We start from the raw sequence: 72,089 nt of genomic DNA, 5'->3' as shown, positions 1-72,089 counted from the left end.
TTACAAACTTTAGCGTTCGAAAAACTAAAACCTCCGAAAAGTCATAGTTAGGCTTCGAATTTGGGAATTCTGGGTCCGGACGAAAAATTTTAGAATGCCTTTTACATGCGGTTGACACAAAAATCACTCGATTTCGTTGAGTAACAAAGAAACTACCAAAAACCTGCGTACATATAATTAAATAAACGCAATTTGCAATTAATTAACAATTACGAAAATTAATCACCCCTTTTCATTCTTTGCAAATTTGTAAAATTTAACCATGTTAAGCAATTTATAGATTATGCAAATAATAAGAGGCTCGTGATACCACTGTTAGGTTATGATACATATGAAAAACATAAATCATGCGGAAAAACCTATATGCCAGGATACACTTTAATTGCACATAATCATATAGCATAATTTAGATGCATACACTTTGTAGCGTGCCTTCCCTAGCTGCGCCCGTACCGAACAAGAACAAGTCTTTAGGATTAGGATTGGGATTTAATCATAGAACGAATTCCGATAGCAGAATAAACTCTATTAAACAAATTCTATCTTTATTAGGATTAGGATTTAGTCATAGAACGAATTCCGATATCTTTAGGATTCGTATGACACGCACACGAGCACCGCACGAGCACCGCACAGCCCGCGCAAGCCTCGCGGCCCACGCGAGCTGCACAGCTCGCAGCCCACATTGCTCGCGCGCGCGCCATGCCTTGCTGGGCCTGGCCTTGCGCTGGGCCTGGCGAGGCTTTGGCATCGTGTGTGGGGCGCTTTGGCTTGCTGGGCGCGGGCCTGGCTTCGTGCTGGGCCTTCGTCTAGCAAGTCTCATCCGATGCTAATTCGTACGACGCGCTTCCGATTAAATTCCCGGTTCCGGAATTCATTTCCGATACGAACAATATTTAACATTTCCGATTCCGGAATTAATTTCCGTTTCGAACAAATATTTAATATTTTCGTTTCCGGAATTATTTTCCGATTCCGATAATATTTCCGATTCTGACAATATTTCCGTTTCCCGCAATATTTCTGATTCCGACAATATTTCCATTTCCGATAATATTTTCCGATACGTACCATGTTTCCGTTTCCGGCAACATCTACGACTTGGATAATATTTATATTTCCGATATGTTCCATATTTCCGTTTCCGGCAATATCATCGTTTCCGGAGTATTCATTTACTTGCCTTTGACGATCTCATCTCCCACTGAAACCAAGATCCGTCGATTCTGAATATCCATAGATGGAGTATTTAATGCCATTAAATACTTGATCCGTTTACGTACTATTTGTGTGACCCTACGGGTTCAGTCAAGAGTAAGTTGTGGATTAATATCATTAATTCCACTTGAACTGAAGCGGCCTCTAACTAGGCATTCAACTCACTTGATCTCACTGAATTATTAACTTTTTAATTAATACTGAACCGCATTTATTAGACTTAACATTAAATGCATACTGAACAATTTGCACTTGTCGGACGACCTGGAGATGAAGCGGTTGAGGGCGACTACTCTGCCTGCTAACTTCTTTACGTCTTTTTGATTTCGAGGGGATTGTAGATTGACGATTGCACGGATTTGATCAGGACTGGCTTCGATGCCTCTTTGAGTAACCATATAACCTAAGAACTTCCCGGAGAAGACTCCGAAAGAGCACTTGGTGGGGTTGAGCTTCATGATGTATTCTCGTAATACGTCGAAGGTTTGTTGGAGATGCGAGATGTGATCCGAGGCTTTCTTGGACTTTACCAACATGTCGTCGATGTAGAGTTCCATTGTGTCGCCTAGCTGTTTTCTGAACATTTTGTTGACTAGGTGTTGATAGGTGGCACCTGCATTTCTCAAACCGAATGGCATGACCTTGTAACAATAAGTTCTGTTAGGGGGGGAAATACCCTCTTGGTGACGTGGGCAAACATGGCAAACACTGCATACGTGGCTGCCAGCAAGGCACATAGTGGCACCATTCGAACTTACTCCCAACGGTTGAGAGTGCAGCAGCCAGTACAAACCTTTGATGAAGCCGCCCTTCATTACGCTTTTATTGTCTAATTATGTGCAATTAAGCACAAACGTTACATTCTCATTGTAAATGCCTATAAAATAGCTTAGTCTTGTCTATTTTACATACACGATTCCCAAGCAATAAACCTACGATTATCCCATGCTATTACAACTTGCTCTCACCATTTTCAATTATCTAGCTCGATCGATTGTTAGCACCATCATCAAGGCAAGCTCGTCTCTAAGTCGAATTTGTCCAAAACAATTTGGCGCCCACCGTGGGGCTGACAATCAAAAGCAGCTCGATAATACCATTCCAATCACCATGGCCGGAAATGCTAGCTCATCTGACGATATCACTCGTCGCTTTGAAGCCATGGAGCAGCGCATCAACATCCTCCAAAAGGAAAACGAAGCGTTGCACTCCCAAGTCAGGTCCACCGCCTCCATCGCCACCGGATCTAGGTTCCTGTACCGACGAGACACCTCCGGGCTAAGCCGCCGCTTGGATCTTGATGTTGCTCCAGATCATCCCCTCCATATACCCTTTGGCGAACCTGGGGGTCTTGTTCTCCAACAGATCCGCGAATTCGATCCATTGCCAAGTCAGCCCCGCTTTAACCCGAGTTGGCTTCCACCACCTCCAACTCAACCATCTTCTGTAGGTACATCAGCGGCAGCCGTCGCCACGACAGCTGCCCGGGTCGCCTCACCTTAGGTTGGCATGACAACATCCACCATGGTGTCGGTTCCCGCCTCTGTTCCAGCTTCCCGTCCGTTACCACCCCCATTGGTAACCATGTCGATGCCTCTACTCGTTACACTTCCGGCACAAGGATCAGCGCTAGTAGCTCAAGTACCATGGGACCAACTCTTCTCTCAGCAAGTCGTCCAACCTGTCGTCAACTTAATCACTTTGGCGCCAGGAGCACCCCCCCTCGGCCCCCAGTTGATGGCGGTTCCTTTGGCCAGCCAGGCGCCACAAGCAGCGTTTCCAAACGCCCTAATGCGACCTGACTCTTCTCGAAACTACTCTCCATACACTCCTCTTAACAGGTCAGTCGTTCCGGTTAGTCACGGTTTCGTAACTCCTTTCCCTTATGTTGCAGGTACCCACGCTACTCAAGGAACGCCCCCATACATGCAACAAGTGGTGCCGCAGTTCACTCCCCATCAACCTCATGGTGTATATCCTCAAAATACCTATTATCAACATCTCCAAGCCAGCCTTCCCGAAACTTTCAGCCCACTCGTCCCAGTGCTCAACAGCATTTGCGAGAACAACAATCACCAACTCCAACAAATCATGACCATGATAAACAAAATCCCAGGAGTACCGACACCAATTAAAGAAGCCAGCCTAGACAGTTATGCCGACTCGCCGTATGCTGACCCCATTGATGCGATAGACATCCCGAAGCGATTCAGTCCACCCAACATGCCTATGTATGACGGGACGTCCGATCCAAGGGAACACATCTTGACCTACAAACAACGGATGATGACTATTCCAGTCCCCAAACACATGAGAGAAGCCAGCCTTTGCAAGGGGTTCGGTTCGACATTGGTTGGGCCCGCCTTGAAGTGGTTAACCAGCCTTCCAAATGGATGCATCACCTCCTTTGCTCACCTCGACAACATGTTCAATCAACAGTTCGCTAGCAGCAGGTGCCTGGAGAAGCAGACAAGCAAGAAAGTAAGAAGACGAAGAATAAACAAAAAATAACAACAACAAAAGGGAGCAGAAGCATACCCTCCATGCATCCGAGACACTCTCAACAGTTGCAGCAACTGGGGACAGGGTCTCCTGACGCTCCCGGCTCGACGGCATCCACAGACGGTCGACCTCAGGCCAAAGCTGAACCCTTAGCGCGTTTGTCGACCCGTAGTCGTCAGGAAACTCCACTGCAAACTTCCTCTTCCGAGGTGGAGGCGGCAGTTTCTTCTCAGCAGGCATGAGCAAGCTGGTCTCCCCCGTCACCGTGGCGTCAGTCGAAGTCTTTGGCGGCTTCGGAGGTGACAGCATGGTGATGGGTTTGGCTCGGGACACACTCCCTAGCGACTCGAGCCGCTTCTTCAACAGTGCGTCCGCAGAAGGGGTCTTACCAGAGCGTGTCGATGGGCCAGTTCCTGTTGACAGCATTTATTGACGACTTAGTCTCGTCGACATAATTGTAATTTGAAAAAGGGCAACGAACCCGAAATTATAAACTAATCCTAACCCATGTTTACCTGTTGATGTTGACATGTTCGCAGGTTCGAAAACTTCTTCTTCTTGAGAAGACTCTTCGAGTTCGAACTTGATGCCGATAAAAGCTCTGTCATTTAGGGGAATTCCCAGCAGCAGAGCAGTCTTCTCTATGGCTTCGGCACCGACACCAACCGTGTCGAAGGACGCACCTACAAAAACAAGAAAGTGAGACAAAGTCAAATCAACAAGCCCAAAAAGCACAAAAAACAAACAAAAATACCTCTAGCCATCCACTCCCCCGTCAAGAAGTCGGAGTCGGGTCCTAAACTAGCCAACTCCACAAAAAAGAACCGACCCATCCACCCGCAGTCGTTCGACTTGTCCGCACCAAGAAGAGCCTCCCTGTCATCCTTGACATGCAGCAAGTATCTACCAGCCCCATAATTTTGGACCTTGTAGGTGTACACAAGGTCCTCAACCCGGAACTCCATGTCCAGTTGGCCGGCCAAATGGTCGACCAGGTGCATTACCCTCCAGACCTGCGGCATCAGTTGCGCCGGCGGCACCGCCAGTGCCCTCAGAACTCCTCGCACCAGTGGCGAGAAAGGATAAGTATACCCAATTCTGAAGGGGTACTCGTAGAAGCACACCCAGCCGTCCGATACCCAATCGGCCCGTTCATCGGGCATCGGCAACCGAATTACCGCCGACGGAGGAAAACCACACTCCTCCCTGAGCGCCTCCACATCCTGCTTCCCCCAAGTGGCCGGCCGAGCATTCTCCTTGTCCAGAATGTGGGTAGGGATGAAGATCGGCCCCTCAACCAGATCACACTCCACCACCACTCTCTTGTTCTTCGCGCCGGTGGATTTCGTTCCCATTCGTTGCGACATAGAGAGAATCGAAGAAAGAAAGGGAAAAAAGAAGAAGATGGAAGCCAAGCAGTTACCTGGAAGAAGGAGAGAGAAAAGAGCGCCGGTCGTTTTTTCTGGGAAAGAGAAGAGAGAGAATGCAGAAGTGATTGCGGATGGTTGGAAGCGTAGCCCTATTTATTGGCGCAGATGGGCGGTTGGTATCTCCAAGACATAAGTCATCATTTCTCTAACACCGTCAGCATTGGGGAGGTTAAAAGGCGGTTTCCATTTTCCTTCCGTGAAACCCATTTTTCCTTTTTTGAACTTCCTGGAAGAAATTCAAAATGGGTTTGGGGAAAATTGTTAGGGGGGAAAATACCCTCTTGGTGACGTGGGAAAACATGGCAAACACTGCATACGTGGCTGCCAGCAAGGCGCATAGTGGCACCATTCGAACTTACTCCCAACGGTTGAGAGTGCAGCAGCCGTTATAAACCTTTGATGAAGTCGGCCTTCATTACGCTTTTATTGTCTAATTATGTGCAATTAAGCACAAACGTTACATTCTCATTGTAAATGCCTATAAAATGGCTTAGTCTTGTCTATTTTACATACACGATTCCCAAGCAATAAACCTACGATTATCCCATGCTATTACAACTTGCTCTCACCATTTTTAATTATCTAGCTCGATCGATTGTTAGCACCATCATCAAGGCAAGCTCGTCTCTAAGTCGAATTTGCCCAAAACAAGTTCCCCGCTCCGTTATGAAGGCGGTTTTTTCCTGGTCTTCCTGGTGCATCAAAATCTGGTTGTACCCATTGAATGCATCCATGAATGTGAGCATTTCATGCCCTGCAGTAGCATCAACCATGGCGTCGATGTGGGGTAAAGGAAAAGAATCCTTGGGGCATGCCTTGTTGATGTCGGTGAAGTCTATGCAAACACGCCATTTCCCGTTCTTTTTTCTGACTACGACGACATTGGCCAACCAATCTGGATATTTGACTTCCCTGATCTTTCCCGTATCTAACAGTTGCTGAACTTCGTCGTTGATAATTTGGTTGCGTTCTGCAGCGAACTTCCGCCGTTTCTGCTTGACGGGTTTGTGATGTGGGTCAACACTCAGCTTGTGAGTAATGACGTCTGGGCTGATGCCTGGCATATCTTCATGGGACCATGCGAAGCAATCTGTGTTGGCTTTGAGAAATGTGATAAGTTCCGACCTGATGTCGTCGGGTACATCGCATCCAATGAAAATGACCTGTTCTGGCTTCGCAGGATCCAAGATGATCTCGTCGAGCTACTCGGATTTGGGCTCCTTGTAGCTTGTTGGGTCGGAACCGGACTGTAGTTGCTATAATGAGGACTTATTGGTGGCTGAGGGCTTCAGAGCTGCCTTGTAAAATTCTTTAGACCCTTGCTGATCTCCTTTGATTTCCTGAACTCCCCATCGAGTTGGGAACTTGATGGTTTGATGGTACGTTGAGGGGATGGCCTTCATGTCGTGAATCCAGGGCCTTCCCAAGATAATGTTTTAAGATGAAGGGCAATCAATAACACAAAACTTTACATATTGGTTGATTCCTTGAGCGTAAACAGGTAGGGTGACTTCTCCGAAGGCGGTCTTTGCTTCGCCGCTAAACCCTATTAGCACGGTGTAATTTTTGACGACATCTGTATCTGGGTTGAGCCCCATCTCCTTGAGGGCATCGAGCATCATTACGTTAGTTGAGCTGCCGTTGTCGACTAGGACTAGTTTGACCATGCAGTTTCCAACAGGAATGGTTATCACCAAGCCGTCATGATGTTTGTCTGAGATGTCCCCTACATCAGATTCATCGAAAGATATAGGGGTTAGATACTTTGCGGCTACGGCTCGGGTCGGTTGGTCTATCTCATTTTCTCGGGCATGCCTTGAAGGAAATAATTCCCTTGGTCCAAGTATGCATTTAATTTTAATTCTAATAAATGCGGTTCAGTATTAATTAACAAGTTAATAATTCAGTGAGATCAAGTGAGCTGAATGCCTAGCTAGAGGCCGCTTCAGTTCAAGTGGAATTAATGATATTAATCCACAACTTACTCTTCACTGAACCCGTAGGGTCACACAAATAGTACGTAAATGGATCAAGTATTTAATGGCATTAAATACTCCATGTATGGATATTCGGAATCGACGGATCTTGGTTTCAGTGGGAGCTGAGATCGTCAAAGGCAAGAAATGAATACTCCGGAAACGATGATATTGTCGGAAACGGAAATATGGATCGTATCGGAAAAATAAATATTATCCAAGTCGTAGATGTTGCCGGAAACGGAAACATGGTACGTATCGGAAAATATTATTGGAAATGGAAATATTGCCGGAATCGGAAATATTGCCGGAAACGGAAATATTGCCAGAATCAGAAATATTATCGAAATCGGAAAATAATTCCTGAAACGGAAATATTAAATATTTGTTCGAAACGGAAATTAATTCCGGAATCGGAAATATTAAATATTGTTCGTATCGGAAATGAATTCCGGAATCGAGAATTTAATCGGAAGCATATCGTACGAATTAGCATCGGACGAGGCCTGCCAGACGAAGGCCCAGCACGAAGCCGGGCCATCACCTAGCAAAGCCACATGCATCACACACAGCCAAGCCTCGCCAGGCCCAGCGCAAGGCCAGGCCCAGCAAGGCCTTGGCGCGCGCGGAGCAAGCAAGTGGGCTGCGGCATTGGGCTGCGAGCGAGTGCAGACTCGCGTGGGCCGCAAGGCTTGCGCGGTGGTGCTCGTGCTCGTGCTCGTATACGGTTGTGTGCAATACAAATCCTAAGGCTATTAGAATTTGTTCTATGATTAAATCCTAATCCTAGTAGATAGATTTATTTAATAAGAGTCCTAACAGGATTCTAATTAAACTAAATTCGTATCCTAGTAGGATTACAAATCCTTTTCCATAGCTCTATAAATAGGTGCCTAGGGTCACAATTTATATATACAATTGAAGTATTCAAAGGTAAGATTTTGGAGCAAAATCAGCCAAACACTTGTAGCCTATTAGCCGAAATTCTTAGTACCTTAAGGGCGATTCTAGTTGGTCAAGCTTAAGGCGGATCCGGACGTGCTGTGGACTATCTACGGAGGGACGACACTTGGAGTTCTAAAGACTTGTTCTTGTTCGGTTCGGGCGCAGCTAGGGAGGGCACGCTACAAAGAGTATGCATCTAAATTATGCTAAATGATTATGTGTTAATGATATGTTTCCTGGCTTTATGGTTTTTCCGCATGATTTATGTTTATTCATATGTATCATAACCTAACATGCCTCTTCGCTGCAGAATAAGTTAAACCACAAATGTCAGAACCTCCAGCAATAAAATTCACAGTTTTAGTATGAGGGGGAGGTGGAGGAGGTCGAGACGAAGAGTTAGAGTTGTCTTTGTTGACGAAGCTGCGGGCTTTGTCTGACATGACGTCTTTGAGGTATCCATTCTTCAGCAGATAGGCTACTTCTCTTCTCAACGCAACATAGTCATTGGTGGTATGACCGATGTCGGCATGGAAATCACACCACTTCGAGGGATCCTTCTTTGATTCGGGTTTGCTGGACTTGGGTGGCCACTGCACTGCTTTCCCCATCTTCGAGAGGTGGTTCATCAGACTTACAGTGTCAACACAAAAAGAATATTCGTTAATTTTTGGAGGCAGGTCTGGGCTGTTCTTCCAGTCGGAGTCGTCGTCATCTTCCACCACTGCTACGTGTTGAGGTCGGGAATAAGGGGCAGGACGATCGTTGCTTCTCTTGGGGTAGGGCAATCGCCTTTCCGTCTTTGTATAATCGTTACCCCCTTTCCGAGAATAGAGAGTTTCTTCCAACCTAACTTGGGCCATTGCTTTGGCTTGAGCATCTTCGAACGTCTTGCAGGGATATTTAATCAGATCCCTCCAGAGGTCGGTTTCTCCGTACAATCCTTGTCTAAACGCTTAGATTGCTGTTGGGACATCACATTCAAGTACAGTTAATTTCTCCCTGATGAACCGGGATATGTAGTCCTTCAGGGGTTCGTCGGGGCGTTGGATCACACGGTATAGGTCGCTCGTCTGCTTCTCCAAGCATCTACTGCTAGCGAACTGTTGATTAAACATGTTGTCGAGATGAGCAAAAGAGGTGATTCACCCATTTGGCAGGCTGATTAACCACTTTAAGGCGGGTCCGATCAGTGTCGAACCGAACCCTTTGCAAAGGCTAGCTTCCCTCATGTGTTTGGGAACTGGGATAGTCATCATCCGCTGCTTGTAGGTCAAGATATGCTCCCTTGGATCGGTCGTTCCGTCATACATGGGCATATTGGGTGGGCTGAATTGTTTCGGGATGTCGATTGCGTCAATAGGGTCGGCATATGGTGAGTCGGCATAGCTATCTAGGCTGGCTTCTTTGATTGGTGTTGGTACTCCTGCGATTTTTTTTATCATAGTCATGATTTGTTGGAGTTGGTGATTGGTGTTTTCGCAGATGTTGTTAAGCACCGGGACAAGGGGGCTGAAGGTTTCAGGGAGGCTAGCTTGGAGATGTTGATAATAGGTGTTTTGTGGGTATACACTCTGAGGTTGGTGAGGAGTGAACTGCGGCACCACTTGTTGCATGTAAGGGGGCGTTCCTTGGGTAGCATGGGTACCTGCAACATAAGGGAAAGGAGTTACGAAACCGTGACTAACTGGAACGACTGACCTGTTAAGAGGAGTGTATGGAGAATAGTTTCGAGAAGAGTCCGGGCGCATTAGGGCGTTTGGGAACGCTGCTTGCGGCGCCTGACTGGCTAAGGGGACCGCCATCAACTGGGGGGGTGCTCCTGGCGCCGAAGTGGCTAGGTTGACGACAGGTTGAACGACTTGCTGAGAGAAGAGTTGATCCCACGGCATTTGAGTTGCTGGCGCCGATCCTTGTGCGGGGACTGTAACGGGCATGGGCATCGACATGGTTACCATTGGGGGTGGTAACGGACGAGATGCTGGAGCAGAGGCGGGAGCCGACATCATGGTGGATGTCGTCATGCCTGTTGTGGGGTTTTTCCGGTGAGATACCTTGGAGGTTTCTTGGTAACTCTTAAAGATTAAACAAGATTGTATTTTTATAGAGAGAGAAAGTAGAGAGAAGGCAGAGCAGCAATTGCTCTAGAATGTATTGATTGTGACCCCTTTTTCTAGGGAAGTGGGAATATTTATAGTACTAGGTTTTTGTGGGAATGACCTAATATTCCCCTTACATGATTGGCTGGGGAATGGGAGGAGGACACGTGTCCTTTCTCCTTACAATTCTCTGGTCCCTTTTAGCAATAGTGGGCTATTTGGGCCTATTGTGCTTAGTCATTCACTTGGGATACATACTAATTAAGCCCTTTTCCAGGTATAGGTTTTATACGTACATTTATACACACTTAAATACATACATTGTAGATACCTAGATTAATACTCATGCCCCGGAGTAGACTTCGTATGATTTCTGCTTAGGGGGCGCAATACGTGCCAGGTGTCACATCCTCATTGGTACACGAAGGCACGGTAATTTTGCCCACAACATTTGCCCCTCAAGAAGGGCATTTCTGGAAACACTTTCCGGGTATCGCTTCTTGACCTTTGATTTGCATCTTCATCTTTGGGTCAGGTGTTGAGGGGGTGACACGTGTCACCTTTCTCCATTTTGCCCCTCCCTATATATATAGAGGGGGGGTAAATTTCATTTTTTTACATTTCGTTTTCACAGAGCTCTCATAGGCGATTTCCGGCGTATTCCCACCACCATCAGGCGATTTCCGGCCACCACGAGACTCATCCTTTTCCTCGTCAAACTCATCCTGTTCTTCGCGAAACTCATCCTGTTCTTCGCGAAACTCATCCTGTTCTTCACCGAGTACTTCGCAGATCTTTCAAGGTTAGTTTTCGCCTTTCTTTCTTGTTTTTGTTATCCTCTCGTCACTTTTCTCTTTGTTAGCGGCCGACCTCTTAGTAGGGGTTTGAAGGTTTTATTTAAGATTTTTCCGCCGTTCATCTTTTGTCGGGGCGGACGTCCAATCACGTCTTTTTCTTCATTGTTGGTCACTCCTAAGCCGTGCTTCGTTCACTATGCAGAAGGCATGGCTAGAACCAAGCAAACGGCAGATCCTACGCGCCTGCGCTTGCGGGAAGAAGCATCGACACCCCCTAGGGAGAGATATTCTTCCACTGCCTCGGCAGTCGACGAAGAATTTGCCGAACTCTTTCAAGAGATCGACGAGTATGTCGAGGCGGGGGAGCAGGCGGCAAGCTCGTCGGAGGGTACAGCGAGCCAGGCAGTGGGGGAGCCAAGCGTCGCTCCATTGTCAACGGCCGCCGGGGAGCAAGAGGCTGCTCCCCAGCTTGTTAGGCCCAGAGGACGGGAGGAGGCCCAATTGCTTCCGTTAGAGATCACCCAGACGTGGGCTGGATGCGGTGGCTAGACAGGCACGGAGCCAAGATGAGGGATGACCTCTGTGTGGGGGAAGGGTATCAAATGCGCGTGCCGGCCGGTCTGGACTCGACCGTCAGCCTGCTTGCCGAGGGAGAATTCCCTGTGTATGCCGCATCCATCAAACTCGACATGAGATTCCCTCCACACCCCTTCGTTGTGGAGGTGTTAGATGGTTTTAACATCGGGGTGGCCCAACTGACCCCCAACTCATGGGCGGATATCTTTGGCTATATTGCCAAATGTGCGCTGAACGATGTGGAGCCGTCCTTCAACGCTTTTCTGCATCTGGTCTCCCTCTCTCGTTCCCCCAGCGCCGCCAAAGGGTGGTTTAATCTGAGCAGCCGTGGTACCTACCAGACAGTGGTCGGCAAGCTCAGCAAGTGGCATATGTGGAGAAAGAGGTGGGTCGTGTTTTACACGGACGACCAGGAGATGTATGAGCGGATGAGCCGCTGGAACTGCAACGCCAACTACATGGATCGTGACGAGCCCCTTCCACCCCTTACTGCCGAAGAGTGGGATCAGATAATGGTCCTGTTCAGGGCCAACACTTACCACTTAACAGTGGATAAGAGTTTCCATGTGCCGGCCGAATGGTTGCCGCACATTAGCCAGTTTCGGAACGAGGCCTTTCTAGCGGCCGTAGGCTTAGGATATTCCATGACTCGAGGTTGTATGACAATTTATGTGCCGCTCTGCCTTGGTCTTATTTATCTTTCTAACTTTGGATTTCTTTTGTTCACAGAGAGGAAGGAATGAGCAAGCTGTCGGCGGCGGATACCGGGAAGGGCGATATGACCGATTGGATGGCAGACATTTATGAGGCCAAAATGCAGAAAGCCAAGGCCGAGTTGGAGGAGAAGGTGAGTATTCTCTTAGGTTGTTTTTTCAAGTTAAGATCCCCCGTCCAGTGTCCACAGTGGACGTCTTTTTAGTGCTCGTCACTTTTTAATGACGGGCCCCTTAGTTAGTGTTTTTCCTGCGGTTGCCAAGGTGCGCCTCGTCACCTTTTAATGACGGGCCCCTTAGTTAGTGTTTTTCCTGCGGTTGCCAAGGTGCGCCTCGTCACCTTTTAATGACAGGCCCCTTAGTTAGTGTTTCTCTTTACAAGTGACTCGTGGTTGATAGGGTACGCCTCGTCATTTTCAAGACGGGCGTCCTTTTTAATGACGAGCCATTTTTCTATGAGTTCTTGCACTTGATAAGGTACGCCTCGTCATTTTTAAGACGGGTGTCCGTTTTAAATGACGAGCCACTATTTAGTGACTTGTGATTGATAAGGTACGCCTCGTCATTTTGGAGACGGGCGTCTTTTTAATGACGAGCCACTATTTAGTGACTTGTGATTGATAAGGTACGCCTCGTCATTTTGGAGACGGGCGTCCTTTTTTAATGACGAGCCACTATTTAGTGACTTGTGATTGATAAGGTACGCCTCGTCATTTTTGAGACGGGCGTCCTTTTTAATGACGAGCAACCGTTCTTCGTGTGACTTGTGATTGATAAGGTACGCCTCGTCATTTTGAGACGGGCGTCCTTTTTAATGACGAGCCACTATTCTGTGAGTGACTTGTCATTGATAAGGTACGCCTCGTCATTTTGAGACGGGCGTCCTTTTTAATGACGAGCCACTTTTCTGTGAGTGACTTGTGATTGATAAGGTACGCCTCGTCATTTTTAGATGGGCGTCCTTTTTAATGACGAGCCACTATCTGGTGAGTGACTTGTGATTGATAAGGCACGCTTCGTCATTTTTAAGATGGGCGTCCTTTTTAATGACGAGCCACTATCTGGTGAGTGACTTGTGATTGATAAGGCACGCTTCGTCAATTTTAAGATGGGCGTCCTTTTTAATGACGAGCCACTATATGGTGAGTGACTTGTGATTGATGACGAGGCTTAATATTTGACTGTCCTTTACTTTCTTTTTTAGGAAGCTAAGGACGCGGCTAGGGCGTCAGGGAAGAAGAAGGGGACGACTCTGTCCCAGCTGAAGAAGAGAGCTGTGCCAGCTGGCTCGGAGACCCCGAGTACCTTCAAGAAGCCAAAACCCCTACCCCGCCGTCTCGTGAAGAAAGACGAGTCGAAGGTTGCTGAGGGGGGATGCCCTGATGACGAAGAGATAGGCGTGGACAAGCCGTCTCTGGTGGTGGACTTGGTGTCCAAATCGAGGTCCGGTGGGCATCCGGACGAGATGGAGGACCCTCTTTCTGGAATCCCGGCCGACGTCCGCTCTCAGATACCTGCGGAGGTGGCCCGCCGAGCTAGGTCTTCGGGCGGTAAGTATTATTCGAACGTCATTCAGACGTATCGAGCCTCCTCTGGCAGTTCTTCTTACTCTCCGCGTCATCCTAAGGCCGTTGTTTTTCCTATAGCCAAAGACAAAGGGAAGGATGCAGCTGCTGCTGAGGACGAGAACGTAACTGCTACTCCCCACTATTCGTCAAAGGATAGGGTGGCTATATGCCGCAAGGTTTTTAAGGCCGTCCCCGCAGAGTATGTTGCTTCTCTTCCTGGCCGCAAGACTGACGCCCAGTTTGGTGCGATCCAGGCCACTCTTCTCGACGTAAGTCTATTTCCAACTTGCTTGTACTTGTCTTCTCTTTTAGTCATTTACTAACATGTAGCTCCTTTTGCAGTTGTTCTGCCGCATGGAGTTCTGCAAGAGTTGGAAGACCCGCACTGCTGAGGAGCTCAAAGCTCAGGTGGCTGAGTCCACCCACCATGGCGACTATGCGTTCAAATCCATTGAAGAGGTCCGCCTGCAGATGCAGACGACCATAGACCTTCAAGCAAAGGAGGTAGCTGCGTTGAGATCTGACAAGGCCGAGCTGCTTAAGAAGATCTTGGCGCAGGATAAAGACATGGTGGCAATGGTCGAGGAGGCCAAGACAGCGGCGGCGGAAATACGGACGCTTCAGGACCAGTTGCGGGAGTACCCTCAGGTCAAAGAGGCGGCTGAGGAGGCCGAGCATCTTCGTGGGGAGCTAGAGACGGCCAGATCGCAAGTTCGCACCTTGCGTGAGCGTCTCCTGGAATCCTATGATCAGGGGGAACAAGCGACCAAGGACGTTGTTAAGCACGCCTGGGAGAGCCACATGTCAGAGTATGATCTTGCGTGGTTCCAGCGGCGAATAGAACATAGTGCCGCTGTGTTGGCTGCTGAACGTCTTGGTCAGCTGCCCCCTGAGTTTGTATCCTCCGATGACGAGGACGATGCGGCCGCTCCCTGATTTGCTTCCTTGTGTATTATTCCAGCAAAAATTTATTTAAGTGTTCTCATGCCTAAGGGCAAAAACAATTATTTTGTTATGTTTTGGCGCCGCTGGCGTCTGTACCATCGTGCCTGCTGAGCACTCAACAATTTGTTTTGAATATTTGGCCACCTTTGCACGCCTCTTGCGGGCGTTGTTCTATAAATAGGCTATTTTTGTTCTTTTATCTCGCATTTATTTGTTCTTCATCATTTGATTATTCCTTAGTCTATAGGCTTAATCAATAGGTATGGTAGCCAAGGTGCAACTGAGTGTACACTAAGCACGTTGGTGCCGCAGGCAACTGAGCATGCGCTAGGCACTACTATGGTCGTCTCTTTCTTTGGCGAGTATGTCTATAACGTTATTGATTGACGCGAGTCAATCAATAGGTATGATTGCCGCTAGACATGCTCGTCAAATGGACTGGACGGCCAAATATTCGTGCCGCCGAACTTCTGAGCAAACAACCCTTGTTTCGAAGTTAATCGTGCCGCTGAACTTTTGAGCGAACAACCTTTGTTTCGAAGTTGTTGGTGCCGCTGGCAACTGAGCATGTGCTAGGCCTCACTGTGGTCGTCGCTTTTTTTGGCGAGCGTGTCTATAACGATATTGATTGACGCAAGTCAATCAATAGGTATGATTGCCGCTAGACATGCTCGTCAAATGGACTGGTCGGCCAAACGTGCATGCCGCCGCACTTTTCAGCAAACAACCTGTTTCAAATTATTGGTGCCGCAGGCAACCGATCATCCGCTAGGCACTACTGGGGTCGTCTCTTTCTTTGGCGAGCATGTCTATAACGTTATTGATTGACGCAAGTCAATCAATAGGTATGATTGCCGCTAGACATGCTCGTCAAATGGACTGGACGGCCAAATATTCGTGCCGCCGCCCTTTTGTTTCAACGTTGTTCATGCCGCTGAGCTTTTGAGCAAACAACCTATGTTTCAAAGTTGTTCATGCCGCTGAGCTTTTGAGCAAACAACCTATGTTTCAAAGTTGTTCATGCCGCTGAGCTTTTGAGCAAACAACCTATGTTTCAAAGTTGTTCATGCCGCTGAGCTTTTGAGCAAACAACCTATGATTTAAGGTTTATTTGTGCCGCTGACACTTACTATGCCGTACTGGTCGGCCAGCGGCTTGCTATACTGGGAAGGGAGTTGGATAGGTGATCAGCCTACAACTTGGTGCTAATCTGGGCCACTTCTTAGGCTTCAAACAATTAGTCTTGCCGAGAGTATTTGCTAATCTGGGCCACTTCTCAGGCCGTCATACAATTAGGCTTTGGTTATGCATTGGAGCGTATATTTTTATATTCATTGTTCGAGCAATAAATATTGTGAGACAAAATAGAGTAGTATTATTTATAACTTTGCAAGGCGAATTTAGCCGGTTACAAAAGTAATTACTACCCTACTATGACCATTAGAGGCCGCCCCTTGGGCAATGGATCTTGGTAAGTAAGACAAGGCTTAGCACATATCTAGAAGAAATACTTCTTGAGATTGTCTGCATTCCAAGTGCGCAAAATAGGCCGGCCTTGCATGTCTTGAATGCGGTAGGTTCCATCTCTAACCACATCATAGATCTCGCAAGGTCCCTCCCAAGTGGGCGTCAGCTTACCCTGTTCATTTGCTCGTCCTGTGGACTCCATTTTCCTGAGGACAAAATCTCCCACTTTGAGCACTCTATTAGAGACTCTCTTGTTGTATTCTCTTGCCATCCTTATCTTGTACAACTGTTGTCTGAGCGCTGCATTTCCTCTAACCTCGGGCAGAAAGTCCAAGGCTGCTTTCATTGTCTCCCAGTTAGCATTTTCGTCGTACAGCATGACTCTCAACGTCGGTTCACACATTTCTATGGGCAGGACAGCCTCGGCGCCATAGGCTAGCAAGAAGGGTGTTTCACCGGTTGAATTCTTAGCCGTAGTGCGGATGGACCATAAGACATTTGGCAGCTCATCAGCCCACAGACCTTTGGCTTCGTCAAGCTTCTTTTTCATTCCTTCGGAGATAATTTTGTTGAACGCCTCAACTTGACCATTGGCTTGGGGTCGTCCGACTGATGCAAAACAAGTGTGTATACCGTGATCTGCCAGCCACTCTTTCAGCTTAGGCGTCTCAAACTGGGGCCCATTATCAAAGACGATAGCCTGTGGAATCCCAAAGCGAGTCATGATGTTCTTCCAAATGAATGCTCTCACATCAGTAGTTTTTATGTTTTTGAGCGCTTCTGCCTCCACCCATTTGGTGAAGTAATCTACAGCAACGATGACATAACGCCTTCCTCCTGGTGCGGTCGTAAATGGGCCTAGAAGATCCATCCCCCATTTAGCGAATGGAATTGGGCTTGTAATGGGCGTCAGAACTCGTGCTGGTTGGTGTATTAGGTGAGAAAAGCGCTGGCATTTGTCACACTTCTTGACCAGTGAGATTGCGTCCTCCTTAAGAGTCGGCCAGTAATAGCCGGTTCGAAGTGCCTTTTCAGCCAAAGCCCTTCCACCAATATGCGAGCTGCACAACCCCTGATGAAGGTCTTCTAGAATTTCCTGCCCCTTCTCAGGTGTTACACATCTTAACAAAGGACGGGAGTAGGCCTTTTTATAGAGGGTGCCGTTCCACATTTCAAACCAAGAACATTTCTTTTGAAGTTTTGCCGCTTCCCTTGAGTCTTCGGGCAAGACTCCATTCATTTTGAAGTTCACTATGTCATCCATCCATGTGGACGTTCTGTCAAGAGTTTCCACCTCCATTTGCTCAACACTTTTGTGCTCCTTTACCTCCCAAAAAACGTGCCGAGGGGTATCACAAGACGCTGAACTTGCCAACTTTGACAGGGCATCAGCTTGGTTATTTTCCGAGCGAGGGACTTGCCTTACTTCAAAACTTTTCAGTGGCTCTACTTCCTGATGGACGGCCTACATGTATTTGACCATAGTCGGATTCCTAGCTTCGTAGGTCCCATTAACTTGGCTCACAATCAGTTGGGAGTCAGATAGTGCTACAATATCCTCGGCGCCTGCCGCCTTACACATTTTAATGCCACAAAGCAGAGCTTCATATTCGGCTTCATTATTTGACGCCTGGAAGTTAAATCGCATAGCATACTCAAAAGTATCTCCTTCTGGGGAGTGACAGATTATCCCTGCTCCACATCCATTCTGTGTGGATGAGCCGTCTACATACACTGTCCACACCGTGTTTGTATTCTTGGCAAAGTCTGGCCTCGTCATTTCAACAATAAAGTCGGCACATGCCTGCCCCTTGACAGCTTTCCTCGGCTCATAGGTGATATCAAAGGCGTTCAGCTCTATTGCGCAACTTAGCATTCGTCCTGACGCCTCCAGCTTTGTGAAGGGCAATTTGAGCGGTTGATCTGTGTAGACCACTATTTTGTGAGCTAAGAAATAAGGACGGAGCTTTTTGCTGGCCATGAATAGAGCTAAGCCAAACTTTTCCACTGTAGGGTATCTAACTTCAGCATTTTGAAGAACATGACTGACAAAATATACCGGCATCTGTATTCCCTCCCTTTCTGTCAGTAGAACGGCACTCAACGAGTGCTCGGACACAGCGAGATACATGTACAAAGTCTCTCCTAGCAAGGGGCTAACAAGACGAGGCAAGGTATGCAAGTGCTCCTTTAATCTGACCAATGCCGCCTCGGCCTCGTCCGACCATTCAAACTTGGCCTTCTTTTTGACAGACCTGAAAAAGTAGTGGCACTTGTCTCCAGCCCTGGAAAGGAATCTGCCCAGGGCGGCCAAGCAACCTGTGAGCCGCTGGACCTCCTTCACTGTCTTTGGTGAGCTCATATCAATTACTGCCTGGATTTTGTCTGGGTTGGCTTCAATTCCTCTTTCATCAATCAAGAAACCTAAGAATTTGCCTGCCGTCACCCCGAACACACACTTCTTAGGGTTCAACCTCATGTTGTAAGCTCGAATAGTCTCAAATGTCTCCCTGAGATCAGTTATGTGCGCCGCCCTCAGCTTACTTTTTACGATCATATCGTCAATGTAAGCTTCAATATTCCTGCCGAGCTGCTTGATGAACACAGTGTTAATAAGACGCTGAAAGGTGGCCGGTGCATTCTTTAAACCAAACGGCATCACCTTGTAGCAGTAAAGGCCTTGTTCAGTAACAAATGACGTTTTTTCCTGGTCGTCAGGCCACAACGGAATCTGGTGAAACCCTGAGTAGGCATCCATAAAGCTCATCATAGCATGCCCTGCTGTAGAGTCGACGAGCCGGTCAATCTTGGGCAGTGGGAAGCTGTCCTTTGGACATGCCTTATTGAGGTTGGTGTAGTCAACACACATTCTCCAGGTACCATTAGGTTTTTTGACGAGGACCACGTTAGCAACCCAATCGGGGTACTGACTAGGCCTGACGAACCCAGCCTCCATCAACTTTTGTATTTCCGCGGCTGCCGCCTTATTTCTATCTTCCCCATGGTTCCTTTTCTTCTGACGAACCGGTTTGAAGTTTGGGTCCACATTAAGCTTATGGACGGCTACAGCAGGGTCAATACCCGGCATTTCGTCCACTGTGAAAGCAAAGATATCTTCAAATTCTCTCAAAAGGTGGACCAACTCTGCCGCCAGCGGGTCGTCAGGAGAAATCCCGATGGGCACTACTCTGTCAGGTTTATCTGTGTTTAATACCACATTGAAATGGGCCCAAACAGGCTCTGGACGTCTCTCTTCCATGTGCCCTGCTGAGATAGTTAATGTTTCTTTGACGACCTTGGGTTGCGTGTCGCCACATTTTCGTTTGTTGCTCGATGTCCCTTTCTCTTCACCCGTCCCCCATGCTTCTGGACTCAAGGTGGTTAGGTAGCAATCTCTAGCTTGTTGCTGGTCACCATGTATAGTGCTGACGCTCCCATCGTCACAAATGAACTTAAGAAGCATCAGATGAGTCACAATGACAGCCTTTGCCCTGTTCAACGTGGGACGCCCCAAGATGATGTTATATGCCGTCAGATCTTTCACTATGAGAAAACGGACATCCATTTGCCGAGATTCCTTTTTATTTCCCATCCTCAGAGGAAGGGTAATTATGCCGACTGGGTGGATGACACTACCTCCGAAGCCTATAATGGGATAGTGGATTTTCTCAATCTTTGAGGGATCATGTTGCAGCCGATTCAAGCACTCTAGACTAATTATGTCCGACGAACTTCCTGTATCAACCAAAATACGCCAAACCCTTAGGTTAGCAACTTTTAACTCAATTACCAAAGGATCGTCATGCGGGGTGGAGATTTTCCCACGGTCGGCCTCGCCGATTTCAACTTTTGGAAACGGGTCAACTGTGGCCTTGCCGGACAGCATCACTTGCCCCAATCGCTTGGCATAATCCTTCTGGCCCCGCATGGTCGGCCCGCCGGCGGCCAATCCTCCTGAGATGACTGCCACGCACTCTGGGTCGGTACGATTCCCATCTTCCTCCGAGGGAGGGGATTTGTTTTTCTTGTAGAAGGGTTTGCCAGAACCTCCCGTGTTCCTGCTGATATAACTTTTTAAGAACCCCTTGGTGGCTAGGCCATCCAATGCCCTTTTCAAGCTCTTACATTCATTGGTGTCATGCCCAATGTCACCGTGAAAGTGACAGTACAGTTTGGGGTCCCTACTTTCTGGTGGCGACTTCATGGGAAATGGACGATCAATGTCATATTTGGACCCGACGTCCATCGGAATTGTGTACATGTCTGTGTTATACTCGAATCGCTCCCGATCATAAGTTCTGGGCCGTTTCTGACCTGCCGCTCCGGGGGCCCTGTCTGACTCTTTTGCAATAGCCCACGTCCCGTTAGGCCGGTTCTTCTTTTCGAATTTCTCCTTTTTTGCCGCTAGCTCGGCGGTATCACTTCCTCTGGGGTCTTTCGGGACGCTGCAAATCTCTGTTGCATGAATGAAGGCCTCGGCCTCATCCAGCACTTCTGCCATTGTTCGGACGCTTTTCTTTACCAGATCAAACTTGAAAGAGCCCTTTTTAAGCCCTCGAATGAAGTTATCGAATGCAACACCATCTGGCAAATCCGGAATTTGCCCTGCCTCTAGATTGAATCTCTTCACATAACTCCTCAGGGACTCATCCTTCCCTTGCATAATCCTACTCAGATGCATGCTCGTCTTCTTCTCTTCCTTGTGAGCCATGAACCGAGTAGAGAACAATAGCTCGAGCTCCGAAAAAGAGCGAATAGTTCCGGCTGGAAGTCTCTCGAACCACTTAGAGGCTACTCCTTTGAGTGTGCCCGGAAAATACTTACACCAGGTTGAGTCAGTTGTTCCTTGGACATACATGTGATGCCGGTAAACCAAGAGGTGCATGTCCGGATCTGTGGTACCATCGTAAGCATCAATGTTGGGCGGCTTGACTTTGGGTTCCCTCGGGGCTCTCATGATGGAGTCTGCAAAAGGAGTGGTGTGCCCTAGGGCCATGTTGGACACCCCCTCCTGAATGTGATATACAGGGTCTTGACGCCTTGAGTAGGGTAGCCGCTGGGAGGACTCGCGTCCGCGAGTTTGACGGGTTGGACGGGTGGCACCTGGACGCGCCTGGCTCAGATGCGTATAAGTTGGATGAGGGAGAGGTCTATCCGGCATGACGGGGGTTGACCCAGTGTCAGAAAGTTCAAACTCAGAGTCAGGCAACTGCTCTGCGCGTGGCTGCTCACGTCCTCGGGACGTTTCTCCGATCAGCCGCCGTGGCATTCGGCGTGGTAGGTAAGACATTGCCTGATTGGGCTGACTTGTTGGCGGCTGTCTCCTTAGGTCCTCGCCTGTCAGCCTGGTCCAGACATTTGGGGGGCGCAAAGAAAGTGTTGGCCTATTGCTTGCCGGCCTCTCATGATTTGCAGCCACAGCAGTGGTGTAGATCAGCATACTCTTCTGTACCTCAGCATTAACTGTCTTTCCCACATCAGCTTGGAACTCAGCCAAAATAGCCCGAAGAGCACCCACAGAGACAGGCATATCAGGGTTCTCCTCTATTACCGTATCCACCCGAGGATCCAGGTGTCCTCCAGGAGGGGTGCGATTGGCCTGGTCGTCCTCCTCGCTGAGCACCTCTACCTCGGCAGTGTGACGAGGGGTGTGCCCGGCCGCAAATATACGCGCGGCATCTTCGGTGATTCTTGTGGCCGGCGTATGATGTTCAGTCGGCATTTCTCTTTCGAGGGGTGGCCGCTCTACTCGCGTAGGCCGCCCAGCATCGTTGTCCTGTCGTTGATCTTCCATGTTACCGTACCTCCCCACAGACGGCGCTAAATGTTGTGGGGTTTTTCCGGTGAGATACCTTGGAGGTTTCTTGGTAACTCTTAAAGATTAAACAAGATTGTATTTTTATAGAGTGAGAAAGTAGAGAGAAGGCAGAGCAGCAATTGCTCTAGAATGTATTGATTGTGACCCCTTTTTCTAGGGAAGTGGGAATATTTATAGTACTAGGTTTTTGTGGGAATGACCTAATATTCCCCTTACATGATTGGCTGGGGAATGGGAGGAGGACACGGGTCCTTTCTCCTTACAATTCTCTGGTCCCTTTTAGCAATAGTGGGCTATTTGGGCCTATTGTGCTTAGTCATTCACTTGGGATACATACTAATTAAGCCCTTTTCCAGGTATAGGTTTTATACGTACATTTATACACACTTAAATACATACATTGTAGATACCTAGATTAATACTCATGCCCCGGAGTAGACTTCGTATGATTTCTGCTTAGGGGGCGCAATACGTGCCAGGTGTCACATCCTCATTGGTACACGAAGGCACGGTAATTTTGCCCACAACAATGCCGACCTGAGATGGGGCGACCCAGGCAGCTGTCCTGGCGACGGCAGCCGCCGATGTACTTGCAGAAGATGGTTGAGTTGGAGGCGGGGGAAGCCAACTCGGATTAGAGCGGGGCTGATTTGGTAGCGGGTCGAACACGCGGATCTGCTCGAGAACTGGACCCCCAGGCTCGCCAAAGGGTATATGGAGGGGATGGTCTGGAGCGGCGTCAAGATCCAAGCGGCGGTTTAGCCCAGACGTGTCTCGCCGGTACTGGAATCTGGATCTGGTAGCGATGGAGGCGGTGGACCTAACTTAAGATTGCAACGCTTCATTTTCCTTTTAGAGGATGTTGATGCGCTGCTCCATGGCTTCGAAGCGACGAGTGATATCATCGGATGAGCTAGCATTTCCGGCCATGGTGATTGGAATGGTATTATCGAGCTGCTTTTGATTGTCAGCCCCACGGTGGGCGCCAAATTGTTTTGGGCAAATTCTATTTAGAGACGAACTTGCCTTGATGATGGTGCTAACAATCGATCGAGCTAGATAATTTAGAGTCACGAGAGTAAGTTGTAATAGCATGGAATAATAATATTTTTATTGCTTGGAATTCGTATATGTAAACTGACAAATTTAAGCCATTTTATAGGCCTTTACAACAAGAGTGTAACGTTCGTGCTTAATTGCACATAATTGAACAATAAATACGTAATGAAGGCCGGCTTCATCAATGGTTCGTAACGGTTATCTTGATCCCAACCGTTGAGAGTAAGTTAGAACGGTGCTACCATGTTTACTGCAACCAGTAAAACAGAGGACTGGACAAGTTGATATCCTGCCATGGCATCAAATGCCCACTTAAATCGCATAAACAATGAAGCATTAAACCAATAGTGTATCTGAACAATTTCAAAGTGGAAGTACCTTCTATAGGAAATTTTACGGGACAAAATGAACCTTGCCCCATACTCTGCTTCCAAGAAACATAAAATCTTCACATAAAAAAACTAACAAAAACAACAAATGAAGCGGAAACCCGAAGAAAAAATCAACTAGTCACCAAGACACTGCCTTGAACATCAAATCACCAGTAGTTTTCCCTCCATCTTGCATCCCAGATTGATCAGTAACAATCTTTGGAGGGGAGGGGGAGAAATGTAAGAATTGGCTTACCCTTGAACAATAGAATCCTTCACAACATTTATAAAGTTATTTTTACTTCACTGGGAAGCTTGTCAGCTAACAGTATGTTAGGTCCTTACAAGTAAGATGGTTTTTAAATATATCACCAACACAAAATAACATAATAACGCAAAAAAAAAGTATGACACTAACATCCAAAACAAACTTATCTGCTTATATGGACCAAAGGCCTATACCGAATAGGCAGCCATAAAATCCCATTCATACACTGTTTGGAAAAATTCTCCCAGTTTCTACCGTGGACAGTCAATGCTCACAACTCCAGTTTCAATATCCTATTTAAGATCTCTCTCCAATGGCTCTACAATCTGAAGAGGGGTACATAAGTTACCAAAGAAAAAAGACTTGATCCTTCAACAGTCAAATTAAGAATGCAAACTAAATGAAAATCATACCATGGTTATTTGTTCTTCTTGTTTGGTGTTTCAAAAACACACTTCATTGATGAAGTGTCTACCACTGTTTCACAAAAATGACAAAATTGGATCTACTACCTATAACGAGATGAAAACAAAGAAGTTCAGTTGTCAATGGTTGGACACTTGGACCACTATGCCAATGCAAAGACCATTTCACATAGACTAACAATCATTTTATGGGTCAATCATAATATTTAACATTATGGAGAGAATATATTTTCTTCAAACTGAAAAATAATATAGCTTAAGAAGGCTGAAACATTTCAGTCATTCAACGGTCAAAAAACTACCACACATTTTATAAATGTAGCTATATAAACTACAATTTCTCTGCTACAACATGAGCAAACTCAGTAAAGGAATTTTTATAGTTGTATGTCTTCTATCATTATACGAATCTTGTCAATTTCATGACCACGTAAAAACCTAAGAATTTCAAATTAGACAGAAATAGAATTTAAAACAACAAAGTGGGCACATTTATCTTCTACTAGTATCTGCAAGACATTCTCAAATCAACAGATACAAGGACATATAAACACGTATACTGACAAACTCACATGTTCACCAAATAACTGAGATAAACTTGGGTGTAGCAAACATTCACTTGGTTATTCTTTGAGCCAGTCATCATTCGAGCTTAGTTGCACCTCCCATCATCGTAGCTAGAGCCTGGCTAACATCAAAATCAGACCGCATACTCAAATTTCCAATTGTATTTGACTTATTTAGCAGTAACTGATCCCTTTCCTTATTATTGCGTATGAGCTGACTTCTATGGATCCAGGGCTTGCTTATCACTGGTAATTATATGTTAGTATTTTTTTTCTCACCACCTCCATTGGCTAAACGTAATTGCTTACCACTTTCAATTGTGAATCACTAAATATAATTATAATCTGCACAAAGTTGAAATCAAATCAGCTTCATGCATACAGTTCAAAGAAGTACTTCGAATACTTAAACAATTCTGCCTATCTCACCATGAACAAAATATAAAGTGAGATCAACTTAGTAGGTCTTATAAGACGTACAGATCCATTTTGTTCATGATACGCGTAATTAAAGACTAAACCTTATGATGCCATGTTGTTTTTCCTGCAAAACAGCAATATATGTATTTGTTAGAGCTTATAAATAAAAGTAGCTTGAAAATGTACTCAGTTATAAAATGATAAGGAATCAAAGATGATTGCAAAAAAATCATGTCCAAATCACAGTTTAAGCAATATAATTGGGTAAGACAGTCTTATATTCTAAGACTTGCTCTAAAGGGTCAGAGATGATACTAAATAAAGGCAGGGCTTGTTGTTTGATCCTTTTGTGCCGCTCACAAGTCACAAGAGAGGAGGATATAGATGATGTGCGTGCATTTTCTAGATATTATTCACCTGGCTGCCTTTAGACTGCAGTATTTCCGTGGTAATATGTCGTTTACAGTACAAGAATTCCGGTGGTGGTGAGGGCGGCGATCTGGAGAAGCGGCGCCTTCACAGTTGGAGAAACAGGGAAAGAGAAGAGAAAGCAGAGACGCGGTACTGAAAAATAGGCGAGGGAAGTCTTTTATTTTTTTCGCAAAATATTCATGTTTCATGGGTGATCAGTGGCAGCTGGTGAGGTGAATTAAATTAATTAGTAACCATTTTACTTATAGCAGTTATCATTAACAAGTAGTAGTGGGTTACTAATTTAGATTACTATTTATAACTGGCATATTAAAGGTTAATTACTAATAAATAATTTAGTAATGGGTTATTTAAAAGCCAATTACTATTGGTTTGGTTGACGATTTTTATACTAGTATTAGAAACGACGTGTTTAGATGTCAGTTACTAATACCATTTTTGTAACTGACCTCATTTCAGCAAGTTACTAATGAGTGGTTACTAATAGCGTTTTTTCTACTAGTGACTGGTCATTCCACTCAAACTTTGCTTCCTTCTTCATCAAGGTTGTCATTGGTTTGGCGATTCTAGAAAAGTCTTGCACAAAGCGTCTATAATAACCCGCTAAACCAAGAAAACTCCGAATATCGGTGACACTCTTAGGTGTAGGCCACTCACTAACAGCTTTTATCTTTGCAGGATCTACTACAACTCCTTCCTTGGATACGAAATGTCCTAAGAACGCAACTTTCTCCAGCCATAATTCACACTTCGAGAATTTGGCATACAACTGGTTGTCTCTCAGGGTACTCAACACTGACCTTAAGTGTTCCGCATGATCCTCCTCATTCTTAGAGTAGACCAGAATATCATCTATGAAAAACACTACAAACTTTTCCAAGAATGCATGGAATACTCGGTTCATTAAGTCCATAAAGATTGCAGGTGCATTGGTTAATCCAAAAGGCATAACTGTGAACTCATAACGACCGTATCTAGTCCTAAATGCAATCTTTGGTATATCGTGCTCTGCGATTCTAAACTGATTTAACCTGACCTCAAGTCAATCTTTGAAAACATTCCCGCTCCTTTCAATTGGTCAAATAGATCATCTATCCTAGGCAAAGGATACTTATTCTTGATTGTGACCTTATTAAGCTTCCTGTAGTCTATACAGAGTCTCATACTTCCGTCCTTCTTCTTCACAAACAATACTGGCGCTCCCCAAGGCGATGCACTTGGTCTAATATAGCCTTTCCCTAGTAATTCCTCAAGTTGACCTTTTAACTCACTCATTTCTGCTGGAGCCATCCGGTATGGGGCTTTCGAGATAGGTGCAGTTCCGGGTGTTAGGTCTATGGTAAAATCAATTGGTCGATTGGGCGGCATTCCCGGGATCTCTTCCGGAAACACGTCCAGGAATTCACTCACCACTGCAATATCCCCTGGTTGCTCTTTCATCACATGGTCTAGGTCTCTTACGTTTCATAAGAAAACAGGGTTCCCTTTGTGTATTAACTTCAAGAGCTCCATTGCCGTGATGATTCCTACACTCCTAGGTTTCCCAAAACGGCGATACGATACAACCTTTCCTAGACTAGACTTCAAGTGAATCTTCTGTTTCTCACAGTCAATCTTAGCTTTGAACATTACCAACCAGTCCATTCCCAAAATCACATCTAAATCTCCTAACTCAAACTCAATTAGGCTAGACAAGAATATGGTCTTGGCTATGGTTAAAAGTACATCCCTATGGATCTTAGTGCATTTCACAATCTCACCGGTTGGTATCACTAAGGGTACTTCAATATCTTCAGGTTCTTTCAATCCCAACTTCTCTAAGATACTCTTTCATATAAACGAATAAGTCGCACCAGAATCAAATAGTACTTTAACTAAAATGGAGTTAATAGAAAAAGTACCATCTATGACGTCAGACGAATTTTCGGCCTCTTGCCTAGTGATCACATTCAGCTTTCCTTGGGCAACTCCCTTGTTATAGCCACCTCCATTGGCATTTCCATTGGCATTTCGGTTCCCATTCTGCTGATAGTTCCTTCCGGGCTTTCCATTACCTTGGCCATTATTGCCATTGTTACCATTCTGGAACCCTTTTGGTTTCCACCATTGTTCCCTCCATTCCGGTTTTGGTTATTCCGATTGTTGTTTTGGCGGTTGCCTTGGTTGACTTGGTTGGGTTTCCCATTCTTGGCCCAACACTCAAATTCTCTATGGCCTAGCTTCTCACAAAACCTACAGACAACTTGGTTTCCATTACAGTCTCGACCTGGGTGATTAGTATGGCAACGTCTACACTTATAGACTCTTGTTCCATTCCCTGCAGACTGATTCTTATCTCCATTGTTATTGTGGAAGTTGTTTCTGTTTCCACCCTGGTTTCCCCTGAACAGGAAATGATTGTTTCCCTTGTTTTTCTTAAAGTTCCCTTGATTCTGGTGGCCACCACCTTGGTTTTGGTTAACAACATCCTTCCTCTTCTCACCAATTCCATTCTTCCTTAATTTGCTGCAGGCCATACAGATGGGCAGCTTTTCCATACAGGGTGTCAAGAGATCTAAATGTCTCTCCAGCAAGCATCAATTGCAAATCCATAGTCAATCCACTCTCAAATCTCTGAGCTCTAAGCTCCTCAGTTGCCACCACTTCCGGTGCAAATCTAGACAGCTCTATAAACTTGGAATAGTACTCTGTTACAGAAAACCCTTCCATTTTCAACTCGATGAACTCTTGGGCTTTCTGCTTTTTCAGATATGGTGGGTAAAACTTGTTCCTTAAGGCTACCTTGAATGATTCCCATCCAAATCCAGGTGTAGCTCCTAAAGCATTCTCACACCTCTGTCACCACAAATCAGCTTCTCCCCTAAGGTAATACAAAGCACTATTAACCCTAAGGTTCCGTGGGCAATTGACAGCTACGATAAGCTTATCGAACTCCCTTAACCAGTTCTCAAGTACAGTTGGGTCTATCTCCCCTTGATACAAAGGAGGCTTACTTTGGGCCATCTTCTTAAACATCTCACCAGCTGGATCAACTCCCTGGTGATTCCTATTTTGTGCTAAGTTCTGCACTACTTCAGCTAGTTGCCTAACCACATCGGCAATCCCTTGGGTAGTCATTTCCCATCTCCTGAATAAAACAAAAGACTAACTTTAATAACTGAGTTTGGATACTGTCTTACTAAAACATTGCACTAACTAACCATACAATTAGTACACATACACGAAAATTTCGGACCCTAAGCAAGACAGGCGCCTATTATAGCCGCTTTCTCTCTTAGTCCGCATCACAAAGTTTAAGTGGTGAAAATTGAACCACCTTGCAAGTATAATTTCATTGAAGAAATACATGAAATTCTTTTGCGACAATCTCTCAAAGAGAACATAAACTTAGAATTAGAGGTAAAAGAAAGAATTCTAAACTTTATTACTTCAATGGGAAAATAATACATCCTTTGGATCGTACTTTATTCGAAAAACCACAAAACTGAACTACTAAAACCATAAATAGTTGTTTACTACTTTATTACTTCACTAAAATTTAAGCACTAGCTATTACATCAGAAAAGACTTTAAATTGCTACTCTACTATCCAACCTCCTCCACAAACTGGTGAAGAGTGCTCATGGCCTTCAAAGTCATCAAAGTCTTCCTCTGGATCAAACTCATACTCCATATCCTCATTATTCTGTTGTAGCTCACTATTTACTTCATCATTGTTAGTCTCAGGCTCAATTTCTGTGTCACTGGAGATCTCAATCGTAGGCTCAGGAATGATAGGATTAGGGTTCTCAATCTCCAACAACATCATCATCATCACTATCCTCATCCATCTGAATCTCTGTCTCATTATCTAATCCTGTAAGGTTGATGTTTTCCACTGTTTTACCATCATCAAAACATTCCTCCCCAAGCTCTATAATCGTGGTCATAATCTCCAAATCATATCTCCATCTACCATCTGGAGTACCATACTTGTAATAGTTAGGAATACCATTTTCCATATGCATATCACGAAATCGATTCTTAAGCTCTATGTATGGGTTCTTGGAAGGTAAGCAATGAATAACCATTTCTCTGCCATAACATCTTTCTTTCTTAGTTCGGGTAGGTTCTTCACTGTAGAAAAATAGTTGCAAGCAAACTCGATCTTTTTCACATAAATGTGTGGGGTTTCACAATCTAGCTTCTCTAGGTTTCCTAGGTTTGCGTACTTTAAAATCAACATCTTAAATCCTGAAAATTAGCAACTACAAAGTCTTACTAAAGTGTTCCAAAAACAAAGTAAGTTCGTTGAGTCATACAATTTCAATGCACAAGTACATGCTTAATCATGAATCGTGATGCAATTAATCACATAAAGCAAAACAAGACATGATCAAACTTTAAGTAAAAGATCACATAATCAAGACATAATAACATAAACACTTGATTAAAAATGCATACTTAACTTAAATGCATACTTAGTCTAAATATGCCCTTCTTAATCTACCCTTTCCTCACTTAGAGTAAATAAAATTTTTTGAAATTAATTTAAATAAATAACTTCAAATATACACGAAATTATTAAAATTAAAATCGAAAATTTAAAATAAGTAATCGAATAATTTAATTAATTAATCCAATTATTTTCAAAAATAATTAAAAGGAATAAATAAATAATTATTCCAAAAAAAATTATATATATATATATATATATATTTTTTTTATTCGGAAAAATCGGAAAATAAAATAGATTTTTTTTTTTTTTTGAAAAATCCGAAAATATTTCGGAAATAAATAAATAAATAATTCGAATCTAATAAAACTCGAATGATTAAAATGACTTTCAAATACTTGAAATAATTGGTATTTGACTTTTCAAAATTTTGAGTACTCAAAAACAACATTTTGACTTTCGGAAAATAATTTTCGAAAAATCCTAAAGTTCCGCAATCGTAGTTTAAGGATTTACCACTTTGCACTATTAATTAATGCAAAGCAGCTCTCAAACTAGAGCTCTGCAAATACCACTTTGTAACACCCTAATAATTCCTTGCTTTTTATAAAACATTTTCCAACTTAAAACGCAGGAATTACCAAGATATTACCGCCACCGTGATAACGGCTAAGGCTATTTACCAGAATTACGCAGCGGAATTAACTAACTTTCAAAACATATTAAATAAATAGTTAATAGTTATTAAAACAAGTTGGAACCGTTGAGGCCCAAATCCAAAGTATTAAACCATTTAAAAATCCATTAACTATAAGCATTAATATTAGTCATGACTACAAATAAAAATAGAGTTTATAATTACGGAAGAACAAAACACTCCACTCGAATCCCATGATAACTTCTCCCGCAAGTTATCTCTGAAGGAAATAACGCCCTTGGTCCAAGTGTGCATTTAATGGTAAGTCTAATAAATGTGGTTCAGTATTAATTATACAAGTTAATAATTCAGTGAGATCAAGTGAACTGAATGCCTAGCTAGAGGCCGCTTCAGTTCAAGTGGATTAATAATATTAATCCACAGCTTACTCTTGACTGAACCCGTAGGGTCACACAAATAGTACGTAAACGGATCAAGTATTTAATGGCATTAAATACTCTATCTAATCAATATTTGGAATCGACGGATCTTGGTTTCAGTGGGAGCTGAGATCGTCAAAGGCAAATAAATGAATACTCCGGAAACGATGATATTGCCGGAAACGGAAATATGGATCATATCGGCAATATAAATATTATCCAAGTCGTAGATGTTGCCGAAAACGGAAACATGGTACGTATTGGAAAATATTATCAGAAATGGAAATTTTGTCGGAATCGGAAATATTGCCGGAAACGGAAATATTGTCAGAATCAGAAATATTATCGGAATCGGAAAAAAATTCCGGAAACGGAAATATTAAATATTTTTTCGAGACGGAAATAAATTCCGGAATCGGAAATGTTAAATATTGTTCGTATCGGAAATGAATTCCGGAATCGGGAAATTAATCGGAAGCGCGTCGTACGAATTAGCATCGGACGAGCTTGCTAGACGAAGGCCCATCACGAAGCCAGGCCCGCGTCCAGCAAGGCAATAGCGCGCCACACACGCCCAGCCCAAGGCTGCGCCAGGCCCACCGCAAGGCAGGTCCAGCGCGCGCCAAAGGGGCAGGCAACCTCGTGGGCTTCGTGGCCGCATGGGCTGCGTCGCTGCTCGGGAAATGCGCACGCGCGCATGGCGCCCCTCATGGGCTGCTGTGCATGCGTGTGTGTTTGTGTTCACATACGAAACCTTAAGCGTATAGGATTTGTTTTGATGATTAAATTTCCTAATCCTAAAAGATAGATTAATTAGTATTAGAGTTCTGCTAGGATTCTGATTTAATTAATTCGTATCCTAGTTGGATTCGATTGCTTATTCCATGGCCTATAAATATGAGTTCAAGGCTCACAATTTATAACGAGTTCGAAGTATTCAAAGGTAAGAATTTGAGCAAAAATTCAGCCAAACACATTGCCCATATAGCCGAATATATTTAGTACCTTAAGGGCGATTCTAGTTGGTCAATCTTAAGGCGGATCCGGACGTGTTGTGGACTTTCTACGGAGGGACGACACTTGGAGTCCTAAAGACTTGTTCTTGTTCGGTTCGGGCGCAGATAGGGAGGGCACGCTACAAAGAGTATGCATCCTAAATTATGCTAATTGTTATGTGGCAATTAATTTGGAATCCTGGCATTTATGGTTATTTCCGCATGATTTATATTCGTTTATATGTATCATAACCTAACAGTGGTATTTCGAGCCTCTAATTAATTCCATAATAATTTCTTAACATGGTTAAATTTTACAAATTTGCAAAGAATTAATAGGGGTGATTAATTTTCGTAATTGTTAATTAATTGCAAATTGCGTTTATTTAATTATATGTACGCAGTTTTTCGGCAGTTTATTCGTTACTGAACGAAATCGAGTGATTTTTGTGTCAATTCCGCATGTAAAAGGCATTCTAAAATTTTGACAAAACTACTATTTTTCGGCCGAACCCAGAATTCCCAAATTCGAAGCCTAGCTATGACTTATCGGAGATTTTAGTTTTTCGAACGCAAAAGTTTGTAATTTTAAGAATTTAAATTGAATATTTGCAATTCTTGTTGTTAAATTTTAAATTTTTTTTTTTTTTTTGGCAATTAAAGATTTTATTACCAAAAGCAGGAAGGCCCAACAGCCTTTTACAAGAAAGAGCAAGCCTCAAAGCCTACAAACACCAAACACACCACAACAATACTGCCTAGATGCTTAACTGAAGAAGCATATCGGACAGTTTGTCACTAGCTCTAGCTGCTACTCTAAGTTGAACCTCTTTAAACAGTTCATCAGGAGATTTACAATGCTGATTATAAACTTTATCATTCCTATTAAGCCAAATAGAGTAAATGCATTCTGCAAAGAAAATCAGTAATAACTTGTGCCTGTCACCACTTCTTCTGCTACTGTTTATCATCCATTGCAGCTCACTTGGGAACCCACCAGGAACTCTGTAGAATTTGAGCAGCTTCAGACTTTTCTGCCATACTTGCTGAGAAAAAGGGCACTCAAAAAACAAATGCTTAACAGAATCAGTGCCTGAGGTACAAAACAAACACCTATCATTGTCCACAACTTTCCACTGAATTAACCTATCAAGAGTAGGCAATCTATTCCATAGTGCCAACCAAAGAATGAACTTGCTTTTAGGGGTAGCACCATTGTTACAGAAAACTCTCCTCCAAGGGACCTTAGCCTGTATGCCTCTCAGCAATTGGTACATACATTTGATAGAGTAACAACCCTTCTTCTCAACTACAGACCATCCTCCAACATCCTCCACCACTTGAAAGCTACCAAAAATCTTCTTAAGAGCCCATGACATGTTGCCAGGGCATTTCAACTCAGTTAGGGGTTTGTTTTTCATATAGTAACTATTGATCCACCTGACCCAAAGAGTGTCTTTCTTGTGAGTGACAGCCCAAAGCAACTTGCACACAGCAGCTTTATTCCAGATTTCCATATCTTTAATGTTCCACCCTCCAGCACATCTAGGTAAACACATACTGCTCCAAGAAACCAAAGCTTTTTTTGAAGCTGCTGTATTCCTAGTCCACAGAAACAATCTACAATAACTCTGAATCTCCCTAATTATCTTCTTGGGAAGAAGAAAGATTTGACACCAGTAAGATTGCAGGCTAAGTAAAACAGTTTTTACCAGTTGGAGTCTTCCTGCATAGGAGAGATATCTGACAGTCCAGCACTTTGTTCTTGCAAGAACCTTATCCACCAAAGGCTTGCATTGCACATAAGAGAGTTTCTTAGTTGAAAGTGGCACCCCCAGAGACCTGAAAGGAAACTCTCCCCTAGAAATCTTGAGGCAAGTAACAATCTGGTCTTGAATCAGTGGAGACACTCCACCAAAGTAAATATCACTTTTGTCTAAATTTGCTTCCAAACCTGAAGCTTGAGAATTTTTGAAATTTTTGAAATTTTTGAAACAGCAAAGAAGCAGAAGGGAGATCACCTCTACAAAACATCAATAAATCATCAGCAAACATCATGTGAGTGATGTTAAGCCTCTTACATCTTGGATGAAACTTGAAAGTAGAGTCATCTTTCAATTGCTGCATATTTCTAGAGTGATACTCCATCCCCATAGCAAACAAGTAAGGTGATAATGGGTCACCTTGCCTTAGCCCCTTCTGTGCTCTAAATGGGACACGAGGTTTACCATTGATGAGTATGTTGTAGGACACAGAATCAACACAAGCAAAAATCAAATCCAGAAACTGACAAGGAAAGCCAAGCTCTGTCATCACTTGTCTCAAGAAGCTCCACTCCACTGAATCATAGGCTTTTTTCAAGTCTACTTTAAGCATACATCTTGGAGAAAGGTGCTTCCTATTATACCCCTTGACAAGATCTGTAGCTAATAAAATATTGTCAGAAATATGCCTACCAGGAATGAACCCAGCTTGGCATTCACTCACAACACTTCCCACCACCTTCTGAAGTCTAGCAGTTAGAATCTTTGAGATGATTTTATACATTACAGTGCAGCATGCTATTGGTCTAAAGTCCTTAATTTTTGTAGGATTAGGAACTTTAGGAACCAAAGTGACAGCTGTGCAATTCACTTGTCTCAGCAAGTTCTTCTTCTCAAAAAACTCCTTAATTGCCTTGTACATATCACCCTTTACCACTGGCCACACTTTCTTGAAGAACACAGAATTGAGCCCATCAATCCCTGGAGCCTTGGAATCATCAATGTTTTGTAAAGCCATATCAATTTCTGAATCAGTCACAGGAAGACATAACTGAATTCTTTGCTCATATGTGAGTGTAGGCGCTTCCCTCATTGTTGGAGTATCAATCATAGGGAGGTGAGTAGCAGCAGAACCCAACAATTTCTTGTAAAACTGAGTGATCTCTCCCTGAATATCCTCTGGTTTCTCAAGCTTCCTGTTGTTATCATCCACCAAAGTGGAGATTCTATTAATCCTGTGTCTCTCTTTAACAACTGCAAAGAAGAACTTGTTGTTCTTGAAGGAAATAATGCCCTTGGTCCAAGTATGCATTCTATGTTAAGTCTAATAAATGCGGTTCAGTATTAATTAACAAGTTAATAATTCAGTGAGATCAAGTGAGCTGAATGCCTAGCTAGAGGCCGCTTCAGTTCAAGTGGAATTAATGATATTAATCCACAGCTTACTCTTGACTGAACCCGTAGGGTCACACAAATAGTACGTAAACGGATCAAGTATTTAATGGCATTAAATACTCCATCTATGAATATTCGGAACCGACGGATCTTGGTTTCAGTGGGAGCTAAGATCGTCACAGGCAAGAAATGAATACTCCGGAAACGATGATATTGCCGGAAACGGAAATATGGATCGTATCGGAAATATGAATATTATCCAAGTCGTAGATGTTGCCGGAAACAGAAACATGGTACGTATCGGAAAATATTATTGGAAATGGAAATATTACCAGAATCGGAAATATTGCCGGAAACGGAAATATTGTCAGAATCGGAAATATTACCAGAATCGGAAAATAATTCCGGAAACGGAAATATTAAATATTTGTTCGAAACGGAAATTAATTCCGGAATCGGAAATATTAAATATTGTTCGTATCGGAAATAAAATCCGGAACTGGAAATTTAATCGGAAGCGTATCGTACGAATTAGCATCGGACGAGGCCTGCCGGACGAAGGCCCAGCACGAAGCCGGGCCATCGCCCAGCAAGCACGCGCGCCACAAGCCCAGCCAAGGCAGCGCCCAGGCCTACCGCAAGGCAGGCCCAGCGCGCGCCAAGGCCACGGATGCGTGGGCCGCGCTGCGTGGGCTGCTGCTCGCACGCGCATGGGCAGCCCTTGTGGCTGCCGTGTGTGTGTGAGTTTGTGCTCATGCGTGATTCCTAAATCTACAAGAGTTAGTGTATGATTAAATTCCTATTCCTAATTGGATAAATTAATTAAATAGAATTCATGTAGGATTCTAATTTCAATTAATTCGTATCCTACTAGGATTACGATTCCTTTTCCATAACTCTATAAATAAAGGCCTAGGGGTCATTATTTATACACAAGTTTTAAGTATTCAAAACTAAGATTTTTAAGCAGAAAAATCAGCCAATATTCTTGCCTACCTAACCGAAAATATTAGAACCTTAAGGGCGATTCTAGTTGGTCAATCTTAAGGCGGATCCGGACGTGCTGTGGACTATCTACGGAGGGACGACACTTGGAGTCCTAAAGACTTGTTCTTGTTCGGTTCGGGCGCAGCTAGGGAAGGCACGCAACAAAGAGTATGCATCTAAACTATGCTAAATGATTATGTGTAAATAATATGTTTCCTGGCTTTATGGTTTTTCCGCATGATTTATGAACTGTCATATGAATCATAACCTAACAGTGGTATCACGAGCCCCTTATTATTTTCATAATCTAAATTGCATGAACATGGTTAAATATTACAAATTTGCAAGAATTAAAAGGGGTGATTAATTTTCGTAATTGTTAATTAATTGCAAATTGCGTTTATTTAATTATACGTACGCAGTTTTTCGGCAGTTTCTTCGTTACTCATCCAAATCGAGTGATTTTTGTGTCAATTCCGCATGTGAAAGGCATTCTAAAATTTTGACAAAAATAGTTTTTTTCTGCCGAACCCAGAATTCTCAAATTCGAAGCCTAACTATGACTTTTCGAAGGTTTTAGTTTTTCGAATGCAAAATTTCGTAAATTTAAGATGTTAAATTAAATATTTGCGATTCTTGTTGATAAATCTTGAATTTTTGATTGACCTACTGCATATGTTTAACAAGTTTGAATGCCTAGTCTTGTTAATTATGCAATCTAATTTGTAATTATGATTAATTTGTTGAAAATTAGAATAATTTAGAATTAATTTGATTTTCATAATTAATTGTAATTTAATTAGAAACCTATGATTAAAAACCACCATAAAAATTGTAAATTTACGATAAATTTTAAATTTTTATGACCTAGACTTGAATCCATAACAATCGGAAATCAATTGGATAATAAATTTTCGATTTTTTCGCCCTAAAATTATGAAATTAATATTATTTATTAATTTGTCATTAATTTTAAATATAAATTTTAAATTTTATGCGATTCGTTCATATAACTTGCACGCACGAAGCAATGGACGCTTCGTGTTACCCTTAAGGGGTGTTGTATAATGCGGGCATGCGACGACGAGCAAGGGAGCTCGTCGCTCGTGCGGCACGAATGCAATGAGCAAGGGCGTAGTGCACGAGCACAAGGCAGCAGCCCTGCCTTGTGTCGTGTGCCACGAGCTATGAACGAATGGGCATGGGCGAAAAGCGAGCCAAGGCAGTCGCGTGTGGGCAGCAAGCGAGCTGCGCCACAACGCGCGCTGCCTCGCACAAGAGCGCGCAGCCTCGCGCGCAGCGAGCGCAAGCTCGCGTGCCACGAGTGCTGCGCCCAGCATTACTAGCGCACAGCGCGCGATGTCGCCCGCCCAGCGAGTGATGTCGCGCCCCAGCGAGCGATGGCTCGCGCGCACAGCGAGCGATGTCGCGCGCACAGCGAGCGATGTCGCGCGCCCAGCGAGCGATGTCGCGCGCCCAGCGAGCGATGTCGCGCGCCCAGCGAGCGATGGCTCGCGCCCAGCGAGCGATGTCGCGCGCGCGCACTGCGAGCGATAGCTCGCGTGCGATGAGCGCTGGCGCGCGCAGCGAGCACCAATGCGTGCGGAGGCTTGCGATAGGGAAGCAGCAGCTATGCGACGAGCGCATGAGCTGCGCGCACATGGCCAGCAATGGCTGTGTGCGTACGGCCCATGGGCGTGCAACGCGTAGGGTGTTTGCGTTACGATTAGATCGTTTTGAATGTTTAATTTGAAAATTTCAGTTCACGTAATTTTAATTAATTTTAAAATTAATAATTTGAATTATTTTCTTGGATTTTAATTTTGAATATTATAATTATAATAAATGTTATTTATTCTAATTATTTTACTAAAATTAAAATCATGAATTAATTTAAATACGACTGAAATTAAATTAAATTTTTTGGATTCAATTATAAATTGATATGAGCTTTAAATTTTAATTAAATTTGTACGTTTCCGGTTGGACTAGAAATACATTTTTATGTTTAAAATTGGTAAAGCATATGAATTTATTGGTTTAAGTGGGAGCGCTTTTTAGTCATAAACTCTTGATTAGGTCTACAAATCCTTAAGGTTAAAACAACTTGATTAGAATTAATAAGGACTGAATAATTGGTAGATTATTGGTGCCCTTGATTAATTGCTGCAAATGTTTACGTGATGCATAATGTGTTTTACTAACCAGCTATGTGGGCCATTCATGATAATGAATGGGTGAATGGTATATATTGTATATGTACTGTTTTGCAGGTTATGAAGTGACTAGTATGGCCCAAATAGGATAGAAAATATGGTCTGCGTACCATTAATTTGAATGTAATTGGTCTAAAGTACCAAAGTTATTTTTCAATTCAAATATGGTCTGCGAACCATCAAATAGTTGTAATTAGTTATAGCTTATCCTATTTGAAGAAAATGGTGCCTCCCACGGAGATTTTCAAGACGGACTTTGAAGTCAAAGCTTCAAGATGAAGTCGGGCCATACTAGATCACAAATATCTTATGCATGTTTTAAGTTATTTATTGTTTTAAATATGTCTTAAAATGCATGAGATCAAAAGCTTGATTATGTTGCATGATTAAGGATTTTAGTTCACTTAAAATCTAACCAACATAGTAAGAGCCTTAAGTTCCAAACTTAAAAATTGAGTTAAAAGGTGCCATGCCAAAATATACACTTGCTTGGATATCCTTTACATCAATCTAGTAATAGTTTTCGCTCAGCGAGGTGTTACTTATTGGTCCTAAAGGGGCAAGGTACACAAATAATTGTGAGTACATGTTAGTTTTGGTGAAACTCAACGATATAAGTAAGGAGTCCTTTTATGTCGTGGCAAATTCGATAGGTTTACCTAATAAGTTCTTAGACGTACCTATCAACCAAGAATAGTTTCTAGACTATTAGCAAAAGGCTTTTGCTTACCTAAGATGTTCTAGGATTAAGTCGACAAACTGTGCTTAGTTCTTCAATGATTTTAGGATCTTGGAATCATTTTATTCACACCTGCCGGAACACATAATTTGAATAAAATGCTTAATAAACATTGAATTATGCATGTATGCTAGAATTTAAGTTTATTAAGAGAAACTGTGAATGGTTATTTATTTGTTTATTCTTTTCAATTGTAGTTTTTAATATGGCAAACAACAATTCATTCAACATTCGATCAATTCTCGAAAAAGAGAAGTTGAACGGGAAAAACTTCCTTGACTGGCAAAGGAACTTGCAAATAGTTCTTATGCAGGAAGAAAAGGAGTATGTCCTAGATGAGGCGATGCCCGAAGCTCCAGGCGACGGGGTCACTCAGGCAGCCCTCAATCGTTGGATTGATGCCAACAAGGATGTGAAATGTCTAATGCTCGCCACCATGAGTGCGGATCTGCAGAAAACGTTCATCAACTCAGATGCTTTCACAATCATCAGTGAGTTGAAGAACATGTTCCAAGATCTGGCTCGAGTCGAAAGATTCGAGACTCATAGGCAAATTCTTGAGACCAAGCTTAAGAAAGGCGAGCCCGTAAGTCCACATGTTCTCAAAATGATTGGACTCATTGAGAATATGAGTCAGCTGGATCAGCAATTTTCTCAGGAAATGGCTATAGACACCATCCTCCATTCTCTTCATAGCGGGTATGATCAGTTCAAACTGAACTACAGTATGAATAGTCTGGACAAAACGCTCACTGAGCTTCACGGTATGCTGAAGACCGCTGAAAAGACGCTCAAAAGTGATAAGCAGGATGTGCTTATGGTGCGTGGGGGCAAGTTCAAGAAATCTGGAAAGAAGAGGAATGCTAAGAAAGGTGGCAACAAGGCCAGCCCAACTAAGCAAACTGGCGCCAAATCTGCAAAGAGGAAGGTCAGTCAACCCACTTCTGAATCCGAATGCTTCTACTGCAAGAAGAAGGGGCATTGGAAGAGAGATTGCTTGAAGCTAAAGGAAGATCAGAAGAACGGAACAGTCGTTCCATCTTCAGGTATTTTCGTTATAGACTGTATACTTGCTAATTCAACTTCTTGGGTATTAGATACAGGTTGTGGCTCACACTTATGTTCCAATCCACAGGGACTAAGAAGAAGTAGAAAGTTAAGCAAGGGTGAAGTCGACCTACGAGTGGGAAATGGAGCACGGATTGCTGCATTAGCTGTAGGAACTTACTATTTGTCGTTGCCCTCCGGGCTAGTTTTGGAACTGGAAGAATGTTTCCATGTTCCAAGTCTTACTAAAAACATCATTTCAGTTTCTTGCTTAGATGCTAAGGGATTTTCCTTTATAATAAAAGACAATAGTTGTTCGTTTTATTTTAAAGAGATGTTTTATGGATCTGCTAGATTAGTCAATGGACTTTATTTATTAGATCACGACAAACAAGTATATAACATAAATACCAAAAAGGCCAAAAAGGATGATTCAGATCTCACCTATCTGTGGCATTGTCGATTAGGCCATATAAACTTGAAACGCTTAGAAAGACTTCAAAGGGAAGGAATTCTAGAACCATTTGACTTAGAGGATTATGGTAAATGCGAATCATGTTTACTTGGCAAAATGACAAAGCAACCTTTCTCTAAAGTTGGAGAAAGAGCAAATGAACTATTGGGTTTAATCCATACAGATGTATGTGGACCAATGAGTACAAATGCTAGAGGTGGTTTCAGCTACTTTATCACTTTCACTGATGACTTCAGTAGGTATGGTTATGTCTACCTAATGAAGCATAAGTCTGAATCCTTTGACAAATTCAAGGAATTTCAGAGTGAAGTAGAGAATCAATTAGGCAAGAAGATCAAGGCACTGCGGTCTGATAGAGGCGGTGAATATCTGAGCTATGAATTTGATGACCATCTGAAAGAATGTGGAATTCTATCAGAATTGACTCCTCCTGGAACACCACAATGGAACGGTGTGTCAGAACGGAGGAACAGAACCTTGCTAGACATGGTCAGGTCAATGATGGGTCAGGCCGAACTTCCATTAGAATTTTGGGGACATGCACTAAATACAGCTGCACTCACTATAAATAGAGCTCCGTCTAAAGCTGTCGAAAAGACTCCATACGAATTATGGTTTGGAAAGCCTCCAAATGTGTCTTTTCTTAAGATTTGGGGATGTGAAGTATACGTCAAACGATTAATTTCAGACAAACTTCATCCAAAATCTGACAAATGTATCCTTGTGGGCTATCCAAAGGAAACAAAGGGGTATTACTTCTACAATACATCTGAGAACAAAGTGTTTGTTGCTCGAGATGGTGTCTTTTTGGAGAAGGATCACATTTCCAAAATGACAAGTGGGAGAAAAGTAGACCTCGAAGAAATTCGAGTCGAACAACAAACTCTAGAGAATGCTCAAGATGACATTCAGGATGAAACTCAGAGATCTTTAGAAGAATCTGGTGAGAATCATGGTCAATCTAGAAATGTTACCCCGCGTAGATCGCAAAGATATAGATCTCAACCGGAAAGGTACTTAGGTATTTTGACGAACGAGAGCTATGACGTTCTATTACTTGAAAGTGATGAACCTGCGACTTACAAGCAAGCTATGACGAGCCCTAGCTCCAAGCAATGGCAAGAAGCCATGCAATCTGAATTAGACTCCATGTTTGAAAACCAAGTATGGGATTTGGTCGATTTGCCAGATGGCTACCAAGCCATTGGAAGCAAATGGGTTTTCAAACTGAAAAAGGACAAGGATGGGAAACTTGAAGTTTTCAAAGCTAGATTGGTTGCAAAAGGTTACAGGCAAGTCCACGGTGTGGATTACGATGAAACCTTTTCACCAGTTGCAATGCTAAAGTCTATTCGAATAATGTTAGCAATCGCTGCATATTACGATTACGAAATATGGCAGATGGATGTCAAAACTGCTTTCTTAAACGGCGTTTTAACAGAAACTGTGTTTATGACACAGCCTGAAGGTTTTGAGGATCCAAAGAATGCTAAAAAGGTATGCAAGCTAAAGAAGTCAATCTACGGATTGAAGCAGGCATCCAGGAGCTGGAATATACGTTTTGATGAAGCAGTCAGTGACTTTGGTTTCATCAAGAACGCGGACGAATCTTGTGTATACAAGAAGGTCAGTGGGAGCAAAATTGCTTTCCTAGTATTATATGTCGACGACATATTGCTTATCGGAAATGACATTCCTATGTTGAACTCTGTCAAGATTTGGCTTGGGAAATGTTTTTCGATGAAGGATCTAGGAGAAGCACAGTACATATTGGGCATCAAGATTTACAGAGATAGATCTAAAAAGATGATTGGACTTAGTCAAAGCACTTATATCAATAAGGTGCTTGATAGGTTCAAGATGGCGGACTCCAAGCGAGGCTACCTACCCATGTCTCATGGAATGACTCTAAGCAAGACTCAGTGCCCAAAAACACTTGATGAGCGTAGACGAATGAATGGGATTCCATATGCATCATTGATTGGTTCAATAATGTATGCTATGATATGTACACGCCCGGATGTTGCGTACGCACTCAGTGCTACGAGCAGATACCAGTCAGACCCAGGAGAGGCGCATTGGACTGCTGCCAAGAACATTCTGAAGTACCTGAAAAGGCACAAAGATGACTTCCTGGTCTATGGTGGAGATGATGAATTAATTGTTAAAGGCTATACGGACGCAAGTTTCCAAACCGACAAAGATGATTTCAGATCACAGTCTGGGTTTGTCTTCTGCCTCAACGGAGGAGCAGTAAGCTGGAAAAGTGCTAAGCAAAGCACCATTGCGGATTCTACAACTGAAGCGGAGTACATTGCTGCACATGAAGCAGCAAAGGAAGCTATATGGCTAAGGAAGTTCATAGGAGAACTAGGTGTAGTCCCCTCCATTAAAGGACCAATAGGCCTGTATTGTGATAATAACGGAGCTATTGCACAGGCAAAAGAGCCTAGACACCACCAAAAAGTCAAGCATGTACTTCGTAGATTTCACCTTCTACGAGAGTTCGTTGAAAGAAAAGAAGTCGAGATAAGCAAAATTGGAACTGATGACAACATATCAGATCCATTAACTAAACCTCTGCCGCAAGCGAAGCAGACCTCGCACACTGCAGCTATGGGAATCAAGCATATTGGAGAATGGCTTTGATGTCTCTGTTTAATGTTTTAAAGTTTTAGAGTTTAAATCTTTGTAAAACATTATTGGTTAATCATTCACAATAAATGAAAGGAATTCATTTTTCCATTTAATTTGTGGTTTATTAAATGATGAGTCCCTTCAATTTGACGATATATTCAAGATAGACTGTCAGGACCAGTCCTGTGACTAAGAAATGTCTATCAAGTGAACTTGAATGTCAAAGGTTGAAAATGGTCCCTAATCGGAGTTTTCTATAAAATTGGACGCATAGAAAACGTTAGACGATTAGAATGCAAGATGACTAGTAGTTCTGTTTCTTGAACTATGTGGACATGGCAATGTCATAATCATTTGCATAGATACTTACTTTGGGAAGACTAGTATCGGACAAGACCTATGAAACTTTACTGTAAGAGATGAAAGTCTGTCATAAGTAAATTTCATTAAATTATTAGACACTAAATCCTCAATACCTGAGTGATTTGAGATTACTTGTTTGAGAACTGGTTGCTTTGACGTTGACCAACCGTCGCACCGTAAAAGGAGGCTATAAAGGCAACGCTCAGGTAATCACCTATCAAACGAAGTCTAATCTCAAGATCGCAAGATTGGGATTGTCCTCCCATAAATCGGGATGAGATGCTTAAAAAGTTGTACAAGGCCACTCGGAGAGCTAGAAACTGTGAAATGCATGGCCGTGCTCGGATGAATCATAGGCTATGATTATCTGTTTATTTGATCAGTTGAACTCTGAAACCGAGGAACACCTCTGGACATAATAAGGATGACAACTCTTACCTTATGTTCAAGAGCAAGCATCGAGCGACAAAGGAGTTAGGAAATGCACACTTGTCCCTAAGGACAAGTGGGAGACTGAAGGAAATAATGCCCTTGGTCCAAGTATGCATTCTATGTTAAGTCTAATAAATGCGGTTCAGTATTAATTAACAAGTTAATAATTCAGTGAGATCAAGTGAGCTGAATGCCTAGCTAGAGGCCGCTTCAGTTCAAGTGGAATTAATGATATTAATCCACAGCTTACTCTTGACTGAACCCGTAGGGTCACACAAATAGTACGTAAACGGATCAAGTATTTAATGGCATTAAATACTCCATCTATGAATATTCGGAACCGACGGATCTTGGTTTCAGTGGGAGCTAAGATCGTCACAGGCAAGAAATGAATACTCCGGAAACGATGATATTGCCGGAAACGGAAATATGGATCGTATCGGAAATATGAATATTATCCAAGTCGTAGATGTTGCCGGAAACAGAAACATGGTACGTATCGGAAAATATTATTGGAAATGGAAATATTACCAGAATCGGAAATATTGCCGGAAACGGAAATATTGTCAGAATCGGAAATATTACCAGAATCGGAAAATAATTCCGGAAACGGAAATATTAAATATTTGTTCGAAACGGAAATTAATTCCGGAATCGGAAATATTAAATATTGTTCGTATCGGAAATAAAATCCGGAACTGGAAATTTAATCGGAAGCGTATCGTACGAATTAGCATCGGACGAGGCCTGCCGGACGAAGGCCCAGCACGAAGCCGGGCCATCGCCCAGCAAGCACGCGCGCCACAAGCCCAGCCAAGGCAGCGCCCAGGCCTACCGCAAGGCAGGCCCAGCGCGCGCCAAGGCCACGGATGCGTGGGCCGCGCTGCGTGGGCTGCTGCTCGCACGCGCATGGGCAGCCCTTGTGGCTGCCGTGTGTGTGTGAGTTTGTGCTCATGCGTGATTCCTAAATCTACAAGAGTTAGTGTATGATTAAATTCCTATTCCTAATTGGATAAATTAATTAAATAGAATTCATGTAGGATTCTAATTTCAATTAATTCGTATCCTACTAGGATTACGATTCCTTTTCCATAACTCTATAAATAAAGGCCTAGGGGTCATTATTTATACACAAGTTTTAAGTATTCAAAACTAAGATTTTTAAGCGGAAAAATCAGCCAATATTCTTGCCTACCTAACCGAAAATATTAGAACCTTAAGGGCGATTCTAGTTGGTCAATCTTAAGGCGGATCCGGACGTGCTGTGGACTATCTACGGAGGGACGACACTTGGAGTCCTAAAGACTTGTTCTTGTTCGGTTTGGGCGCAGCTAGGGAAGGCACGCAACAAAGAGTATGCATCTAAACTATGCTAAATGATTATGTGTAAATAATATGTTTCCTGGCTTTATGGTTTTTCCGCATGATTTATGAACTGTCATATGAATCATAACCTAACAGTTCTCATCTCCATGTTTTAGCCACTGTAACCTGGCCTTCTGCTTCATTGCTGATTCTTCAATTTTTAGCCACTTCCTGAGATTAACTGAACACAAATGTTCCTGCCCTAGCAACACAGAGTTGGAAATATCAGCTTGTAATTGCTTTTGAACATCTTCCAGATCCTGTCTTGCCAGTTCAATCTTCTCACAAATCCCCTTAAACTCTCTATGATGCAGCTGTTTAAGTTTGGTCTTAATGACTTTGAGTCTCTCCCAAACTGTGTACATAATATTTCCTCTACCTACTTTCTTCCAACTGTCTTCAACTATTGGCATAAATTCCTCATGGTCCACCAAGTGATTAAAAAATTTGAAAGGTCTTCCCCCACCCTTCTCCTCAGGTAAACACTTGATCAAAATAGGACTATGATCTGAAATGCCTGGATTCAAATATTTAGTGCATACTCCTCCTTTCTTACTCATCCATTCAGCATTTCCAAAGCATCTATCAATCCTGCTTGCAGTCTTGTTCATGTCTCCCCCTTTATGCCAAGAATAAAAGTGCCCACTACTCTTAAGTTCAGTTAGCAAACATTGATTCACACAATCAGAAAATTCTTTAATTTCAGCCAAAGTAACTGGAGCACCATTTATTCTATCAGTCACATTAATCATGGAGTTAAAGTCTCCTGATATAAGCCAAGGAGAATTCCCAATACTTGTATGCAACCCCTCCAACCCTTGCCACAACTGTCTTCTGTGCCCTACAGTATGGAGACCATACACTGTTGTAAAGAAACATTCAAAATTGCCTTGATTATTCTTCACACTACAGTGAATGAACTGCTCATGAACTACCTCAATTTGAACTGCAACCCCACCTGGATCCCAACCAATCCAGATTCTTCCTTTATCACTACGACTATAATTATTAAATTTTAAATTTTTGATTGACCTACTGTATATGTTTCACAAATTTGAATGCCTAAGCTTGTTAATTATATAACCTAATTTGTAATTGTAATTAATTTGTTGAAATTCAAATAATTTAGAATTGATTTGATTTTCATAATTAATTAACCATTTAATTAGGTAACCATGATTAAAAACCACCATAAAAATTGTTAATTTGTGATAAATTTTAAATTTTAATGACCTAGATTTGAATCCATGATAATCGGAAATTAATTGATTAATAAATTTTTGATTTTTCTCCCTGAAATTATGAAATTAATATGTTTTATTAATTTGTCATTAATTTTGAAATAAAAGTTTTAATTTTTATGCAATTCGCTCATAAATGTTGCACGCACAAAGCAATGGACGCTACGTGTTACCCTTAAGGGGTGTTGTATAGTGCGGGCACGTGACGACGAGCAAGGGAGCTCGTCGCCCGTGTGGTACGAATGCAGCGAGCAACAAAGCGTGGCGCGCGCGCGAGGCAGTGATCCCTGGGCGTGTGTGCTGCGCGCATGGGCGATGGGCGATGGAGCGTGGCAAAGCAAGACGAGGCGCGCGCGCGCGAGAGCGAGAGCTGGCTCGACCAGCGAACGCTGCCTCGCCAACGAGCGATGGCTCGCGCCAACGAGCGCTGGCTCGCGCAGTGAGCGGTGGCTCGCGTGCAGCGAGCAATGCCTCGCCAGGCAGCTGCTGCGATGCGAAGTGGGCGAGCAGGCTGCGCGCAAGCGTGGCTTGGCTTGCTGCGTTTGCGCATGGCTGCTGCTGCTCGTGCCATGGCTATGCGATCAGTCGAGGGGCGCTGCTGCCTCGTGCACTCGACGGGGCTTGGTAGAGCTGTGAAAAACTGACCCGACCTGAAAACCCGTCTTGGGCGCAAGCCCAAGTGCCTCGTCTTGTTACGATTGACGCGTTTTAAATTTGAATTTTCAGTTCAGAAACGATTTTAATTAATTTTAAAATTCGTAATTTAAATTTTTTTCTCGGAATTTAATTGTGAATAATTTAATTATTATAAATTTCGATTTATACTAATTATTTTACTAAAATTAAAACCTTAAATTAATTTAAATTCATTTTAACTCAACTGAAAATAAATTAAAAAGGGGATTCAATTATAAATTTATATGAGCTTTAAATTTTAATTAAATTTGTATGTTTCCGGTTAAACTAGGAAATACATTTTTATGTTTAAAATTAGTAAAGCATGTGAATTTATTGGTTTAAGTGGGAGCATTTTTAGTCATAAACTCTTGATTAGAATTAATAAGGACTGAATAATTGGTAAATTATTGGTGCCCTTGATTAATTGCTGCAAATATTTATGTGATGCATAACATGTTCTACTAACCAGCTATGTGGGCCATTCATGATAATGAATGGGTGAATGGTATATATTGTATATGTACTGTTTTGCAGGTTATGGAAAGTGACTAGTATGGCCCAAATAGGATAGAAAATATGGTCTGCGTACCATTAATTTGAATGTAATATTGGTCTAAAGTACCAAATTTTATTGCTTTTAAATATGGTCTGCGTACCATCAAATAGTTGTAATTAGTTTAATTATAGCTTATCCTATTTGAAGAAAATGGCGCCTCCCATGGTGAAATTCAAGACGGAGTTTCCAATCCATTTTCAAGAGAACTTTGAAGTTGAAGCTTCAAGATGAAGTCGGGCCATACTAGATCACATTAATATCTTATGCATGTTTTAAGTTATTTATTGCTTTAAATATGTCTTAATTATGCATGAGATTATGGCTTGATTATGTTGCATGATTAAGGATTTTAGTTCACTTAAAATCTAACCAACATAGTAAGAGCCTTAAGTTCCAAACTTAAAAATTGAGTTAAAAGGTGTCATGCCAAAATAACACTTACTTGGATAACCTTTACATCAATCTTAGTAATAGTTTTCCGCCATAGCGAGGTGTTACTTATTGATTCCAAAGGGGTAAGGTACACAAATAATTGTGAGTACATGTTAGTTTTGGTGAAACTCAACGATATAAGTAAGGAGTCCTTTTATGTCGTGGCAAATGCGATAGGTTTACCTAATAAGTTCTTAGACGTACCTATCAACCAAGAGTAGTTTCTAGACTATTAGCAAAAGCTTTGCTTACCTAAAATATTTTAGAATTGAGTCAAAATACATAATGTGCTTAATTCTTCAATGATTTAAGGATCTTGGAATCCTTTTATTCACACCTACCGGAACACATAACTTGAATAAAATGCTTAATAAATGATAAATTATCCATGTATGCTAGAATTTAACTTTATTAAGAGAAACTGTGAATGGTTATTTATTTGTTTATTCTTTTCAATTGTAGTTTTAACTATGGGAAACAACAATCAAAACATCATCATGGGTTCTGAGCTTATGGACAAGCTAACCTAACAAATTTTCTTGAATGGGAAGCTAAGCTAGTTGAAGTAGTCAGACTCAATGGACTTGAGTATGTACTGCTCCATCCCATGCCAAGCTACTATGCCAATTACATGACCCCTGAAAGATTTGCCGACTGGGATGCGGATCTCAAAAAGGTTATGAGTCTCATGCTGAACAATATCCCTGATGAATGGGCTAGGAGGTTTGAAGTTTACGAACCGTTTACGCTCATCAAGAATCTGAGGGATATATGTCGTTGAAACACGGAGGACAGGGACCTAAATGTGCATGAGTTGATTGAATCAATGTCAGGCCTAAAGGTTAGTTTTCATAACAGGTGTTTTAGGATGGAGGTCCAAGAAAAACATGTTCAGCTCCTTCGTACTAAACAGAGGGTAGGCGTCCCACTAAGGCTCCATGTGGAGCTTATGCTTTCATACGTTGATCGCCTAAGTCTACTAGGAACACCAATAAGCGAAAGGATGGTAGTCTCTATCTTGCTCAATTCACTGCACAGTGGGTTTGGTCGCTTCAAGCAACTATACCTAAGTGAACCAAGAGAAGAAACAGTTGCAGAGTTTGTTCACCTTGTCAGAAAGGCTGAAATAGTACTCGCCTATGAAGCCAAAGATTTACTCAAGGCTAAAGGGAGACCCTTCAAGAAAAGTGGAAAGTCCAACGACAATGCTAAGTCAGTTCACAGAAAGAAGACAAAGCAGGACAAGTCCACATCAAGCTGTCTTTATTGTGCTGGAATTGGCCATTACAAGAGAGAATGTCCAAAGCTTAAGGAAGATCAGAAGAACGAAACAGTCGTTCCATCTTTAGGTATTTTCGTTATAGACTGTATACTTGCTAATTCAACTTCTTGGGTATTAGATACTGGTTGTGGCGAACACTTATGTTCCAATTCACAGGGACTAAGAAGAAGTAGAAGGTTAAGCAAGGGTGAAGTCGACGTACGAGTGGGAAATTGAGCACGGATTGCTGCATTAGCTGTAGGAACTTATTATTTGTCGTTGCCCTCTGGGCTAGTTTTGGAACTGGAAGAGTGTTTCCATGTTCCAAGTCTTACTAAAAACATCATTTTATAATTTCTTGCTTGGATGCTAAGGGATTTTCCTTTTTAATAAAAGACAATATTTGCTCGTTTTATTTTAAAGAGATGTTTTATGGATCTGCTAGATTAGTCAATGGAATTTATTTATTAGATCACGACAAACAAGTTTATAACATAAATACCAAAAAGGCCAAAAAGGATGATTCAGATCTCACCTATCTGTGGCATTGTCGATTAGGCCATATTAACTAGAAACGCATAGAAAGACTTCAAAAGGAAGGAATTCTAAAACCATTTGACTTAGAGGATTATGGTAAGTGCGAGTCATATTTACTTGGAAAAATGACGAAGCAACCTTTCTCTAAACTTGGAGAAAGAGCAAATGAACTATTGGGTTTAATCCATACAGATGTATGTGGACCAATGAGTACAAATGCTAGAGGTGGTTTCAGCTACTTTATCACTTTCACTGATGACTTCAGTAGATATGGTTATATCTACCTAATGAAGCATAAGTCTAAATCCTTTAAAAAATTCAAGGAATTTCAGAGTGAAGTAGAGAATCAATCAGGCAAGAAGATTAAGGCACTGCGGTCTGATAGAGGCGGTGAATATCCGAGCTATGAATTTGATGACCATCTGAAAGAATGTGGAATTCTATCAGAATTGACTCCTCCTGGAACACCACAATGGAACGGTGTGTCGGAACGGAGGAACAAAACCTTGCTAGACATGGTTAGATCAATGATGGGTCAGGCCGAACTTCCAATAGAATTTTGGGGACATGCACTAAATACAGCTACACTCACTATAAATAGAGCTCCGTCTAAAGCTGTTGAAAAGACTCCATATGAGTTATGGTTTGGAAAGCCTCCAAAAGTGTCTTTTCTTAAGATTTGGGGATGTGAAGTATACGTCAAACGATTAATTTCAGAAAAACTTCATCCAAAATCTGACAAATGTATCCTTGTGGGCTATCCAAAGGAAACAAAGGGGTATTACTTCTACAATACATCTGAGAACAAGGTGTTTGTTGCTCGAGATGGTATCTTTTTGGAAAGATATCACATTTTCAAAATAACAAGTGGGAGAAAAGTAGACCTCGAAGAAATTCGAGTCGAACAACAAACTCTAGAGAATGCTCAAGATGACATTCAGGATGAAACTCAGAGATCTTTAGAAGAATCTAGTGAGAATCAAGGTCCATCTAGAAATGAAACCCCGCGTAGATCGCAGAGATATAGATCTCAACTGGAAAGGTACTTAGGTATTTTGACGAACGAGAGCTACGACGTTCTATTACTTAAAAGTGATGAACCTGCAACTTACAAACAAGCTATGACGAGCCCTAGATCCAAGCAATGGCAAGAAGCCATGCAATCTGAATTAGACTCCATGTTTGAAAGATTTGCCAGATGGCTACCAAGCCATAGGAAGCAAATGGGTTTTCAAACTGAAAAAGGACAAGGATGGGAAACTTGAAGTTTTCAAAGCTAGATTGGTTGCAAAAGGTTACAGGCAAGTCCACGGTGTGGATTATGATGAAACCTTTTCACCAGTTGCAATGCTAAAGTCTATTCGGATAATGTTAGAAATTGATGCATATTACGATTACGAAATATGGCAGATGGATGTCAAAACCGCTTTCTTAAACGGCGTTTTAACAGAAACTGTGTTTATGACACAGCCTGAGGGTTTTGAGGATCCAAAGAATGCTAAAAAGGTATGCAAGCTTAAGAAATCAATCTACGGATTGAAGCAAGCATCAAGGATCGGAGCTGGAATATACGTTTTGATGAAGCAGTCAGTGACTTTGGTTTAATCAAGAACGCAGACGAATCTGGTGTATACAAGAAGGTCAGTGGGAGCAAAATTGCTTTTCTAGTATTATATGTCGACGACATATTACTTATCGGAAATGACATTCCTATGTTGAACTCTGTCAAGATTTGGCTTGGGAAATGTTTTTCGATGAAGGATCTAGGAGAAGCATAGTACATACTGGGCATCAAGATTTACAGAGATAGATTTAAGAAGATGATTGGACTCAGTCAAAGCACTTATATAAATAAGGTGCTTGAAAGGTTCAAGATGGCAGACTCCAAGCAAGGCTACCTACCCATGTCTCATGGAATGACTCTAAGCAAGACTCAGTGCCCAAAAACACTAGATGAGCGTAGACGAATAGATCCCATATGCATCATTGATTGGTTCAATAATGTATGCTATGATATGTACACGCCTGGATATTGCGTATGCACTCAGTGTTACTAGCAGATACCAGTCAGACCCAGGAGACGCACATTGGACTGCTGCCAAGAATATTATGAAGTTCCTGAAAAGGCACAAAGATGATTTCCTGTCTATGGTGGAGATGATGAATTAATTGTTAAAGGCTATACGGACGCAAGTTTTCAAACCGACAACGATGATTTCAGATCACAGTCTGGGTTTGTCTTCTGCCTCAACGGAGGTGCAGTAAGCTGGAAAAGTGCTAAGCAAAGCACCATTGCGGATTCTACAACTGAAGCGGAGTACATTGCTGCACATGAAGCAGCAAAGGAAGCTATATGGCTAAGGAAGTTCATATGTGAACTTGGTGTAGTCCCCTCCATTAAAGGACCAATAGCTCTGTATTGTGATAATAACGGAGCTATTGCACAGGCAAAGGAGCCTAGATACCACCAGAGAGTCAAGCATGAACTTCGTAGATTTCACCTTCTACGAGAGTTCGTTGAAAGAAAATAAGTCGAGATAAGCAAGATTGGAACTGATGATAACATCTCAGATCCATTAACTAAACCTCTGCCGCAGGCGAAGCACAACTCGCACACTGCAGCTATGGGAATCAAGCATGTTGGAGAATGGCTTTGATGTCCTTATTTAATGTTTTAAAGTTTTTGAGTTTAATACTTTGTAAAACATTATTGGTTAACCATTCACATAAATGAATAGAATTCATTTTTCCATTTAATTTGTGGTTTATTAAATGACGAGTCCCTTCAATTTGACGATATATTCAAGATAGACTGTCAAGACCAGTCCTGTGACTAAGAAATGTCTATCAAGTGAACTTGAATGTCCAAAGTTGAAAATGGTCCCTGGTCGGAGTTTTCTATAAAGATGGACGCATAGAAAACGTTAGACGACTAGAATGCAAGATGACTAGTAGTTCTGTTTCTTGAACTATGTGGACATGGCAATGTCGCAATCATTTGCATAGATACTTACTTTGGGAAGACTAGTATCGGACAGACCTATGAAACTTTACTGTAAGAGATAAAGATCTGTCATAAGTAAATTTCATTAAAATTCTTAGACACTAATCCTCAATACATGAGTGATTTGAGATTACTTGTTTGAGAACTGTTTACTTTGACGTTGTCAACCGTCGCACCGTAAAAGGAGGCTATAAAGGCAACGCTCAGGTAATCACCTATCAAACGAAGTCTAATCTCAAGATCGCAAGATTGAGATTGTCCTCCCATAAATCGGGATGAGATGCTGAAAGTTGTACAAGGCCACTCGGAGACCTAGAAACTGTAAAATGCATGGCCGTGCTCAGATGAATCATAGGCTATTGATTATCTATTTATTTGATTAGTTGAACTCTGAAACCGAGAAACACCTCTTGACATGATAAGGATGACAGCTCTTACCTTATGTTCAAGAGCAAGCATCGAGTGACAAAGGAATTAGGAAATGCACACTTGTCCCTAAGGACAAGTGGGAGACTGAAGGAAATAATGCCCTTGGTCCAAGTATGCATTTAATGGTCAGAACAAATTGGTAGATTATTGGTGCCCTTGATTAATTGCTGCAAATATTTATGTGATGCATAACAATGTGTTTTTACTAACCAGCTATGTGGGCCATTCATGATATTGATGAAGGAAATAATGCCCTTGGTCCAAGTATGCATTCTATGTTAAGTCTAATAAATGCGGTTCAGTATTAATTAACAAGTTAATAATTCAGTGAGATCAAGTGAGCTGAATGCCTAGCTAGAGGCCGCTTCAGTTCAAGTGGAATTAATGATATTAATCCACAGCTTACTCTTGACTGAACCCGTAGGGTCACACAAATAGTACGTAAACGGATCAAGTATTTAATGGCATTAAATACTCTATCTATGGATATTCGGAATCGACGGATCTTGGTTTCAGTGGGAGCTGAGATCGTCACAGGGAAGAAATGAATACTCCGGAAACGATGATATTACCGGAAACGGAAATATGGATCGTATCGGAAATATAAATATTATCCAAGTCGTAGATGTTGCCGGAAACGGAAACATGGTACGTATCGGGAAATATTATCGGAAATGGAAATATTACCAGAATCGGAAATATTGCCGGAAACGGAAATATTGTCAGAATCGGAAATATTACCGGAATCGGAAAATAATTCCGGAAACGGAAATATTAAATATTTGTTCGAAACGGAAATTAATTCCGGAATCGGAAATGTTAAATATTGTTCGTATCGGAAATGAATTCCGGAATCGGAAATTTAATCGGAAGCGTATCGTACGAATAAGCATCGGACGAGGCCTGCCGGACGAGGGCCCAGCACGAAGCCAGGCCATCGCCCAGCAAGCCAAGCGCGCCGCACAAACAGCCACGCCAGGCCCAGCGCAAGGCCAGGCCCAGCAGGCCGTGGCAGCGCGCACAGCGCGCGCAGCGCGCGCGGGAGCTGCGTGGGCTTGCAGCTCGCGCAGGCCTCGCTGCGTGGGCTGCTGCTCGTGCGCATGCATGGGCGGCCCATCGTGGCTGCCGTGTGTGCGTGTGTAAGTGTTTGTGTTCGTGCACGTTTCCTAAAACGTGCAGAGTTCGGTTAATGATTAAATTCCTAATTCTATTTGATAAATTAATTAAATTAGAGTTCTTGTAGGATTCTAGGTTTAATTAATTTGTATCTGAATAGGATTCCAATTCCCTTTCCATAACCCTATAAATATGTGGCCTGGGTTCACAATTTATAACGAGTTTCAAGTATTCAAAAGTGAGTTTTTGAGAGAAAAATTCAGCCACACATCCTGCTCAAAAGTGCCGAAAATTCTAGTACCTTAAGGGCGATTCTAGTTGGTCAATCTTAAGGCGGATCCGGACGTGCTGTGGACTATCTACGGAGGGACGACACTTGGAGTCCTAAAGACTTGTTCTTGCTCGGTTCGGGCGCAGCTAGGGAGGGCACGCAACAAAGAGTATGCATCTAAATTATGCTATATGATTATGTGTAAATAATATGTAATCCTGGGTTAATGGTTGTTTCCGCATGATTTATGTAATATCATATGTATCATAACCTAACAGTGGTATCACGAGCCCCTTATTATTTTCATAATCTAAATTGCATAAACATGGTTAAATATTACAAATTTGCAAGAATTAAAAGGGGTGATTAATTTTCGTAATTGTTAATTAATTGCAAATTGCGTTTATTTAATTATACGTACGCAGTTTTTCGGCAGTTTCTTCGTTACTCATCCAAATCGAGTGATTTTTGTGTCAATTCCGCATGTAAAAGGCATTCTAAAATTTTGACAAAAAAAGTATTTTTCTGCCGAACCCAGAATTCTCAAATTCGAAGCCTAACTATGACTTTTCGAAGGTTTTAGTTTTTCGAATGCAAAATTTCGTAAATTTAAGATGTTAAATTAAATATTTGCGATTCTTGTTGATAAATCTTGAATTTTTGATTGACCTACTGCATATGTTTAACAAGTTTGAATGCCTAGTCTTGTTAATTATGCAATCTAATTTGTAATTATGATTAATTTGTTGAAAATTAGAATAATTTAGAATTAATTTAATTTTCATAATTAATTGTAATTTAATTAGAAACCTATGATTAAAAACCACCATAAAAATTGTAAATTTATTATAAATTTTAAATTTTTATGACCTAAGCTTGAATCCATAACAATCGGAAATCAATTGGATAATAAATTTTCGATTTTTCGCCCTAAAATTATGAAATTAATAATATTTATTAATTTGTCATTAATTTTATAAATTTTAAATTTTTATGCGATTCGTTCATATAACTTGCACGCACAAAGCAATGGACGCTTCGTGTTACCCTTAAGGGGTGTTGTATAGTGCGGGCATGCGACGACGAGCAAGGGAGCTCGTCGCCCGTGCGGCACGAATGCAATGAGCAAGGGCGTAGCGCACGAGCACAAGGCAGCAGCCCTGCCTTGTGTCGTGGGCCACGAGCAATGGATGAATGGGCATGGGCGAAGGGCGAGCCAAGGCAGTCGCGTGTGGGCAGCAAGCGAGCTGCGCCACAACGCGCACTACCTCGCGCAAGAGCGCGCAGCCTCGCGCGCAGCGAGCGCAAGCTCGCGTGCCACGAGCGCTGCGCCCAGCGTTGCTCGCGCGCACAGCGAGCGATGTCGCGCGCCCAGCGAGCGATGGCTCGCACGCCCAGCGAGCGATGTCGCGCGCCCAGCGAGCGATGGCTCGCGCGCACAGCGAGCGATGTCGCGCGCCCAGCGAGCGATGTCGCGCGCCCAGCGAGCGATGTCGCGCGCCCAGCGAGCGATGACTCGCGCGCAGCGAGCGCTGGCAAGCGCGCACAGCGAGCGATGGCTCGCGTGCGACGAGCGCTGGCGCGCGCGCAGCAAGCACCACAGCGTGCGATGGCTTGCGATGGAGATGCAGCAGCTATGCGACGAGCGCATGGGCTGCGCGCACATGGCCAGCGATGGCTGTGTGCGTGCGGCCCATGGGCGTGCAATGCGTAGGGTGTTTGCGTTACGATTAGATCGTTTTGAATGTTTAATTTGAAAATTTCAGTTCACGTAATTTTAATTAATTTTAAAATTAATAATTTAAATTATTTTCTTGGATTTTAATTTTGAATATTGTAATTATAATAAATGTTATTTATTCTAATTATTTTACTAAAATTAAAATCATGAATTAATTTAAATAAACGACTGAAATTAAATTAAACTTTTTGGATTCAATTATAAATTTATATGAGCTTTAAATTTTAATTAAATTTGTATGTTTCCGGTTAGACTAGAAATACATTTTTATGTTTAAAATTAGTAAAGCATATGAATTTATTGGTTTAAGTGGGAGCGCTTTTTAGTCATAAACTCTTGATTAGGTCTACAAATCCTTAAGGTTAAAACAACTTGATTAGAATTAATAAGGACTGAATAATTGGTAGATTATTGGTGCCCTTGATTAATTGCTGCAAATATTTACGTGATGCATAATGTGTTTTACTAACCAGCTATGTGGGCCATTCATGATAATGAATGGGTGAATGGTATATATTGTATATGTACTGTTTTGCAGGTTATGAAGTGACTAGTATGGCCCAAATAGGATAGAAAATATGGTCTGCGTACCATTAATTTGAATGTAATTGGTCTAAAGTACCAAAGTTATTTTTCAATTCAAATATGGTCTGCGTACCATCAAATAGTTGTAATTAGTTATAGCTTATCCTATTTGAAGAAAATGGTGCCTCCCACGGAGATTTTCAAGACGGACTTTGAAGTCAAAGCTTCAAGATGAAGTCGGGCCATACTAGATCACATTTATCTTATGCATGTTTTAAGTTATTTATTGCTTTTAAATATGTCTTAAAATGCATGAGATCAAAAGCTAGCTTGATTATGTTGCATGATTAAGGATTTTAGTTCACTTAAAATCTAACCAACATAGTAAGAGCCTTAAGTTCCAAACTTAAAAATTGAGTTAAAAGGTGCCATGCCAAAATAACACTTACTTGGATATCCTTTACATCGATCTTAGTAATAGGTTTCCGCCATAGCGAGGTGTTACTTATTGACACTAAAGGGGTAAGGTACACAAATAATTGTGAGTACATGTTAGTTTTGGTGAAACTCAACGATATAAGTAAGGAGTCCTTTTATGTCGTGGCAAAATCGATAGGTTTACCTAATAAGTTCTTAGACGTACCTATCAACCAAGAATAGTTTCTAGACTATTAACCTAAGATGTTTTAGGATTAAGTCGACAAACTGTGCTTAATTCTTCAATGATTTTAGGATCTTGGAATCATTTTATTCACACCTGCCGGAACAATAAAATCGAATAAAATGCTAATAACTTGTTTGAATTGCATGGTTGCTTTAATTTCAAGTTATTATTCATGATAAATGTTTAGACTTTGCATGCTTCAATGTATGTTTTAATTATTGTTTATAATTAAATATCTTGCACTGCAATAAATCCTTTTAGAAAGGTAACAGTAAATTTCCTCGATTGGTAATGAATCCAAGAACGATTCACGGAAATGAGAGAAAGTGAGCAATTTAAAATGTACGTTTCTTATATCGACTTTTATGGTTGTTTTCGAGTATCAAAGTCGAATGGCAAACCGATTGGTGCTTGTGAATTCAAAATACAATGTGGTTTTGAGATCATAAAGCATTGAGTTTAAACGCTCAGCTTTACCAATGGTTAACAACCTAAAATCCTTTTTCCATTTAATTCTCGAATGAGTCTAGTTCCTAGACATTCGAATAGATCGATGCTTAGAGAACTTTAGAAGCTTCTGGTAAGATCATCTAGTTGAAACAGAATATTCAACATAAATTAAAATGGTAAAGAACCTTGTTGGTGACATTGGACATGTCTAACAAAGTATAAAAGTCAACACTAAAGAATTCAATTCTTAAGACTATAAGAAAGGGTACAAGAAATAGGAAAACGAGGAACAAATGAAAGGAATTTACGATTCCGTTTCTACCTATAAATTTATGTTTAAAGAGAAGTGACCTAGCAATCAAACTTCCTTGGTATCATATACCGCTTGAGGTTCTTACTTCGGTAATAACTCAAATAATGGAAGCTAGGATACACTAATGACCTACAAGTGGGAAATGAAGCATGGCAATGCTACATTAGTTGTAGGGTCATCTAGTTTGTTTTAAGTCCTTTCAAAGGCTGGAACTTAATGGCTATTTTGTTCCATAATCAGCATACCTAAATTTCTGCTTCAAACACAGAAAGACTCACATTCAGAAGAACAAAAACAATGCTTGTTTGTTTGTTTATTTGAATGAAATGGTCAATTACTGGTTGAGTCAATATGCTTGATTAAAACAAACAACTCTTTAAAGAACTTTACTAGGTTCAAATCAAACCCTTGATTTGAGTTCCATTAAATCTTTGGCATTGTTGCTTAGACCATATCAACAAGTTAACATTCATAAGCTCTATTTTGATGGACTTTTGAAAGTTGGTTGATTTCTAGATCAACTTAAGACAAGCTAGTCTTACTTGTTGAAAGTAACAAAGAATATGAACTATTGTTAGAACGCCTAGACGATAGAGTTCAAAGCTAAAGAAAGGTTTTATGACTTTATTATTTCACATGGATTTGAGTGAATATAGGTTTATTTACTCAAATGTGATATAAGTTGAATCTGTTTGGCTAGTTCAAAGATTCAGAAGTATAAAATCCACTCGGCAAGAAATCATAAAGATCTAGCTAGGTTAGATCATGTTGATGATTACTTGAGACCAAATATGATCATCAATGATTGTGTGTTGTAATTTCACAATCTAGCTCCATAAGATATGGCATATCTACGTTGGAATGATCGAAGTCAATTAGTACTTGATTCGATCAATGATGAATCATAAAGACTTTTCCTATAATTTCTAAAACAAAATGCTCAACTACCACCAAACTAAACCAAATTCGTCAAAGCTATTGAAAAGTAATTTCAGGATATCTTTTCAATTATATATATCTAAAGAGTTGCTAAACTCAGTGGGAGCTTAGTGTTTGTTATTCAACAAACTAAGGCCCAAGTCTAGATATATGTTTCATTGTGATTTATTCAAATGAGACACAAGGGTATTGTTTCTACCACGAATTTTTGAGAACATAATGTTTGTTTGCTCGAAATAATGTCCTTTTGGAGATTCGTTTCCAAAATGACAAGTGGGAGAAAATAGACCTCGAAAATCTTCGAGGCGAACAACAAACATAAACGGACATTCCGGAGGCTTTTCGAAGTGCTTCAGAAAATCCGAACTTATTCTGTAAGGACTTTACAAGTGGCTTTAAAGAATAAACATCTCTTAGAAGACTTTACAAGTGCTTCAAGGAGAACAGAATATTCAAAGGACTTTCAAGTGGCTATTGATATTCTATTGTTTGATGTTCTATACCCAAGTAGGCATAGAGTTCAACTCACTGAAACTATGCAATTCTTCTATTAGATAGTGAAGAAACCTACAACTTACAGTCAAACTATTATCATGTAGATTAATGAGTTTGTGACTTGTAAGAAAGCTATGACGAAACCCAGATTCCCTAAAATGGTTAGAGGCCATATATAGACTATATGTTTAATTGGTTAAAGGCCATAAAACATACTCAATGTTTTGATGACAAAAATTGAAATTTTCTTGATTTGCAAGAATAGTTTCACACCTATTGGTTGCAAGTTTGTTTTAAGGATAAAAACCATCAAACATGGAATTGTGTTCACGCACAAAGCTAGATTAGTTGCTAAAAGGTTACAAGCAAATTCATGGCATGGATTGTGTTGAAACCTCATGCATAATCGTAATGCTCAAGTCTATAATTCAAGCAATGATTGCATATCGGTACATATAGCAATTGGATGACAAAACAATTCCTCAATAAAATGTTGGAATAAACTATGTACATGGTATGTCATAGGATTTGTGGATCCAAATAAATGCTTGAAAAATAAAGCTAGCTTATGAAATCTAAGTACAGATTTAAGCAAGCAATTGGGAATTAGAAATGTATTTTAGTGAAGCTAATAAGTATTTTAGTTTCATAAAATGTACATGATTCTTATAGATATATAAGAAGTTTAGTGGGAGTACTTAAAACTTAATTGGTCCTATGTGTATTACACACATATCTCTCTATTGTGAAATAACATTCAAATGCTAATGACTTAGATTTGAAATCATTCATCAATGATGGACCATGGCGAAACTTAGTACATACTGGGTATTAAGATCTATTTACAAAAATCTTATGATATTTTTTTGGATTAAGTAATGGCATTTACTAAATCAAACACGAAAGTCTCCATTGGAGATATTCGACCCATGTGAATAAATCTAAGTAAAGGATGTTTGAACTATGTATAAGCATTTACTAAGTTAAACATCAAAGAGTCTAAATGAGATTCTTAACCTATATTATATGTCAAAGAATTTAGCTGGACTCAGTATCTGCTGAAATTGAATAAGCTAAAGTTACATGAATAGAATTCAATTGGGAATTATTCTGCAAAAGAATTTATCATGTATGATATAATATGAGGATCGCCAAAAACGTATCGTATGACTTTAGCCATGACGAACATATACCAATCTCTATTGATCTAAGTGAAGATCAACTAGATTGAGATCAAGAATACTTATGGTACTTGAAAAGGTACATAGGAATAGTTCTTGATTCAAGGAAATAAAGATATGCTAAATATTGATGCTACACGCAGAAACACTGGCAAAGGATCAAGCAAGACCCCTTTGGAGTTAACCATTGGCAAGGACGAGCTATAGAGCATCGTGTTTTGAAATGGCAACATGGGTTGGAGACCATGAGTTGTTGCGTGGGAAATTAAAATAATGATTTCTATGTTCTAAGATATAGTTGAGAGTATTCCACATATCTGTGAACTGCTTGGATAAGTAATTCCAAACAAAGCATCACTAGCAACCTATAAAGTTGAAGTAAAAGTAATTATTGCCTAAGAAGCAATAAAACAGGGTTGTTTAAAGTTCTTCACTGAACTTGGGTAGATCACCTATCTGCTGGCTTGATGATTCTTCATTGAAAAATGCGTAGAACCACTCTTGAAGCAAGAAAAACGTCTGCTAACTTGATGGTTCTTCATTGCAAAATGAGTAAAACCACCATCGAAGTAAGAAAGACTAGATCACATAATAAACAAACTCGAAAAGATCTTATCATCATATCTCGAAGAACATTCGATGAAAAGGATATTAAGATTGGCAAAGCATGATAACTAAACCTATGCAACAAGTGAGAAGCAACACTCACATTGTAGCACTGGAAATCAAGCATAGCTTTGAATTCCATGAACTGTTTTAGAAGATGGGTTTGAGGCCCATGCTTGTAAAACATTGGGGTTGAACATTTATCATATATGAAATGTATTTTCATATTCCATTTAATCTTGGTTTAGTATTAAATGATGAGTCCCTTCAAATTTGACGATATATTCAAGATAGACTGTCAGGACCAGTCCTGTGACTAAGAAATGTCTATCAAGTGAACTTAAATGTCAAAGGTTGAAAATGGTCCCTGGTCGGAGTTTTCTATAAAATTGGACGCATAGAAAACGTTAGACGATTAGAATGCAAGATGACTAGTAGTTCTGTTTCTTGAACTATGTGGACATGGCAATGTTATAATCATTTGCATAGATACTTACTTTGGGAAGACTAGTATCGGACAAGACCTATGAAACTTTACTGTAAGAGATGAAAATCTGTCATAAGTAAATTTCATTAAATTATTAGACACTAAATCCTCAATACCTGAGTGATTTGAGATTACTTGTTTGAGAACTGGTTGCTTTGACGTTGACCAACCGTCGCACCGTAAAAGGAGGCTATAAAGGCAACGCTCAGGTAATCACCTATCAAACGAAGTCTAATCTCAAGATCGCAAGATTGGGATTGTCCTCCCATAAATCGGGATGAGATGCTTAAAAGTTGTACAAGGCCACTCGGAGAGCTAGAAACTGTGAAATTCATGGCCGTGCTCGGATGAATCATAGGCTATGATTATCTGTTTATTTGATCAGTTGAACTCTGAAACCGAGAAACACCTCTGGACATAATAAGGATGACAACTCTTACCTTATGTTCAAGAGCAAGCATCGAGCGACAAAGGAATTAGGAAATGCACACTTGTCCCTAAGGACAAGTGGGAGACTGAAGGAAATAATGCCCTTGGTCCAAGTATGCATTCTATGTTAAGTCTAATAAATGCGGTTCAGTATTAATTAACAAGTTAATAATTCAGTGAGATCAAGTGAGCTGAATGCCTAGCTAGAGGTCGCTTCAGTTCAAGTGGAATTAATGATATTAATCCACAGCTTACTCTTGACTGAACCCGTAGGGTCACACAAATAGTACGTAAACGGATCAAGTATTTAATGGCATTAAATACTCTATCTATGGATATTCGGAATCGACGGATCTTGGTTTCAGTGGGAGGTGAGATCGTCACAGGCAAGAAATGAATACTCCGGAAACGATGATATTACCGGAAACGGAAATATGGATCGTATCGGAAATATAAATATTATCCAAGTCGTAGATGTTGCCGGAAACGGAAACATGGTACGTATCGGGAAATATTATCGGAAATGGAAATATTACCAGAATCGGAAATATTGCCGGAAACGGAAATATTGTCAGAATCGGAAATATTACCGGAATCGGAAAATAATTCCGGAAACGGAAATATTAAATATTTGTTCGAAACGGAAATTAATTCCGGAATCGGAAATGTTAAATATTGTTCGTATCGGAAATGAATTCCGGAATCGGAAATTTAATCGGAAGCGTATCGTACGAATAAGCATCGGACGAGGCCTGCCGGACGAGGGCCCAGCACGAAGCCAGGCCATCGCCCAGCAAGCCAAGCGCGCCGCACAAACAGCCACGCCAGGCCCAGCGCAAGGCCAGGCCCAGCAGGCCGTGGCAGCGAGCACAGCGCGCGCAGCGCGCGCGGGAGCTGCGTGGGCTTGCAGCTCGCGCAGGCCTCGATGCGTGGGCTGCTGCTCGTGCGCACGCATGGGCGGCCCATCGTGGCTGCCGTGTGTGCGTGTGTAAGTGTTTGTGTTCGTGCACGTTTCCTAAAACGTGCAGAGTTCGGTTAATGATTAAATTCCTAATTCTATTTGATAAATTAATTAAATTAGAGTTCTTGTAGGATTCTAGGTTTAATTAATTTGTATCTGAATAGGATTCCAATTCCCTTTCCATAACCCTATAAATATGTGGCCTGGGTTCACAATTTATAACGAGTTTCAAGTATTCAAAAGTGAGTTTTTGAGAGAAAAATTCAGCCACACATCTTGCTCAAAAGTGCCGAAAATTCTAGTACCTTAAGGGCGATTCTAGTTGGTCAATCTTAAGGCGGATCCGGACGTGCTGTGGACTATCTACGGAGGGACGACACTTGGAGTCCTAAAGACTTGTTCTTGCTCGGTTCGGGCGCAGCTAGGGAGGGCACGCAACAAAGAGTATGCATCTAAATTATGCTATATGATTATGTGTAAATAATATGTAATCCTGGGTTAATGGTTGTTTCCGCATGATTTATGTAATATCATATGTATCATAACCAAACAATTGAATGGGTGAATGGTATATATTGTATATGTACTGTTTTGCAGGTTATTGAAAGTGACTAGTATGTCCCAAATAGGATAGAAAATATGGTATGCGTACCATTAATTTGAATGTAATATTGGTCTAAAGTACCAAATTTTATTGCTTTTAAATATGGTCTGCGTACCATCAAATAGTTGTAATTAGTTTAATTATAGCTTATCCTATTTGAAGAAAATGGCGCCTCCCATGGTGAAATTCAAGACGGAGTTTCCAATCCATTTTCAAGACGGACTTTGAAGTTGAAGCTTCAAGATGAAGTCGGGCCATACTAGATCACATTTATCTTATGCAAGTTTTAAGTTATTTATTGCTTTAAATATGTCTTAATTATGCATGAGATTATGGCTTGATTATGTTGCATGATTAAGGATTTTAGTTCACTTAAAATCTAACCAACGTAGTAAGAGCCTTAAGTTCCAAACTTTAAAAATTGAGTTAAAAGGTGCCATGCAAAAATAACACTTACTTGGATAACCTTTACATCAATCTAGTAATAGTTTTACGCTCAGCGAGGTGTTACTTATTGATGCTAAAGGGGTAAGGTACACAAATAATTGTGAGTACATGTTAGTTTTGGTGAAACTCAACGATATAAGTAAGGAGTCCTTTTATGTCGTGGCAAAATTGATAGGTTTACCTAATAAGTTCTTATACGTACCTATCAACCAAGAGTAGTTTCTAGACTATTAGCAAAAGGCTTTTACTTACCTAAAAGATTTTAGAATTGAGTCTAAATACATAATGTGCTTAATTCTTCAATGGTTTTAGGGTCTTGGAATCATTTTATTCACACCTGCCGGAACACATAACTTAAATAAAATGCTTAATGAACATTAAATTATGCATGCATGCTAGAATTTAAGTTTATTAAGAGAAACTGTGAATGATTATTTATTTGTTTATTCTTTTTCAATTGTAGTTTTAACTATGGCAAACAACAATCAAAACATCATCATAGGTTATGAGCTTATGGTCAAGCTGAACCTAACAAATTTTCTTGAATGGGAAGCTAAGCTATTTGAAGTAGTCAGACTCAATGGACTTGAGTTACACTGCTCCATCCCATGCCAAGCTACTATGCCAGAGACATGACCCCTGAAAGATTTTCCGCCTGGGATGCGGATCTCAAAAAGGTTATGAGTCTCATGCTGAACAATATCCCTGATGAATGGGCTAGAAGGTTTGAAGTTTACGAACCTTTTACGCTCATCAAGAATCTGAGGGATATTTGTCGTGGAAAGACGGAGGACAGGGACCTAAACGTCCTTGAGTTGATTGAATAAATGTCTGGTATAAAGTTAGTTCTCCTAACAGGTGTTATAGGATGGAGGTCCAAGAAACACATGTTCAGCTCCTTCGCACTAAACAAAGGGTAGGCGTCCCACTAAGGTTCCATGTGGATCTTATGCTTTCATACTTTAATCGCCTAAGTCTGCTAGGAACACCAATAAGCAAAAGGATAGCAGTCTTTATCTTGCTCAATTCACTACACAGTGGGTTTGGTCGCTTCAAGCAACTATACCTAAGTGAACCAAGAGAAGAAATAGTTGCAGAGTTTGTTCACCTTGTCAGAAAGGCTGAGATAATACTCGACTGTGAAGCCAAAGATTTACTCAAGGATAGAGGGAGACCCTTCAAGAAAAGTGGAAAGTCCAAGGGCAATGCTAAGATAAAGCAGGACAAGTCCACAACAAGCTGTCTTTATTGTAATGGAATTGGCCATTACAAGAAAGAATGTCCAAAGCTTAAGGAAGATCAGAAAAACAGAACAGTCGTTCCATCTTCAGGTATTTTCGTTATAGACTGAATACTTGCTAATTCAACTTCTTGGGTATTAGATACAGGTTGTGGCTCACACTTATGTTCCAATCCACAGGGACTAAGAAGAATTAGAAGGTTAAGCAAGGGTGAAGTCGACCTACGAGTGGGAAATGGAGAACGGATTGCTGCATTAGGTGTAGGAACTTATTATTTGTCATTGCCCTCTGGGCTAGTTTTGGAACTGGAAGAGTGTTTCCATGTTCCAAGTCTTACTAAAAACATCATTTCTTTTTCTTGCTTGGATGCTAAGGGATTTTCCTTTTTAATAAAAGGCAATAGTTGCTCGTTTTATTTTAAAGAGATGTTTTATGGATCTGCTAGATTAGTCAATGGACTTTATTTATTAGATCACGAGAAACAAGTTTATAACATAAATACCAAAAAGGCCAAAAAGAATGATTCAGATCTCACCTATCTGTGGCATTGTCGATTATGCCATATTAACTTAGAAAGACTTCAAAAGGAAGGAATTCTAGAACCATTTGACTTAGAGGATTATGGTAAGTGCCGAATCATGATTACTTGGCAAAATGACAAAGCAACCTTTCTCTAAAGTTGGAGAAAGAGCAACTGAACTATTGGGTTTAATCCATACAGATGTATGTGGACCATTGAGTACAAATGCTAGAGGTGGTTTCAGCTACTTTAACACTTTCACTGATGACTTCAGTAGATATGGTTATGTCTACCTAATGAAGCATAAGTCTGAATCCTTTGACAAATTCAAGGAATTTCAGAGTGAAGTAGAGAATCAATTAGGCAAGAAGATTAAGGCACTGCGGTCTGATAGAGGCGGTGAATATCTGAGCTATGAATTTGATGACCATCTGAAAGAATGTGGAATTCTATCAGAATTGACTCCTCCTGGAACACCACAATGGAATGGTGTATCGGAACATAGGAACATAACCTTGCTAGACATGGTTAGATCAATGATGGGTCAGGCCGAACTTCCAATAGAATTTTGGGGAGATGCACTAAATACAGCTGCACTCACTATAAATAGAGCTCCGTCTAAAGCTGTTGAAAAGACTCCATTTGAGTTATGGTTTGGAAAGCCTCCAAAAGTGTCTTTTCTTAAGATTTGGGGATGTGAAGTATACGTCAAACTATTAATTCTGACAAACTTCATCCAAAATCTGACAAATGTATCCTTGTGGCCTATCCAAAGGAAACAAAGGGGTATTACTTCTACAATACATCTGAGAACAAGGTGTTTGTTGCTCGAGATGGTATCTTTTTTTGAAAAGGATCACATTTCCAAAATGACAAGTGGGAGAAAAGTAGACCTCGAAGAAATTCGAGTCGAACAACAAACTCTGGAGAATTCTCAAGATGACATTCAGGATGAAACTCAGAGATTTTTAGAAGTATCTGGTGAGAATCATGGACAATCTAGAAATGTAACCCCGCGTAGATCGCAAAGATATAGATCTCAACCGGAAAGGTAAAGGAAATAATGCCCTTGGTCCAAGTATGCATTTAATGTTAAGTCTAATAAATGCGGTTCAGTATTAATTAACAAGTTAATAATTCAGTGAGATCAAGTGAGCTGAATGCCTAGCTAGAGGCCGCTTCAGTTCAAGTGGAATTAATGATATTAATCCACAGCTTACTCTTGACTGAACCCGTAGGGTCATACAAATAGTACGTAAACGGATCAAGTATTTGATGGCATTAAATACTCCATCTAAGGATATTCGGAATCGACGGATCTTGGTTTCAGTGGGAGCTGATATCGTCAAAGGCAAGCAAGTGAATACTCCGGAAACGATGATATTGCCGGAAACGGAAATATGGATCGTATCGGAAAAATAAATATTATCCAAGTCGTAGATGTTGCCGGAAACGGAAACATGGTACGTATGGGAAACTATTATTGGAAATGGAAATATTGCCGGAATCGGAAATATTACCGGAAACGGATATATTGTCAGAATTGGAAATATTATCGAAATCGGAAAATAATTCCGGAAACGGAAATATTAAATATTTGTTCGCAACGGAAATTAATTCCGGAATCGGAAATATTAAATATTGTTCGTATCGGAAATGAATTCCCGGAATCGAGAATTTAATCGGAAGCGTATCGTACGAATTAGCATCGGACGAGGCTTGCCGGACGAGGGCCCAGCACGAAGCTAGGCCATCGCCCAGCAAGCCAAGCGCGCCGCACAAACAGCCACGCCAGGCCCAGCGCAAGGCCAGGCCCAGCAGGCCGTGGCAGCGAGCACAGCGCGCGCAGCGCGCGCGGGAGCTGCGTGGGCTTGCAGCTCGCGCAGGCCTCGCTGCGTGGGCTGCTGCTCGTGCGCACGCATGGGCGGCCCATCGTGGCTGCCGTGTGTGCGTGTGTAAGTGTTTGTGTTCGTGCACGTTTCCTAAAACGTGCAGAGTTCGGTTAATGATTAAATTCCTAATTCTATTTGATAAATTAATTAAATTAGAGTTCTTGTAGGATTCTAGGTTTAATTAATTTGTATCTGAATAGGATTCCAATTCCCTTTCCATAACCCTATAAATATGTGGCCTGGGTTCACAATTTATAACGAGTTTCAAGTATTCAAAAGTGAGTTTTTGAGAGAAAAATTCAGCCACACATCTTGCTCAAAAGTGCCGAAAATTCTAGTACCTTAAGGGCGATTCTAGTTGGTCAATCTTAAGGCGGATCCGGACGTGCTGTGGACTATCTACGGAGGGACGACACTTGGAGTCCTAAAGACTTGTTCTTGCTCGGTTCGGGCGCAGCTAGGGAGGGCACGCAACAAAGAGTATGCATCTAAATTATGCTATATGATTATGTGTAAATAATATGTAATCCTGGGTTAATGGTTGTTTCCGCATGATTTATGTAATATCATATGTATCATAACCTAACAATTGAATGGGTGAATGGTATATATTGTATATGTACTGTTTTGCAGGTTATTGAAAGTGACTAGTATGTCCCAAATAGGATAGAAAATATGGTATGCGTACCATTAATTTGAATGTAATATTGGTCTAAAGTACCAAATTTTATTGCTTTTAAATATGGTCTGCGTACCATCAAATAGTTGTAATTAGTTTAATTATAGCTTATCCTATTTGAAGAAAATGGCGCCTCCCATGGTGAAATTCAAGACGGAGTTTCCAATCCATTTTCAAGACGGACTTTGAAGTTGAAGCTTCAAGATGAAGTCGGGCCATACTAGATCACATTTATCTTATGCATGTTTTAAGTTATTTATTGCTTTAAATATGTCTTAATTATGCATGAGATTATGGCTTGATTATGTTGCATGATTAAGGATTTTAGTTCACTTAAAATCTAACCAACGTAGTAAGAGCCTTAAGTTCCAAACTTTAAAAATTGAGTTAAAAGGTGCCATGCAAAAATAACACTTACTTGGATAACCTTTACATCAATCTAGTAATAGTTTTACGCTCAGCGAGGTGTTACTTATTGATGCTAAAGGGGTAAGGTACACAAATAATTGTGAGTACATGTTAGTTTTGGTGAAACTCAACGATATAAGTAAGGAGTCCTTTTATGTCGTGGCAAAATTGATAGGTTTACCTAATAAGTTCTTATACGTACCTATCAACCAAGAGTAGTTTCTAGACTATTAGCAAAAGGCTTTTACTTACCTAAAAGATTTTAGAATTGAGTCTAAATACATAATGTGCTTAATTCTTCAATGGTTTTAGGGTCTTGGAATCATTTTATTCACACCTGCCGGAACACATAACTTAAATAAAATGCTTAATGAACATTAAATTATGCATGCATGCTAGAATTTAAGTTTATTAAGAGAAACTGTGAATGATTATTTATTTGTTTATTCTTTTTCAATTGTAGTTTTAACTATGGCAAACAACAATCAAAACATCATCATAGGTTATGAGCTTATGGTCAAGCTGAACCTAACAAATTTTCTTGAATGGGAAGCTAAGCTATTTGAAGTAGTCAGACTCAATGGACTTGAGTTACACTGCTCCATCCCATGCCAAGCTACTATGCCAGAGACATGACCCCTGAAAGATTTTCCGCCTGGGATGCGGATCTCAAAAAGGTTATGAGTCTCATGCTGAACAATATCCCTGATGAATGGGCTAGAAGGTTTGAAGTTTACGAACCTTTTACGCTCATCAAGAATCTGAGGGATATTTGTCGTGGAAAGACGGAGGACAGGGACCTAAACGTCCTTGAGTTGATTGAATAAATGTCTGGTATAAAGTTAGTTCTCCTAACAGGTGTTATAGGATGGAGGTCCAAGAAACACATGTTCAGCTCCTTCGCACTAAACAAAGGGTAGGCGTCCCACTAAGGTTCCATGTGGATCTTATGCTTTCATACTTTAATCGCCTAAGTCTGCTAGGAACACCAATAAGCAAAAGGATAGCAGTCTTTATCTTGCTCAATTCACTACACAGTGGGTTTGGTCGCTTCAAGCAACTATACCTAAGTGAACCAAGAGAAGAAATAGTTGCAGAGTTTGTTCACCTTGTCAGAAAGGCTGAGATAATACTCGACTGTGAAGCCAAAGATTTACTCAAGGATAGAGGGAGACCCTTCAAGAAAAGTGGAAAGTCCAAGGGCAATGCTAAGATAAAGCAGGACAAGTCCACAACAAGCTGTCTTTATTGTAATGGAATTGGCCATTACAAGAAAGAATGTCCAAAGCTTAAGGAAGATCAGAAAAACAGAACAGTCGTTCCATCTTCAGGTATTTTCGTTATAGACTGAATACTTGCTAATTCAACTTCTTGGGTATTAGATACAGGTTGTGGCTCACACTTATGTTCCAATCCACAGGGACTAAGAAGAATTAGAAGGTTAAGCAAGGGTGAAGTCGACCTACGAGTGGGAAATGGAGAACGGATTGCTGCATTAGGTGTAGGAACTTATTATTTGTCATTGCCCTCTGGGCTAGTTTTGGAACTGGAAGAGTGTTTCCATGTTCCAAGTCTTACTAAAAACATCATTTCTTTTTCTTGCTTGGATGCTAAGGGATTTTCCTTTTTAATAAAAGGCAATAGTTGCTCGTTTTATTTTAAAGAGATGTTTTATGGATCTGCTAGATTAGTCAATGGACTTTATTTATTAGATCACGAGAAACAAGTTTATAACATAAATACCAAAAAGGCCAAAAAGAATGATTCAGATCTCACCTATCTGTGGCATTGTCGATTATGCCATATTAACTTAGAAAGACTTCAAAAGGAAGGAATTCTAGAACCATTTGACTTAGAGGATTATGGTAAGTGCCGAATCATGATTACTTGGCAAAATGACAAAGCAACCTTTCTCTAAAGTTGGAGAAAGAGCAACTGAACTATTGGGTTTAATCCATACAGATGTATGTGGACCATTGAGTACAAATGCTAGAGGTGGTTTCAGCTACTTTAACACTTTCACTGATGACTTCAGTAGATATGGTTATGTCTACCTAATGAAGCATAAGTCTGAATCCTTTGACAAATTCAAGGAATTTCAGAGTGAAGTAGAGAATCAATTAGGCAAGAAGATTAAGGCACTGCGGTCTGATAGAGGCGGTGAATATCTGAGCTATGAATTTGATGACCATCTGAAAGAATGTGGAATTCTATCAGAATTGACTCCTCCTGGAACACCACAATGGAATGGTGTATCGGAACATAGGAACATAACCTTGCTAGACATGGTTAGATCAATGATGGGTCAGGCCGAACTTCCAATAGAATTTTGGGGAGATGCACTAAATACAGCTGCACTCACTATAAATAGAGCTCCGTCTAAAGCTGTTGAAAAGACTCCATTTGAGTTATGGTTTGGAAAGCCTCCAAAAGTGTCTTTTCTTAAGATTTGGGGATGTGA

At 41.4% G+C, this 72,089-nt stretch overlaps 1 long non-coding RNA gene across 4 annotated transcripts; it reads right to left on the bottom strand.

Moving 5' to 3' along the window:
- Positions 1-23,151: 23,151 nt before the first annotated feature.
- On the bottom strand, positions 23,152-25,881 carry LOC110794133 (uncharacterized). Of its 4 annotated transcripts, XR_008926894.1 has the most exons (4): positions 25,173-25,879; positions 24,750-25,088; positions 24,166-24,264; positions 23,152-24,078 (listed from the first exon to the last, which is right to left on the bottom strand). It is a non-coding gene; the product is annotated as an uncharacterized lncRNA (long non-coding RNA). The 4 variants fall into 4 exon arrangements; XR_008926892.1 differs by having other exon boundaries at positions 23,152-23,402; positions 23,492-25,088; positions 25,173-25,881; XR_008926893.1 differs by having other exon boundaries at positions 24,166-25,088; positions 25,173-25,881.
- Between the last annotated feature and the right edge of the window lie 46,208 nt (positions 25,882-72,089).

This window comes from Spinacia oleracea, chromosome 2, assembly GCF_020520425.1.
Source record: "Spinacia oleracea cultivar Varoflay chromosome 2, BTI_SOV_V1, whole genome shotgun sequence".
Classification (NCBI taxonomy): domain Eukaryota; kingdom Viridiplantae; phylum Streptophyta; class Magnoliopsida; order Caryophyllales; family Amaranthaceae; genus Spinacia; species Spinacia oleracea.
Note: the sequence above shows the minus strand (reverse complement) of the source record. Positions and strands in the feature narration are given on the sequence as shown.